This window comes from Ricinus communis, chromosome 9 (assembly GCF_019578655.1).
Source record: "Ricinus communis isolate WT05 ecotype wild-type chromosome 9, ASM1957865v1, whole genome shotgun sequence".
NCBI classification, from domain to species: Eukaryota; Viridiplantae; Streptophyta; class Magnoliopsida; order Malpighiales; family Euphorbiaceae; genus Ricinus; species Ricinus communis.
Window position 1 is genome coordinate 8,848,342 of NC_063264.1, and position 72,089 is coordinate 8,920,430.

The window sequence follows — 72,089 nt, forward strand, 5'->3', positions numbered from 1 at the left end:
AGACTATTAGAGCTTGAGAGATCTTTTGGCAAGTTCTTCATCATTGGCTTGATCCTCAATTAACTTTTCATTTTGAGAGCACTAACTCGGTTTGTAAGGACTCTTATCATTGGAGGTAGAGGTCTCAAATTTGATTCCCCCTCTACCCATTGTGGGATTAATTCCCCATAGAATAAAAAAGCTAGGAAAAAGTTTTTTTCTTCACAAAACATAAATGTTTTTTTTTTTTTGCTATGCTTTACCTACACACCACTTTTTCCCTGGCTGATTTTTACATTCTTTCCTTTCCACTTTACAAGAACATGCTTCAAGCTTCTAGAAGACTCTGTAACTGACTTTTACCTTTCTGCTTCTTCATTTTTTATATATCAATATCCTTAAGAATTATCAAACTAATTTCTGGCCAGTGGGTTGAGGAGTTACACATGGATTAAAAATCTAGATATGGACTGAAGTTCATAAATTTTAAAATTTGAATCAATTTTAAATGAAATTTTTTTTATGAGCCTAACTAAATTTAATACTCTTGAATTAATATTAAATTTTGAGTGCAAATATCTTTTTTATGAAAGAAGAATATAATTCTTCGCTTTTAGATAACTAAAAAGAAAATTAGCAATAACTACTAAAAGTTTGAAAATGAATCCGACTCTATTATATAATTTTACTAAATGATTTGATGGTTTATGTGAATAAGAAGAAAAAAATAAAGGAAAAGAAAATTGCATACGAGCATAGCTAAATCGCTATTTAAAAAATTAAAAAAAGAAAAAAGAACTGCTCTCTTAAATTTGTTCTTATGTTTTAGATGTTCTTTTATTTCAAAGAAAAAAAAAAAAAAAAACATACACGTGAAGTGATGACCAAAAATGAAAACCCTAGAATTAATAAATTGTACAAGGGCATCATCAAGTGGCTGCCTTTATATATATATATATATAAATATGCCAACTCATTAATTATTATTTAATTGTGTACGAAGAACACCGTCCTCACTTCTCACTGCTTTCATGGATTACATGTTAATTAAATAAATAGTAAATAAATACTCGGCGGATGTCTCCTTAATGTGTTACATCATAACAGCAACAAGACAAATACAAATTTAAAGTGAATATCCAATGATTTATGATTTATTTAATTTACAGGAAAGAAAATACTAGTTTTGCTAAATTTAAGCTTAGATTTTATTTTTTTTTAAAATGAAAATTAAATTAAACAACTCCTTTTTCTTTTCTTTAATCAATGATTTTGCTTATGCAGAATGCAGATGGTTTTTGAGGCATTGATATGCAAATAAAAACTTGTTCACACTGTTCTAATTATCACTAGTCACTTTGCAACTAATAATAATATGATTTTAAGTATTTTAATGAAAGAAAGTTTTTTAGTTATATTGAATTATTTTTAATTATAACTCAAGCTATTTAATAGGTTTCTTATAAAGTATACTTAAATTTTACTTATATATAAAATTGGGTCCATATGCCATTTCTTTTTAATAATTATGATTGAAATATAAGTAGGTATCCGGATTAATATATAAAATTCCATAAATAAACCTATTTAAAATTAAAATACTGCAAATAATGAATAAAACCAAAAAAGAAAAAGAAAAAGAAAAAAAAGGTAAAAACATAGACCAAGCCAATAATATCAATATATTCAGAGTGTCCTTTTGTCTTGTTTCTTTTTGACAATAATGGCCTACATGCCTTCTTAAAAAAAGGCCCATATGCTTTTCCTCTACCACTTTTTTTTTTTTTTTTTTCCATTTTAATAAATATATATATCTCTAGAATATACTCTTTTCTTTATCCTTACAATGATTATGAATCCCTTTGAATTCTCTTTAGACCTATCTCTTTTGTGTTATTAATTTGTATATTTAATGAAAAAAAGAAAAGAAAAAGAAGAACAATCACAAAGATGGACACTGTTGTGATCCTATTTGCAACTTTGGCAAATTTATATTGGCAATAGGCACAATAATGGAGTTGCCTAACACATGATTTTAAAATATTTGTTATACTTTAAATATGCAATTACTGTTGTTGGTTATTATTAGTATTATTATTGTTATTATATCCATCTTCTTGGATTGACTAAATCACTATACATGCCACCCTTAGCCTCTTCAGCTTCATCATTGGCAGATAGATTTGAAATCTAAAACTTGCATCTATTTGATTTTACCAATACAGCTAAAGCTATGTTCCCAATTTGTAAAATATTCTGGTTTATGATTACCATTTATATTCCTAGACATTGTCACATTGCTGAAAAGTAATCTGGGTCTAGGGCTCTTAACTGTTCAAACAAAGTTTTAATGCTGAATTCTATGTTTTGGAAGGCTCCATTAGGTTAGGTCTCTTCCATCAATGCAAATAAATAAATAAACTCAGGATTGCAACTGCAAGCTTAGCTTCACTCTATGTGCATATTGCAAATTTTAGCATTGCATTAACTTTCATGGATGCATCTTTTGGAAATACTGTTGGATGTAAGGAGGGACATTTTCCATTAAAGCCTTCTCCTCGTCAATAGAAACATATAATAAAAGAACTTAAAATCTAAATATATAGATTGAGTTCTTAGCTAAGCTAATACAATTTAACTAAATTTTTATATAGAGCTAATTAATGAGATAAGAGATAAACTATGAAACTAAAAATTAGCTGTAAATATGTAATTAATGAGCTAAGAATATGAAAATAAGCTGCTGCTACTGAAAGCTAATAACTATAGATGTGAGCTAAGACTGATATTGCAATTAATGTAAACAGTAAGTAAACAATTAAAGCAGTAACTACAAAGATTGATTTCAATAAATAAAAGACTTATAGGAATGTAATTTATTGCCGAGGAACAATGAAAGTTTGAACGTACTGAAAAATTATAGACTAAGAATTGATATTCTATTCTAAAGATACAGTTTACAAATTTTGAGTTTGTTATATTTTGATATTTGATTAGTTGGCTTTGACTTTTAAGGGATTATTGCTTATTTACAAACATCATGGCATGAAAAAAAGTAAGACATATTCTTCATTTTTAGCTTAGTTCTCAATTAACTCATCACCTTGTAAGTACTTCTACATTTTGCATATATAGATTAGAATGTAATTTCCATGCTTTAATTCCTTACTTTTTCAATTCCTATCCACATCATAAAAATGTTTGCATTCTTTTCAAGATATGCTTTAACTTTCACACCACTTTCTCTTTGTCCTGCATCTTTATTCCTTTTTCTTATTTTACAAAAAGGTGTTGCAACCTTTCAAAATACTATATAACTGTCTTTCTACCTTATTGCTTTCTCAGTTTATCACATGTTAATAATTCTTAAGAATTATATTAGGAAATCCAAAAGTTTTATCCATATTTATTGTAGTTAGTTTATAATTAATTGTAACTTATGTATCCATATTTATTGTAGTTAGTTTACAATTAATTGTAACTTATGTGTGAAGTATAGGAAGTTTAAGAGTTATAGGTTACACTTTGAATTAGCATTAAATATAGGATAGCCAAAAGACTACTTACTCTTTAAGCTAGTTAGTCTATATATTTGTTTCAGATCTTCAAGATAAAAGGGGGAGAGAGTTCTTTTCTTTCAAATCTTTACATGGTATCAGAGCCATAAGGCCGAGGAGTTTGTAAGGTGATTTGTTTCATCATGGCTGGTGATGACAATGCCATAACTCCAAGTTCCAGCGGTGTGAAAAAGATTGATGTTTTTTTCTTGGCTCCAATGACAACCCAGCAAATCTGATCACACCGGTGCAACTAAAAGGAGATAATTATGATGAATGGGCGAGAGCTATTCGTATGGTTTTAAAGGCGAAGAGAAAATTTGGGTTTCTGGAAGGGACGGTCTTGATTCCCACTAATGACGAGAAACTTGAGGATTGGTATACTGTGCATTCCATGTTGGTTGCATGATTGATGAATACCATTGATCCTTTACTCCATTCTACTCTCTCGTACTATGAAGATGCGCAAGAACTATGGACTGTCTTAAAGGGACGTTTCTGTGTAGTGAATGGAACACGGATCTGTCAACTCAAAGCATCTCTTGCCGAGTGCAAGCAAGGGAAGACAGAATCCATCTCTTCATTCTTTAGACGTCTTAGTAAGATTTTAGATGAAATAGCAAATTTTATCACTTTACCAATGTGTTTTTGTGACGGTTGTAAATGCAATCTTGCAGCACAATATATGCAATTATTATAGGAAGAGCGACTTATGTGGTTTATCATTGGTCTGGACAATGCCTATGTCTCAGTCCGCTTGCAACTTTTGACTCAAGACCAGCTGCCTTTGCTAGACAAGGCGTACCAGACTTTGATACAAGAGGAGCGTTTGCGTGGAGGCCATTTACGTCATGAGAAGGGCAACTAATACAATATCATGGCTTTTAAGGTTCAGATGAATCTTCAAAGTAAATCCCATTCTGTTTATAATTCTGACAACTTTTGTGTGTACTGAAATTGTGAAGGTCATGATTAAAGTTCATGTTTTCAACTTCATGGTTTCTCGGATTGGTGGGGGGATCGACCTCATGGTGGTCGTGGTCCAGGTCGCAGTGGTACTCATAGTGGTATGACTAGTCGACGAAGTAGTAGAGGAAGAGGCAGTAATGGTGTCCCGTTGGTTCGCGCACACAAAACTACCGTTGATTCTTTGAGACAGGCGAGTACTTCTCAAGCAGTGCCAACCACTTCAGAGGCAACATGCTTTTTTGGCATTACGCCTGCACAATGGCAAACCATTCTTGATCTTCTTAATTTACCAAATTCCAAAGATCGCTTGATGGGTAAGTGTTTATGGATAATTGATACCGGGGCTACTCATCATGTCATAGGTACATTAAAATCGTTAATCAATTTGAACACAATTAGCCATTGTCTTGTGAGATTACTAGATGGTCGGACTACTATTGGCACACATGAGGGAAGTGTGGTATTATCAAGCAATTTGAGGATTAATAATGTGTTATTTGCTTCTAATTTGGATTGTGATTTGATCTATGTGACTCAACTATTAGATGAACAAAAATATACCATTCAAATCACTGATGCTTTGTGTGTTATACAGGACCGAGTGCCAAAAAGGTTGATTGGAGTAGGTGAGCGCAAGGATAGACTTTTCTTTTTCCGTGGTATTCCTCATAACAGGATCCTAGCTATTAATGGTGGTGAGTCCATGGAGTTATGGCACGGGCATCCTTCGGAGAAAGTTATTCAGAAGTTTTCATTTGAGTAAATCTAGTGATTTGAATAAAAATGGTTGTGACGTGTGTTTGCATGCAAAGCAACCACGAGATAGTTTTCCTATTAGTAGGAGTCGTGCTAGTAGGATTTTTGAACTTATTCATTGTGATTTGTGGGGATCTTATCGGACTCGTTTCTCCTGTGGGGCTTCTTATGTTTTGACGATTGTGGATGATTTCTCTTGAACAGTTTGGGTGTACTTGCTTTAGAAGTTGGCATCATGTTTTTTTAATTTTTGGCATTGGTTAAAAGGCAATTTAATCAGACTATTAAGCGAGTTAGAAGTGATAATGGAACTGAGTTTACATGCTTAACTGAATATTTTGAGAAACATGGTATTATTTTTGAAACATCTTGTGTTGGAACTCTGCAACAAAATGGTCGTATTGAGCGTATACATCACCACATTTTAAATGTGGCGCGTGCTTTGCATTTTCGAAGGCATTTGCCTATTTAGTTTTAGAGAGAGTGTATGATGGCGACATGTTACTTAATAAATCGTACTCCTTCTAGTGTTCTTAATTATCAAACACCATATGAATGTTTGTTTGGTAAAATTCCTAACTTACAAGCCATTCGGATTTTGGGTTGTTTATGTTATACTCATAATTAAAAACATCAAGATGATAAATTTGCTAGTAGAAGTCGTAAATGCGTTTTCTTGGGGTACCCATTTACTAAAAAGGGATGGAAGTTGTATGATTTAGATACAAAAGAGTTCTTTGTGTCTAAGGATGTTAAATTTTTTGAAAATGTATTTCCATTATGCAAAGAAGGAGTGGGTTGTTATGATACTTTACCTGCTTCTATGGAGAACAATGTGGATCGGATTATGAGGGGGAGTAATGCGGAGATAGAGGGTGATAATGAAGAGATAGAAGGTGATAATGCGGAGATAGAGGGTGCTTATGCAGAGATAGAGGGTAATAATGCGGAGATAGAGGGTGATGATGGGAAGGAAAGTGAAGGGGGTGTTGTGTTGGTGGCTGCTGAAAATGAGGAACCTGAAGCCATAACAAAAAACATTCAAAATTACCTAATTCTCACTACCGTGACTTTGTGACTCATACCATTGTGAAAAAGAAAAATTCTTCCGCCAACTCATCTTCTTCACCATCTTCCTCGGGTACTCCTTATCCTATTTCTCATTTTGTGTCTTGTGATAAATTTTTCGATAGCCATAGAAAATATATAGCAGCAGTAACTACAAGCAATCCCTCTAAAACTTCTAAAGAAGCTGTAAAACATAAAGGTTGGAGAAAGGCTATGGCTGAGAAGATACGTGCTTTGGAAGATCAAGGCACTTGGGTTCTGCAAGAATTACCTCCTAGAAAGAAAGCTCTAGGAAGTAAATGGGTGTATACTGAAAAGCATGATGAAAGAGGAAATTTGTAGAGATTGAAAGCAAGGCTTGTTATATTTGGTCATCATCAGGTAGAAGGTATTGAATACAACGAGACTTTTGCTCCTGTTGTAAAAATGGTGACTGTTCATATTTTTCTTGCATTAGCGATAGTGAAGAAATGGAAGGTTCATCAAATGGATGTTCATAATGCTTTCTTGCATGGTGATTTAGCCGAAGAGGTCTACATGAAAATTCCTCTAGGATTCGAGAAAAATCAGACTAACTTGGTGTGCAGAATGAAAAAGTCCTTATATGGTTTAAAACAAGCTCCTCGGTGTTGGTTTGCCATATTTGCAATAGCATTGCAGAATTATGGTTTTCAACAATCATATTCAGATTATTCTTTATTCACTTTGACAAGGGGAACAGTTCAGACTAATGTTCTTGTATATATGGATGATATAATTATTAGCAGCAATGATATTATGGCCCTGACAATATTTAAAGACTATCTTGTAAAATGGTTCAAAATGAAAGATTTGGGGGTATTGAAATATTTTCTTGGACTAGAAGTTGCTCGCAGTTTGGAAGGCATTGTTATTTGTCAAAGGAAATATGCTTTGACACAGGTTTACTAGGTGCTAAACCTGCAAAATTTCCTATGGAGCAAAATCATCGTTTGGCATTAATCGCTGGTCGATTACTTGATGATCCGGAGCAATATCGTCGACTAGTTGGGCGCTTGATTTATCTGGGTGTAATACGTCCGGATTTGGCTTACTCTATTCATATTCTCTCCCAGTTTATGCAACAGCCCAGAGAAGAGCACTGCGAAGCTGCATTACGAGTTGTTTGCTATTTGAAAAAGAATCTTGGCCAAGGAATAATGTTGCATGCTGATAGCAAATTAAACTTGGAAGGTTGGTCTGATTCTGATTGGAAAAGTTGTTCATTAAAGAGGCGATCATTAAGCGGTTGGTTCGTTTTACTTGGTCATTCTCCTATTTCCTGGAAAACCAAGAAGCAACCAACCATTTCTCGTTCAGTAGAGGCGAAATATAGATCAATGGCATCTATTACCTGCGAATTAAAATGGCTCAAACAGTTGCTTGGGGATTTGGGTGTACACCATGAGAAAGGAATGAGACTCTATTGTGATAGTCAGTCTGCATTATATATAGCACAAAATCCTGTTTTTCATGAACGAACGAAACACATTGAGGCAGACTGTCATTTTGTACGAGATGCGATTACAGACCGCTTAATTGTTCCTTCATTTGTGCCTACAAAGCAGCAATTGGCGGATATTTTTACTAAAGCTTTGGGTCGATCACAATTCGAATTATTGTTGTGCAAGTTGGGTGTTTGAGATCTTCACGCTCCAACTTGAGAGGGGAAATTAGGAAATCCAAAAGTTTTATCCATATTTATTGTAGTTAGTTTGTAATTAATTGTAACTTATGTATCCATATTTATTGTAGTTAGTTTGTAATTAATTGTAAAATATGTATGAAGTATAGGAAGTTTAAGAGTTATAGGTTACACTTTAAATTAGCATTAAATATAGGATAGCCAAAGGACTATTTGCTCTTTAAGCTAGTTAGTCTATATATTTGTTTCAGATCTTCAAGATAAAAGGGGAAGAGAGTTCTTTTCTTTCAAATGTTTACAAATTCTTAAACCAACTCCTGCGCATTGAACAAAGAATTTATTAGTGAGTTAGGAATTCGATAATGGACTAAAAAAAATTCACGGACTTCAGAATTTAGATAAAAACTAAATGAATTTTCTCTATGGATATGACCAAATTACTGGATTTAGACTAGTGATAAATATAAGTATAAACATATCCTTAATTCCAATGCACTATGTAGTCTCTAAATTAAATTCTATAAACCCATCAACTTTTTGCTACAATGTCATCATTAGACTCCTCTCTCACCGGTTTCCCTCTTTTCCTCCAAATGCATGGCTTTTTTGATCTCGCTTGACTTCTCATTTTCTCTGAAACCTGTGCCCATCTTCGCTTTCTTTCATTGGCACAATCTCTTCATTCTCAAGCCTTTCAAATTTATGTTTGTATATGTTTTGTATGATCAAGCCTCTTGTTCATGTGCCCTCTTTGTTTTATTGTATATTATTATGCTTTAATAAGCGAGTTTATTAAAGCTAGTGATTTTGTAATAGCAAAGTAGCTTTTCGATCCGATGCCTGTGAAAAGATTTTGTGCCTTGAGATATTCTTAATGGTTGGATGAAAGCTACTGCGAAGACAGCTAATTATTTGATTTTATAATAGAATTAAAATTTATATTCGACAACATTATATTAGTGTCTTAGGTGAATTAGAATTAGAAGAAAGAATAAGATTCAAATTAATTCTTTTACTTTTTTATTGGGTTGGCTAATATTGACATGGCTTTAAAAGTTTTTTAATGTAACCATCGGAATTTAGTAGATGAAGCAAGAAACTTTGCTAATGAGATGGAACCAATTTATGTGTTCGGCAAGAGCTCAGACACTATGGGTACATGACTAACTTGCTAGCATGAGTAAGGTTGATTCAAGAAGCAGTGGAGATGGCAAAGGGCTCGTCTGTGGGTGGTGATATATTTGTGAAGTCGTTTGCTACGGTTAACTTATCTTTTTCTTCTTCTTTGGAAAAACCTCGGCCTTTCCAAGCTTTTCAAAATTTTAAAACATTAATTGCATATTTTAGAATTTTTTCAAAGTTTATCTTTTTAACTTTAAAACTAGCGGTTTATTCGTATGTTGCACGACTTTTATTATTATTTTGATTATAAAATTATATTAATAAAGTATCATTTAATAAATTTTTAATATTTAATGTTAATTTATAAAATTTTAAAAATAATAGTAAACTAACTATTTTTAAATATCTTTTAATTTATTAATAAAATAATATAAAAATTATTTATTGATTAATTTTTAATATTATATAACTTAAGATATCAATATAATTAATATTACTATATTTTAGAAATAAAATCAATATAATTAATATTACTATGTTTTAAAATAAAAATTTATTATATAATTAGAAAATTAATTCATTATTGAATATAATTTTAAAATATAATCTAAAATATTATTTTCTAAAATTATAATTATTATCTAATTATAAAACTAATTTATTAGTTAATATAATATTAAAATATAATTAATTTATTATTTTATAGGACTGTTATAAATTAATAAAAAAACTATAAAATTACATATAAACTTGAATTCTATGTGTCAAAATATAAATTTTATGTATCAAAATTAAATATATATATGTTAAGAAAATTTTAAATATTAAAAATTAATAATATATATATATATATATATATATATATATATATATATATATATATATTTCCTATATAAGTATATAACTTTATCTAGAAAAAAATTTAGCTTCCCAGTTTCATTTAAATTTGTTGTTTCTCATCCATTTTTTAACTTAAATTTTTTGACCTCCAATCTTTTAATCTTCTGGCTCCAGCCCTGCTAGCCACATGTAAAACAGAAACAGAAAGAAAACTTTTTGAGCACAAGTCTTCATATCATTACAAATAAGTTGATAAGGATCCGACATAGTTGAAGGGCTTTGAAGACATTTAAACATTGACTAAACATATATATATATATATATATATATATATATATATATATATACAACTTATATTAATTATCCAGTTTAATATTTTAATTTTTAATTTAATTTAATAAAATTTATATTTTAATTTTTTTAATATTTAAACATATTTAACTTTTAATTTAACTTAATATATATCCAAACTTCATGAAAGCAGCAGTTGATGGTGTACTTCTGATTGAGCTACCCATTATGAACAATTTAAGCTTTTGCTTTGAATTCTACTAATAGAAGAAGAGTTTTCTGCATGGCAGCTTATGGTAAGAAACATAACAAAAATCAAAAGTCTTAAATACAAAAGCTTGGTGTGTATATATATTATATATAAAAAATATTTTATCATAAATGAAAAAGTCGAACTTAAACCCTAATCCCAGCTAAGAAATATATCAATCTTACAATAAATCTATAAAAAAGTGAAGATCAGCTTTTTAATTTTTAATTTTTAATCATTCTATATATCAGAGTACAGATCCAATAATAAAATGAGACTACTTTGAATACGATTACTATCAGTATCACCAATCATATAAAAGCTTTATTACAAAAAGAGAGAAAAGAGAAACTTTCTGTATTTGCATGAATTAGATCCTAAGTAACTGTACTTACAAAATCTAATAAAATGCAAAAATAAAATTTATGATTCCTTCCATACTCAAAAAGCAAAGAGAAAAAACAAGATATGAGATAAGACATAAAAAAAGTCCATTTCTCAGCCTCTCTTTTTCCTATGAATTGTGTTTTTACTCACTATTCCTTCCTCAGTAACTGTCATTTAATAGTGTCATCCTTTCTGACCATGTTCTTTTAATGTTGGCCTTGTCATTTTATTCAAGGACAAAAGATTCTCCATTTCTTCAATTTCTTTTCTTCTTTTCTTTTCGTAATTGGTTCTCTAGGTTCTTGGTTTTGTTTTGTTTTGGGTCTACTTGAACGTCTTTCTTTCTCTTCTTCTGCCATGAAAATTCCCATTTTAGTAAAAGCTCCAACTTTTTTTTGCTTAATGTGATGATGGTTATCAAAATGAATTATACATACACACTGTACAAGTAGAATTAGCTTTCGAGGTTTTAGATCTTGTATTGTTGTTCATGGAAAAAAGTTTGGTTTTTTATAATTTATTCTCATCAGTTCTTGAAGCAAGTGTATAAAATAATTTTTGTTAAAGTGGGTCTCTATTGATTGTCTTTGAATGGTTGGTCTATGAAAGTAGAAAGAAAATTTCAGGAAAAAGGAAGTTCTTGTACTAAGACAAGAAAGTAGTATAGTATTTATTGATTGAGAGAGCAGATGGCACATTCAGATTCTTGGTTTCAACTTAATGGTGCAACAAAAGAGAAGGAAGGCAATACAAAGTTATGTCCTTTCTAGGGAAATGTAAAATCAAGAAATGCATTTACATTGAAAAGTTGTGATTTTTGAAACTCCTTTTTGAAGCCCAACAAGCAAAAAAGAAAGAAGAAAAGAATATAGCAAGGTAAAGTATGCCAACAGTGTGGTTTTCTTTGAAGAAGTCACTGCATTGCAAATCAGAACCATCAGATGTTCATGACCCAAAATCCAGGAAGCAATTGAGCACAATCTTGACAAGAAAAGCAGGAAGGTCAGGTTGTTCAAGGTCTATAGCTAACCTCAAAGATGTCATCCATGGAAGCAAAAGACATACAGAGAAGCCACCAAGCTGCAGCCCAAGATCCATAGGGAGCAGTGAGTTTCTTAACCCAATAACCCATGAAGTTATCTTGAGTAACTCAAGGTGTGAGCTTAAAATCACTGGTTTTGGTGGGTTCCAAGAAGGGATTGGTACTGGTAGTGGTGGAGGTACTAATAATGGTAGTGGCGGTGGCGGAAATAGTGGTGGTTCAACTTTTGTGGGTACTTTAAGACCAGGAACACCAGGGCCTGGAGGACATCCAACAATGCATTATTTCAACCCGTCCTTTAGGAACTCAGCTACACCACCAAGAAAGTCACCATTTCTTCTATCAGATAGGGAGGGGTCTGGATTTGGAAGTTCTGGTCTATTTGGTGGTGGTGGTGGTGGTAATGGTGGACATTCTAGCACTAGGGTCTCTCTTGAAACAGATGCTAACGTTTCTTCTACAATCACTTGCCATAAATGTGGAGAGCAGTTTACCAAATGGGAAGCTGCTGAAAATCACCATCTCTCCAAACATGCTGGTAAGGGACTCCTGATTTTTAGTCATCCTCCAAATTTTGGGTATTTTTCTTTCGGACTAAAGCATGTCTGTTAGATGGATTCTTGTTATCAACACAAATACAGTCTTCTGACCACAGATTTGAATAAGCACTTTCACCTTTTTTACACTTTTATAAAAGGGATCATTCAGCAGTTTAAGATACTGGTGAATCTTGTCTTTCATTTTATTTCCCAAAATTGGATACCTTAACAGGCTTTATGTGAACAGAAATTAATTTTCTATATCATTTGCTAATTTTTTTGGGGAAAAAGAGACTCTTCATCACCTTCCAGTCTTTCTTTCCAGCGTTTATGAGAAAGTAGAAATATTAAGCACTGCCAATTCTGTCTGAACGCAAGATTATCCTTTGTAAGGTCATATCTTATTTTAATGATTAGGAGATAAGTTTTTAAGTTGGTTTAGATGAATACTGGTATATGCTCTATGTTATCTATATCTAGTGTTTGTCTTTCAGCATCTAATTTGATTTCTCCCTCAGTCACTGAACTTGTAGAAGGTGACTCATCAAGAAAAATTGTTGAAATCATATGCCGGACAAGCTGGTTAAAGGGCGAGAATAATTGTGGTCGAATCGAAAGAGTATTGAAAGTTCACAATATGCAGAAAACTCTAGCTCGATTTGAAGAATACAGAGAAATGGTGAAAATCAAGGCCAGCAAACTCCCCAAGAAACATCCTCGCTGCATTGCTGATGGAAATGAGCTATTGAGGTTTTATGGAACCACTGTTGCATGCTCTCTTGGCCTAAATGGGTGCTCAAGTTTATGTGTGTCTGAAAAATGCTGTGTTTGTAGAATTATCAGAAATGGTTTCTCTGCCAAGAAAGAGCTCAAAGGTGGAATAGGGGTTTTTACAACCTCTACTAGTGGCAGAGCTTTTGAATCTGTAGAAATATTTGAAGAAGACCCATGTATAAGAAAAGCACTGATAGTATGCAGAGTAATTGCAGGGAGAGTTCACAAGCCATTGGAAAATATACAAGAAATTTCTGGCCAAACAGGTTTTGATTCATTAGCAGGGAAAGTTGGTCTGTACTCAAATATTGAGGAGCTTTATCTGCTAAATCCTAAAGCTCTCCTTCCTTGCTTTGTGGTAATCTGCAAACCCTGAAGAAAATTATAAAAAAAAAAAAAAATGAAAAAAGAGTAACGCTTACAAAATGTTATGAAGTTTAGGTGAACCCTTTTTGTATTATTTTGAAATCTTTTGATGGAGTAAATCAATTTTTTCTTTTTTGGCTTTTCTTAACATAGCTGTATGTCTCATGCTGCTGTAATTTCTTCCTGTTCATTTAAGGGCTTTGTTCCAATGGAAACATTTTTTTGGAGAATGTTGATGTTTCTTTGTCCATTCTTATATGCACCATATATCACAAGTCCTGTTGCAGCTAACTACAGTGGTCTATATAGGTAAAAACACTGAGAGAATGGCTTGGAATTTTTCTACAACTTTAACCTAACATTATATTTCTGGTTTTCTAGTTTAACATATAGCAACTTGTGACCAAGCTGGAGAGCATCAAGTCATAACTCAACCATGCATTAGCATCCAACCTGAGTTATGAGCTGTCAGTTCAATTTGAAATGTAATTTATATGCAAGTGCAATTATATTTGAGAAGTTCAAAGTTGTTGAACACAAGCACAGAAACTCTAGAGAAAATAAACATAGTTGTTTATACTATTTTATTAAGTCTTAACTCACTTGAAGACAAAGCAACAAAATAATTAGTTAAGTAGGATCATGCTCAGATTCCATTTGACATAAAGATAGAAGAATTATAACCCATCTTTTATTCTCCAAAAACTTTCCAAAATAAACCCTTTTAAACTTGTGAATAACTTGCTATGCATGCTTACAAGAATTGTAATTATTTATTGTCCACTAGTATTAACATATAAGTTCAGAATTTTGCATGTGGTCCTTGTTGGAGGGCTATGCTTGAAACAAAATCAGAGGACAAAAATTTAGAAGATATACATGTTTTATGCTCACATTGAGACAGATGTATTTTGTCTCATCTGTTTTTCTTTCTTATTTGAATTTATGCAAATGGAAATCTTTGTTCTGGTTTTTCGTTTTCTCTGTAATTTGTGCAGATACTATTGGTGAAGGAGCAGCTAATATTTAGGATAAGGTTATGGTCTCTCTCTCTCTCTCTCTCTCTCTCTCTCCGATCTTGAATTTGAAAATGGAAACTTTATTATTAAATTTAAAAGGGTCTTGCTGCAAAATCTGTAAAGCTATTAATGCTAGCACATGCACCTCATAAATGTAGACAAATAATATTGCAGTTTTACTCTGAACTAATATATGATTCCAGAAAATTGAAAAAGAATTAAATTATGTTAGTCTTAAATATTTACATGGGAGTAGCTTGGGGAGAAGATGAACACAAATGAAGATATTGAGTGCAGGTGGCATGGTCCCCATGATTTTGACTTCTCAGTTTGGTGGGGATGCCACCTTTTCAGTTATCATATCATTCTTCTTGGGACAATTACAAATGTGTCTCATGGATATATTCTATGTAGAGACAATGTTAGGCTAATGAGATATCCTAAAAAGACAACAGAAAATGAAAAGAGATGAGAAATTTGAAAAGGACCTCAATTTGCAAGGGAATTAAAAATAATTATCAACGTCGTGTATTAGTTTATAATTCCTTCTTCCCCCTTCTTTCATCTTCTCATTTTATTCTTTCAAGTTTAAGCAGCCATGTTTCTAGCATGTGTACGCATAACTGATAAGAAAGAGAGGTCCTTTTCTTAGAGAACCAGATAAGTTAAATGACAATAAAAAGCTGGTTGGAACTAGGCTTTCATGGGTTGAGATCATGGACCAACGTTTTGATTGCAATCTCAAGAGCTCATCTATATAACTTAATCAACCAAAGAGTGGTACTGAAACAGTTCATAGATAGAGGCTAGGGTGTCTAGGGATTCATGCAAATCAAGATGTGGTCCTGATAGTCCTTTCAGACAGCAAGAAAATAAAATACAAGTTGTTCAGTTAGTTGAGAAAGTAGCTTCTGCATTAAGCCTACATACTTTTTCTGATTTTTTTTTCTTCTGCAATATCAAGGTTTGAGACATTAATCTCATACACTATGAGATACTCCATCAGCAAAGCTGCATAATTTTGAGTTAATCTACTTTGCAGATATTTTTTACCAGTTTCAGGTTCTCTAATTATTGTTATATAGTTCTTGCTACATCTTCTAGTTATTGGTTAACTTCACTAAGGTAGTCCATGTACATAATGCTGTGTCCCAACTCTAGAATCAATGTTCTATTGAGTGTAATTACTGACCTACTTTAAGTGCTTAGATCCAACATATAGGTCTGCCTTTGATTGCCTCCAGCTGTTTTTGGTTCAATAATGTCGAAACAAGGCTGTTTAATCGGTGCCTTTAGATTGCTATACCATTGCAAGTCGCTATTCCATTCTTGTGGGAAGTAGGATCAATGTCTTACGAGCATTTATAGCAACAAATGAATTTTCAGAAGTAAAAGAGTAAGATATTGAGGAAAGAAGTACCAAACGTCACCTACAAATCTTCTGTCATTTTGGATGTGTAACTTCATTTATTTCAGTTTGACAACTACAGACCCGCATGTGGTTATCTACCAACTTAATACCATTCAATGTTCTGATAATAAAATAGCTGCACGAAGTTCGTTAATTCAAATGGCATTTGAGTTAAAGTGGCGTAATTAGTGCCTTTAGATCGAATTACCACTGCAAGTCGCTATTCAATTGTTTCAGCAGTAGAATTCATGTCTTTGCAGCAAAAGTTATGTCAAGAAATATCTACGGTTTTGGTCATTTTGTGAATGCTGCTTCATTTATTTCTGTTTGACTACCCTCCGTGTTACAATGAATTATTAGGTAGGATGGTTGCACGCACCTTTCCTATCGCAAGCATATTCATCCCACCATGTAGAATCGACCACGCGTGCAAGAGAGCATGGCTTGGTTCTATCTAATAAGCTTTGAATTACTCGCACTGTGGTGGACCTCAAGCTTAGAGAGGGACAGAGGAGGATGATTCTGCTAACATTTTGTATACCACAAAATCAAAGCCACATGGTTTGAACGCTTTTTCCTGTCAATGATCAAAGCAGATTGGAGTTGGTTAAAATAATGTCAACAGAATCAGCCTCCTTTACTTTCTAGTATGCGCTAGAAAGCCGTAGTCCACACAGCAGGAAATAGTTTCACGAATTATATCTTTAATGTCATGCTTGAAAGTGAATCCCAATTCTCTTAATTTCTTCGAAGAAATCTCGGAAGGTATGGAACCTTCTTTACCCCCTGCAGATCTGTAGGCACTAAGGAATATCAATATATATGGAGTAGCAAACCTCCTCTATGAATTGTTAGCGTTTTGCAGAGAACTTACCTCTGAATGTTTGAGCAAGGATATTCTTCTGCAAGATGATTAATTAATTCATTCATTAGACAACTGTTCATGCAGCATATGTATCGACCTTCTGCTTGACTCTTCTCCATTAGAAATATATGCGCACTGCATATGTCATCAATGTGGACTAATGCGATCGAACCCATTCTAGCATTCACTGCCGATAGTATTGGATTAAACTTGGAGTCACCTGTAGAAATAGCAGCACTGATAAAGTAATTGCTAATAATCTTAGTATGTCATTCCACAATTTTTGAGTAATTGTATGCTTCCACAATTTTTTGTGTAATTGTATGCTTCCACAGATAAGAAGTTATGAAATGTTTCTAGATGTTCAATTGTAAGAAGTTGGCTCTCTCAGGCAGAATAACTGAAAAGTTGGCTTCGAGATGTCAGAAAGGCAAGTTCAGATGTTAATATTTTAATTCTAACCTGTAACTGGAGATAAGAGAACTTGAATACTTGCTGGAATACTTGAAGTAAGGAATGGACCAGCAACAGTAGTAGTTATTACTGAAACAAGATCAATACCATTCTGCTGTGCATACTTGAAAGCTGCTCCTTCTGAAAGAAGCTTGGAGAGCACATAAACCTGCGAAAATTGAATTATACTGGTAACGCTAGCTTAGTGATAATTTTCATTAACGTAGCTATGGAAGAGAGGTGGAAATTTTACCCATCCACTAGCTTTCGCATTCAAGACATAATCTATTGGAGTTTGGCAAGTTTCGTCAACCACTTTTTTCCATTCTCCATTGCTATCTTTAGCAGTTAGAGTACTGATGGAGGATGTGAAAACAACCCTTTTCACAGATTTGGATTTTAAGCAAGATTTAAGAAGGTTTAGCGTTCCTTTGATTGCAGGATCAATGATCTTTGACTGTATATACTCTACAAGTTCACATAAAATGAGGAAACAAGTATGAAAATACCATCTTTGCAGCAATTTTTATTACAGAAATGGAAAAATAAATTATGGTTCTTGGCATTACCACTGTTGCTGTTCTCGACGAGCCCGAAATCCATTGAAGCAGCAACATGAAATACACCATGGCAGCCCTGCACAGCCTCATCAAAGCTACCTTCTTCTTGCAAATCAGCTGTGAACAATCTCAATCGGTCTCCTCCAGTCCATTTCGACAATAGATGCAATAACTTTGCTGACGTTTCAGGTGGCATTTTGTTTAGAAAAAAAATTCATAAGATCACAATATAGTATATGAATTATACTTAACAATCGGATAATGAATTCTTGGTCCTAATTACAGATATTATTTGATTAAGAGTAAGACAAATGAAAACTAGAAGTCTTAACTTTTTTCTTTTTTTCAATTTTTGGGTCTGATTGAACTCAAATAGAGGCGACTTCCGCACTAATTAAGTGTACAAATGCTAAAGAACACCAAATTCTGAAATTATTAGTTAAATCCAAGAGGTAGCCTTGAGCTAATCAATGTACAAGTGTTTTTCCACATGACAATCAAAGTTTTAATTTTTGGTTGGATCACACAGCAGGATTCTTCTTTCTTTACAAATCAGTTAATTAAAGGTGTATAAGAACTGGTATAATATGTGTAAGTTGATAAATGATGACTCCTGACAAACTGAGAAAATTATTAGAATAATATTGAAAATTACATTCTCATCAATATCAGGGAAAACAGAAAAAAGAAGAAGAAAAGACTGGTGCTCAGGCTTTTTTTCTTTCTAAAAAAAAAGAACTGGGCTTTTAATTGATGACTAAGCAGCTCAGCTCTTAGGCCTGTCAAGTAGGAGTGGCTGGACTTGCACAACTAAGAAAGGCTTTTAATAAAGGGTGCAGCTTCAGATTTAGGGTCGACAATTTTTGATACCGAGCTGATTAAACGATAAGATAAGATATATATTTATTATTTTATAAACAGATTATGACACAAAAAGCTAAATTTAAATGGGTTGATGCGCGAATAATATAAATAAATATATCTATTAAAATGGATTTATAGGTTAAAAGGTAATACACAATTCATATAAATGTATTTAACATACATATATTCTCTCTTTATGTATTTACTCTCTTTATATATTTATACAAGTAATTTTATAAAAATCTAATAAGTCTAAAAACAATAATTCAAATTTGAGTTATTTTATATTTAAATATATTTTTGAAAATGTAAAGAATTAATTTTTTATTTAAAATTAACCTAATTAATAATTAAATCTTTAACTTTACACTTTTTAACAATTTTATTCAGTTCTTTCAAAATTTTAAAATAAATATCCGTAATTTTAATTTATTTTTAAAAATATTTTCCGTAACAATTTGTAAAATTAAACAATAAAAAAAATAACGTGACAAGTTAATTTTACTTATTAACATAAAAATTAGTGAGTCAACAAAAAAACTATTGTCTTTAGATATAAAATATGTAAAAAAATGCATATATGTGATATTTTTAATGGTCATATTCTTAACTTTAGAATAAACTATTTTTACTAATTTATAATTATTATTCTTTTAGTAAGCACAATCTGACTTCCTACATCATTTTTTTACTTTAAAATTTTAACCGTAAAATTTTAAAAATTATCGTCAAAAAATATATTTTTAAAAATTAATTAAAATAATAGAAATTTGTTTTAAAATTTTAAAATAATTAGATAAATTGATATATAAAAATCAGAAAAAAGAGCGGTGCTAGCCTTGTCGTAGACTAGAGGCTCAACAGAAAAATGGAATATTATCAATGTTATAATATGCAATGAGATGCAAAACTCACACTTTATTTATATTCTATTAAAATAAAATAATTAAAAAAGAAAAAGGAGATTAAATCAAGACATGTAAGTACACAGACATCTCCACACATATGACATAAAGTATTTTCCTGATTTAAATCTCTCTAAGAGATTGAAAAGAGAAGAACACCCGTCTAAGCTCAAGGCTGTTTTGGTAACCCAATTTGCAGCTCTACTATAGAAGAGACAGGGCATGGCTAAGAAATTAAATAAAAAGGGCTCTAAAATTTTACTTTAAATTTAAAAGAATTAAAATGAGAAGAACTTAAAATATATAAGGAATATTAAAAAAAAAAACAAGAAAATCCAAACTCCTACCGCAACATGATCTAAAGGTCATCAGTTCAAATTCTACCATATATAAAAAATATTATTTGAAGTATTAAATAAGTACAGAATTCAGAATTGATTCTGCTAATTCCTTTTGCCCTAACCCATAATAAAATGGGGCAAAAGAAAAATCCAAACTCCCCACCCACCTCCTCCGTCCCTGAGAAAACCAAAGAGAAGATCTAAAAACAGAAGAAGAAAGTGGACGAACCAGGATCACGAAGAGTAGCATGGACCAGGTAGCCTCTCTGAAGAAGAAGCCTGACCAACCAAGATCCTATATACCCATTTGCACCAGTAACACAGTATGTAACAGTAGCATTACTGCCTCCACTTCCATTCATATTCTTCTTTGAATCTTCTTCCACTATTTTTCTTTTTGTGTTTACCTGTATATTCCGGGAAGAAGGAGACAGCAGGTAGACAGACAGCGCTTGCCCATCTGCAGTGCATGTTCTATGCTCATTTATATTATTATATTAGAGACAAAAATTTGGAGTAATTTGATCAGCTGCTATCAATCCTTGACACTATATATCAATTTGATATCAAGACTTTAATTTGAATCGATTTTGTGACAAACATATATAAAATTATTTCAATTTAGTCCCAACGGTCAAATTCCGACAAACGGTAGCGACGTGGCATGCTGAGTAGGAATATTCTCGGTGTTTTGTCCACTCAGCGTGTGCCGCATTAATTAATGACGCTGACTCACAAATCCCAAAATTAAACTGTAATTCTATTTTCCTCTCTTCTATTCCCCTCTCATCTCCTATTCCCCTTTCTTCTTCCCCGCAACTCCCGTAACTCCTGTTACCCCCACTGTCACAGCATTCTCGCATTCGAAAATCTCTCCTTCTTCGAGTAACTGAAAATGTGTCATATATCTAGTTCGTTCTCGATTCTCCACCTGCTTAGCTTCGTCAGAAGCCTTAACAAAGTATGACAGTTTAGCTTCGGTTAAAGTATTAGTAAGTTCTATTTTGTTCTTCCGTTCTGTATGTTAGTTGCAAAGGATGTTCTTCTGTTATTCTGAGTTTTCTATCAATTTTTGTTTTCTTCTGTTCTAAATGTGTGATGAATATTTGGCTTTGTGGTTTGTAGGCTTGGAGTTGTGACTCAATTAGCATAGTTGACCCGATTGAATTCAAGCTTAGACAAACTTGGATTGTTGGTTGTAGAGTTGAAGTTTGCAGCTGAAGAAGGATGTATACTTTGTGGTTGTATACTTTCATTAAACTAAAAGCCTCAACTGGAGACAACGACAGAGAAGTTAGCAAAAATCTATCTTATGGAGTTAGCAAAAAGCTATTTGTGTATACCGAATGAATTGTTAGTGTTGGTGTTGTAGCACCTTTTGTTAGTGCTGTAGCACCTTTTGTTAACTGTTTGTGTATAGGAGAGGTGTTGTTAGTATTGGTAGTTTGTAATTTAAGCACCTCTTTCACAGTTGTAGTAGTTGATTTCTTATTGTAGAACCTGCTATTAAATCAATAAAATAAACATTTATTTCTATTTATATATGTAAATAATTCTTAAATTACAAATGCTGAAGTGATGGTGTTGCAAAAGTATTAAGTAGTGCACTTTAAGTAATTACAAAATAGCAACTTGTATTAAGTGTGGAACACAAGAACATGACAAAATAGATAAATGATTTATGGTCCTGATCAAAAAACAGTATTGACACTGAGCATAATAAACAAGCATGTGAAATTTGTCCTAGAGGACCACAAAAGCATCTTTAGTCTTAAAAGCAAAAAATAAAAGTTCCTACACATAAACAAGTTCCTAATGTATTAAACAATCATAATGCCTAGCTAAGGCTTGATGTTGTCTCCAAGACCTGCAGGCATCCAAGGCTTCTTCTTGTTTGAGGTTGCAGTCTCAACATTTCCTTTCCTCTTAGCCTTCTGAGTTGTTGTTTGCATCTTATCTTTCCCCTTTCCCAAACTTTCATTTGGAGTAGGATTAGATCTAGAAAATTTCTTTGATGCTGTGGAAAGAGATGCAGATCTAAGAGGCAGAAATGACTTGTTGCCCTTGTTCTTCACTGTCTTGTCCTTGCCCTTCTTCTTAACTGTGTTCATATTACTCTGCTGGGAGTCTTCATTCAGGCCACTTGATTGAGTTGGAAATCACTTAGCAACTCATTGATGCTTCTTGTATTTTGATGAGGTCTTTGTGTTCCTGCAACAGTTTGGACAAACTTGTCCAATGAAGATTAAAATCATCTAGATCTACTAGATGACCAGGTATGTCAAACTCAGTTTGGCTTGACAGTGAAGGAGTTACATTTTACACCTGCATAAGTTAAAGTAAATGTACATTAGGTTATTACAAATACATTTAGTTAAGTAAATGAACTTATTACCTGTGCAGTCCCAATTGGATCAGTTTCTAAGTATTGGGCATTGGGGAGTTGGTCAGTAGGGTCATTAGAGAATTGATCATTATGGAGTTGATCAATCTCATTATGAGGAACTTCTTGGTTGCAGCTACTGTCTATTTGGTTTGCTCTTCTTTGTACCTAGTAAAACACAAAAATAATAGTGTTCATTATGTTTTAAAGAAACTTAATGTACAGAAGCTTGAATTGAAATTACTCTTACTTGTAAATTTTTTCATCCTAGGTTGTTTTGATCTAGATTTGCCATTTGGTATCTCTTATTGTGGTCTTTAGCTCCACAAATGGTGCAAGTCATCACTGAGCCTTTTTTGCTTACTTTGCCCTTTTGTAGTAGAGCTGTCATCTCATCTTCTTCTAATCTCCTCTTTGTAACAAATCTATCTCTCTGTTTTGGTTGAACTGGAGCAGGAGGTAGCACAGACGGTGTTGTGACTCTTGGCTAAAATTCATAGCTAGTAGTAGAGTTTAGCAAGTGGTTATATGTTTTTAAATAAGTACTGACCTTGTAATAATTATCTAGATAATTCTCAGGATTATCATACTTGTACCAGATTGCACACACTGCATGGCAGCATGGTATGCTAGTTAAATCAAACCTCCTATAAGTACATATTTTGTCCTTAATGTCAACCACAAACTGCCCCCCAGGACCAACCACCTGAAACCTATCCCCCCCCCCCTGACCACTCAGTTCTGAACATCCAGTAGAATTCTTTAGACTTCTCTAACTTAGCTATAATTTTAGGACAATATTGACTGGCAATTCTTTTCATAATATCTCTCTTTTTATGAATTCTTTTCATTAACTTTGTCCTAATGATCTCATTCATTGTTATAACTCCCTTAGAATGAAGCTATTAAAACATTCACAAAGATTGTTTAATAACATGTCACATTTAGGGGTTGTCCTAAAATGTGACCTAGACCAATGGTGGGGGGGGTATGTTGTTCATGTAGTTATGTCCTCCTATAGAAATTTCTACAATTTTATCCATTATTTTCTGGAACATCTGCACATAACTAGCCCTAGCAGCCCTCCAAACTAATTCTTTTAGTCCTAATATATTAAACTTTTTCTTAAAATTATTGTGGACATGTCTAACACAAAATCTGTGTTCTGCATTGGGAAACATCTCTTCATTTGCAGGAATTAAATCCTAATTAAGCATAAAAAATAATAAACCACAATTAATAACTCCAACATATAATAGTTCACATAAATACTAAAAAAATATTAAAATAAAAGGATTAGAAGCTTGTACATTCTATTTGTCACTCACAAAGATTCAGTGGTGACTGTTGTTGAGTTCCAAGTCAGCTGCTAATAGGTTTAGGAACCATTTCCAGTTATTCTTGTTCTCCTTTTGAATAACTGCCTAAGCAACTGGATATATACAGTCGTTGGCATCAATTGCCACAGCTGTTAGTAGCTGCCCACCATAAGTCCCCTTCAACCAGCAACCATCAATTGAGATTAAAGGTCTGCAATACTTGAATCCATCCTTTAGGGCAGCAAAACATATATATTAACCCTCGAACACTTGTTCCTTCAAATGTAGCACAATTGTGGACCCAGGATTACTCCTTAGCAACTCAAGTTTGTAATCATGTAGTCTACCCAATTGCTCTCTTTCATCACCATCAATGAACTTCAAAGCAATGTTCGTAGCTCTCCAAGCCTTTAGCCTAGACACATCAACTGCCATATCCTCTTTAACAGTTTGAATAATACATTGAATTGCCCAACTTGGATCAGCCCTAAACCTTTCCACATACTTCATGGCAATGTACTTAGCATTAACATGTCTGCTATAGTGCTCTTTATTGCAACTGTGATAAAACTTTGCAGACTTGATTTGCACAGTATTCTTATCATTTGTCTTCAAGTAAGCCCAAATAAAAAATCCACATCCCTTTTTTCACTTTGCTTTACATTTTGTTTTTATATTTGGACAAAAAATTACTTGATTCCTGCTCCTTATTGAGTAGTTCTTCACTGCATCTTTAAACTGCCTAAAAGTATTAAACAACATGCCTATCTTCAAATTGGGGTTGGTCATATATGTCTCCTCATTAAAAATTGGCCATTTTGTCTTCCTCGAATCAATATCACTTTCATCAGATGAGGAGCATGACCTAAGCTCATCACTTAGTGCATAAACAGTCTCATCTAAACCCTCACCATCAATTTTTTCTTCATTAACCCTTGTTCTATCCCTTTCTAACTCTATGTCAACAAATTTTTCAAATAAATCATCATCATCTTCATCATGCAAGTCATAATCAGAATTAACAAATTCAGGGTCCTCCTCATCAGCCTCACTTTCAAATTCTTCACTATCATCATCCACATGACCATCCTGTTCAATTTGTACCTCTTCTAAGCTAGTGTCATCACTACTTAGCATTCTCACTTCCTCAGATGATTCAATATTATCAGCATGCACAACATTCTTAGTTGGTTCCAAATGATCTTGTTGCATATTTACCTTATACTTAGCATAAACATGAATCACTCTTGACTCATCAACACTTAAAGACATCTCAATACTATCACTGTCATTATCTAAATTTCTTAAACCATTTATGTCACTTTTCTTTGGATGCTTCCAAAACATAAAAAATGATGCAGGTACCAGACCCAATTCTCTGGCCATTGCATCTATTTCTAATCTTGACATCATATATGCAGAACAAAAATCTATGCTCCCAACATCTCTAATTTGTGGCCTACCCCTACCATCTACCCCAAAATAATGCCATTCTATACTGAAGTAATATGTATGAGGCACTGCATATGGTAAAATAGATAAAACAAATCAATGCCATTCTCTATATTATAGTCACTCAATGCAAATACTAAGTTATATCATACAATGAAAATCAATAAGGAAAAGGGTTTCAAAACACCAAACACCAAACACCACAACAAAACACAGAACAGAAGATCATCCCTTGCAAGTTACCAAAAACCAAGCACAACCATCAACATGCAACATACAGAGCACAAGAACAAAATGCAAGCTACCATTATTTTAACTGAAGCTAAACTAAATACAAAATGCAAGTAATATGACTTATAGTACACGGGTTGTCTTTCGCTTTCTTCCATTCGCCTCCATTCAAGAGGCATTGTGCGATGCGATCAACAATGTATAATGTAAAATGCACTCTGCAATGTGAAATAATTGACAACAAACTAAGAAGAAGGAGAGATTTTCGAATGCGAGAATGCTATAACAGTGGGGGTAACAGGAGTTACGGGGAAGAGGAGCGGGGAAGAAGAGAGGGGAATAGGAGAGAAGAGGGGAATAGAAGAGAGGGAAATATAATTAGGAAAAATTAGGGGAAATTAGGGGAATTGGGGTTTAATTTGGGATTTGGTGAGTCAGTATCATTAATTGACGTGGCACACGCTTAGCGGGCAAAACATCCGGGATATCCCTACTCAGCATGCCACGTGTAATGTCCACCTAATGCATTTGCATTTATTTTTATAACATGCATATCATCTAGATATGAGAAATGCATGAGATATGTATGGTATTAGTGCTAATGTTAAATAGAGGAATATTATAAATGTTACAATTAAGTCCATAATAAGAATTAGAAAGTTAAGGGATTGAGTTGATTAATGGCAAAAAAATTAAGGGGTTAATTGAACTTAAAAAAAAATATTATTAATATGATAGAAAAGGGGAAGAAGAAAGAAAAGGTGGTAGTTCTTCTTCCTTCTTCTTTCTTTCTTTCTTCTTCTTCTTCTTCTTCTTCAAAAAAAAAAAAAACAAAAACAAAAGAGAAAACTGAATTTTCAAGTGGAATTTGAAAGTTTAGAATCCATTTTTTATCTTAATCTTTATCTACAAAGGCTCTAGAGGTTTATTTGGTAAGTAATTTTAATATTTTATTGAATTGAGTTTGGGTTTAGAAGACATAGAATTCGAGTTCTAAAGACCTAGTTTTTCAGTCTTATTGTTTTGATCATATCTTGAGCTAGGAAGCTTTAAATTGAGTGTTCTTTAATGATATAGAAACTTTAAAGAGTCATCTAAAACTTTTATTTCTTTAGCTCGATCTGAATCAGGCTCTATATTCGTATAATAAGAGAATACATTTTATTATTTAGTTTCCATCTTTGGTCTGAGTAAGGTGGATTGTTTTGTACGGATATTTCTCTATACACCTCCAATTGAAACAAAATAAATTTTAAATTATATTAGACACATAAGGTTAGTGATCTGGAAAGTTTCATTATGAAATTTATTGTATAGAAGTTTTGGTGGATTTTTAAATTCACACTATTAATTCTGTCATAGTTGGCAGCCACACATATGTAGAGAGTTTAGTGATTTTATCATGCTATATGAAGTTCTATTAACTTTGGGTGTTTAAAAATAAGTGAATTATGATCTATTTCAGCTAAACCAATTTGGAATGAGGGTGACACCCAAGTAAGCTCAAGCAAAGGGAAGGGAGCAACAAACGTAAGTGAATAACTTAATGTTCTATATGAATATTGAATGGTGAATTCGGGTGTCCTGTTATAATGTGAACAATATATTTGATTTAGCCATATCTGGAGTTTTATAACTCCAAATGGAGTGCTACTTATTGCTATAGAAAATGTGTAATATAATTTACAAATGTTATAGAAATAGAGGAAGCTTGATTTTTCTGTTTTGATGGCCAATATGGAACATACTTTCTGTTGCTTAATTTTATTGACAGCTTGACCATGGTAGAATGTTTTTGATGTTTCTCTTTCTATACACATCCATTTGACGTAAAATCAGTTTTAAATTAATCTATACTTATAATATTATTGATATGGAGAATATGGTTTTGGAATTCCTAATGTGAAATTTTTGGTGTATTTGTGAATGCACACTATTAAATCTGCCATGTTGGAATATGGTATGTTTTTGGTATATCATAGGTATTATTATGGTTTCTTATATATTATGGAGATGTTAGTTATTTAAATGGTATATATATAAATATATATATATATATATATATATATATATATATATATATATATATATATATATATATATATATATAAGAATTATGGTTGGATGATTGTAAGGACGCAATACTACTTGTGAATCAGGCAAGACTGTGTGCGATATGAAATTTTTCATAAAATTATGGTTAGCTGTGTGCGTATGGGGATCCATGAAAATAAATATATATATATATTATTATGGAATTAAATATAATTCACAAGTTCATTGTTGTCCTAAAGAAAATACTATGACAAGGTTTATGTAAATACTATAAAGTCATAATTAAATATCGAATGGTTTGATGTTTGATAGTACTACACATTTGATTGTGTTATTTTTCATAGGAAATTATGTTATTCTTTTGCTGAGTTGCAGGCTCACTCCTCTGCATTATTTCTTTTTCAGGATTAGAAGAATTATAATTGGTTTTGATGAAACATTTACATCTGTCACACTAGCATTGTGTCAGGTAGGTCAGCAGGAGGTCGCCCTCAGTTTTTCTTTCTTGGACGTGACATGTCAAGTGGATTTTATTATCATGTATAAATCTGAAGCATTTTATGTGTATATAAAAAAAAAGTATACTATTTAATGTTGTGAGCTTTTTGGTGTGTGATATGTATGACTCATATAAATAATTTTTTTTATACATATTAATTTGTGAGTTAAAAGTTAGTAGTTAAAAAATATGTTATGTATCAGCCTTTGCATACAATGTATGTCTGACATCCTTTACAGGTGTCACACCACGTCATCACCGTTTGTCGGAATTTGACCGTTGGGACTAAATTAAAATAATTTTATGTACGTTTGTCACCAAATCGATTCAAATTAAAGTTTTGGTATCAAATTGATATATAATGCCAAAGATTGGTACCAGTCGGACAAATTACCCTAAAAATTAGTCTTAGTATCACGTAATATGTAAGCTTCACCTTTCTTTTATTCTTTTTTAATAGTTGTAAAGCTATTCGCGGTTTGCTTACACGTTGATTGTTTAAAAACAATTTTGATAAAAATGGTGGGTCGGCTTACTTTTTAAATTACCAACCCAACTACTCCCCATTTATATATATTATATATGCATAGTAAATGAACAAATAATATTATACAATTTCTATAAAATAAAAAGAATATATGTCATGTTTTAAATATAGAACACTTAAATAGAATATATAAGCAATTTTTAAAATAATTTTAAAATAAACTCAAATACTCTGCAATTAATTTTATTCTTAAAAATTTAAAATATTAATATATATATTTTTTAAATTTTTTCAAATTTTTAAAGGACTCGAGAAGCGTCTGGAATCACGAGCCACTATTGCCATTGTTATTGGATAAGGATTCAATCACCATTTTTTACAATTTAATAAAACTCTTCTAATTAAATCAAAGCTTTTGTAGATATATGATCGAGGAGGTTAAAAATATAAGAGAATCTGAATTAAAAGAGTAATAAATAAATAAATTAAGAAAAATAACCAGCAGAAATAAATTTAAAAGAAAAAGATTAATCCACAGAAAGTGTTGGGAGAAGTTGTTGCCCGCCTAATAACTCTTAATGATATCGTTGGAATAAGGATAAAGCAAGAGAGAACCTTTGTTTGGAGGGGCATTTCTTTATTTGTCAAATTTTCTTGATGATTATCTGCCACCTCTTCTTATCTTTTTCTCTTTTGTACTTTGATCATCAAATCATTTCCCTTTTCTTTTTCATCAAAGGATTCAGCGTTTTGCCCAAAGAAATATTCGAAATAATTTATATTTTTAAATTTTATCATATTACACTAATAAATCTCTTTATTTTTTTTAAAAAAAATTAAATGTTAATCAAAATTAAAATATCAGTTTTATTTTTACTAAATTCGTCTAAAATTTACTTATATACCTAATGAATAGAATGTACTGTTAATTTAGAATATTTTTTTATTTAATTTAGTAGTTATTAACTTAATTAATTATAAAAAATATTAGCTTATAGATTTTTTTTCATACAATTTTATGTAAGATATTTATTGAGTTAAAATATCTTATTACATAATTTTAACTTTTACACATTCAAATAGCTAATTACTTTTTAAAATATAAAAGTGACTAATACTTTTTTAGTAAAATTTAAATATTTATTTTAAATTTTTTTAATAAATTATAATTTTAAATCAATCTTTAACAAGGATGATAAAATTAATGATTGAAAACAAGAAGACCTATTAGCTTAAATTTCTCTATTTACAATGATATAATTGCTATTTCAGATAAAAATAATGGTTAACCAATAGAAAATCTGATAAAAGAAAATAATAATTAATTTCATTAAATGAGAAAAATGATATAATTAATTATTAAAAATTCAGATGCCTACAAAACCCAATACCGTCAAAATGATTAACAAGCGGCAGGGCATTATAGCCCCAGGATTAAAGTCAATATACACTTAACAGCGGTTATGAATTTGTTTATCTAAATCACCATAAACAGGAAGCTGAAATCTTTTGATAAAAATTTACAAAAGACAAGAAAATAGAAGTGTAGATCACTTTGAGATTTCTATCCAAATCTTATTGATATAATCTCCCATCATATGATATGGGTCTTAGAGCAGTGACCATACTATCTGTTTCATACCAGAATTTGATCACAATGCAACAAGCAGTGTACTGATCAATACTGCACAACTGAAAAACAAACACCTGTGTGAAATTTCCGGTTGTTAAGAGTACTAAGATCAATTCGTTTCTAATGCATACAAAGCAATTGAATCTTCAATTTGAGAAGTGAAAATGAAGGTGCTGCAGGCAGTTGGTCAACTAATTGCATTTGATATACAACACAAAAGAAAAACTTACATCTGTAGGCTAGAAAACCTGTATCTGTATCAGTTAGCCATACAAACAGCGGTCTAATATAACTCTGGCCACATATGAATCAAGGAAGAGGCCACGCCAAAAGAACTCGATCGGAAAAGAAACAAATGCTGACGGAACTCACCTAGAGTTCTAGAATCTAAATCAATTGCCAATTCACTGCACTGTGTTACTATGAAGTTGCAGCTACTTCGGTTTTCTTGTTCTTGTCTTCCTTTAGTTTCTTCCAGTCGTCTGCACTATCAATAATTTCACCAGTTTTTATGAGGTAGCGAACTCGCTTCCCATTGTCAAGGACTTTATGACCCACTCGGCTTACTACATCTTGTTCTTTTGAGTAGAGCATCACATTTGAACTGTGAATTGGTGCTTCAATCTGTAAATCAAATTCAGAAGTCCACTTGTCACATCACATACCAAGCAATAAGAACAAAAATCAAAAAAATCAAGCCTAAATAAAATGTAAACAAACTAGCAATCTTATCGAAACAGTATATCTAAATCTTCAGTCATGGTATCCATGCTAAAGAAACTAGGAATAAGGAACAAAAAGAGTTTCAAAACAAGAATTTTGAGCTGAATTTAAACAGGATTCTAATTTTCAACTCCAAATATCGAGCAGACCTCATCCAACATATAATAACGATAATATAAAAGAACCGTGGTAAACCCCAACAACTAACCTTAATAATCTGGCCAGGTTCTCCTTCTTCTCTACTCTTCACATGCTTTGTCTTCAAGTTAATTTCATTTATTACCACAGAGCTGTTATGCCTGAAGATCTTAGTCACTTCTCCAACTTTTCCCTTGTCATCTCCAGCTATCACTTTAACCGTGTCTCCTAGCTTAACATGCATTTTGTGTAAAATTGGAAGGCTGTTTGGCTTGCATTTCTTCCGTTCCCACCGCTTAATCTGAAAGAGGAAAGAAAAAAGAATACCAGCTCAACTAAACCTGGTTGATCAATGCCCACAAGCTGTAAATAATACCAATCATATACAGCCAAACAAAATAGTGCACAAGATACCATTCACATACCATTAAACAAAAGTAGTGCATTTAATAAAAAATGATAAAAGGAGATGATGAAGAAGAATGTCTATGTAAGGTTGTCAACTCATGGGACTTCATGTTGCTCACAGCGAGCTCATTGAGTGGAGCCAAAAACCAACATTTATTGTAGTCCACAAATGATTCAGATATAAAACAATGTAGTAATGGAGGCTTTTGTCTTTCTTTAGTGTCAACATAGAGATTTAAGCAAAAGCACATCTTCACTGAACATATGAACTAGAACATAATCTAAGCATATATTTTCTCTCCAGGTCCTGCTTTGAAGTGTTTCTACTTATTTTCTCGCAGTATACACTTCAACATGCTCACTGATAAGAAAAGAGATATAGTGAAATGAGATCGGCACGAAAAGGATCCATGATACTAACCCTCGCAACAATGAGACATGAATTATCTGGTCTCTTCACCTGCATGTAAACAAGGAGACAAATTAATGTGAAGTGGCCACAGGGATTAGCAAGCAGGCTGAGCATAACATATAATGTGGAGCACAAAATTAATGGTCAGTTAAACTGCATCAGAAATTAAGATCAAACCTATCCTATATTTTTAAGGCAAAATTTCCTGGGAAGAATTATCATGCCAAGCAAACTAATGAATCAGACTCAGAAATGGAACCAAGCTTAGAATTATATCAAACATCAGCCTAGTATTGAGATTAGGTTTTTTCAAATGAACAACACAAAGTTGATTAACAACCAAAGGCAACTATGAGCTTTAACAGTGAAAAACAGAATTCTTCATACTGTTACGAAAAAGCACATTCTTAACATTATAAAAAAAGAAAGAAAAAGAAAATCCGACAAAGCTAGCAAATATGAGTTTTAATACCTATTATTAAGATACAAGAGCAAAAATTTTCACCATCCGTCATGTTCCTCCATAGTAAGCTTCTCACTTAATTATTGCCAGTACAAGATCTGGTTCACTTAAAAAGAATGCAACTTAACTTGTGTATGTTCAGTTTTAAGAATCACAAAAAAGACCCAAACTTTCATCATTAACAAAATTAATTAGATAATCCTTCATAAGTATCCTCAATTTAGCCAAAACCACAAGGAAATCACTATGAAACACAATGTATTTTGATAAAAATGAAAAATCACTTGACAATATTCCAAACAAGAAGAAGACAAAATTGAGAATTCAGATGCGCATATTTATAAATAAGAAGCAAACCAGAAGAAAGAAATAAGAATAGAAAAACTTGAGAAAGGAGAAAAAGTACCTGTGTGGAAGTGAAGCTGGGAAAGGAAAGGCGTTGGCCAAAGAAAGTATTGTTTGATGAGATAGAAAGTGAAGTCATTGCACTTTGAAGTGCAGCCATTGCTGCCATTTCTTTTAGCTTCTTCTTCTTCTTCTTATTCTTCTTCTTTTAGCTTTTTTTGAGTTCCTATGATGACAAATGGATAAAGAAGACTGCCCTTTTAAGTGGAGATAATATAAGGTTAGAAACGGCGGCGTTTAATTTTACATTTGGATTTCTTGGGCTCTTCTTTCTACACTGGGCTCATTTATGATTTACTTTAAAGGGTTCTTTTATAAAATTACGGAAAGGTAAAATTTTATTTTTAGGGTTAAAACTCTTTTATATATATTCTTAAATATTTTGTTTTTTTTTGAATCGTACCATAATATTTTTTGATATTTTATGGTATATTTTTAATATATTTTTTTATTATTGTTTAAATAACTTTTTAGTTTTATTTTAATTATATTTTATGTAATTTTAAAATGTATTTAGTATATTTTTAGTATATTATGATATATTTTTTAGACATATATCTTTATGTCATTCGAACACTAGTTGCTATAAAAAAACATGTAATATCATTCAATTTATAAATACTAAGCATAAAGATATAAAATAAAAACGATAAGTTTATTTTATTTGGTTGATTTTACGGTAATACAAGTTAAGATAATATCTTTTTAATATTTTATAAGTATTATTTTTGGTATCTTTTTCGGATAAAATTTTGAAAAGAAAATTTATAATAATACACGTTAAAATAAATAAACTTTCGTTATTTTTTAGATACATTTTTAATTTTTTTTGATGAAATTTTAAAAAATAAAATAAAAACTGAAATCATAATAATATATAATAAAAATAATACTCTTTAAATATATTTTAGATATAATTTTAATATTTTTTATGCTAATATCTTTTATTAAGGGCTTCACAATAATATATAATTATATAATTTTATCCCTCCATAAGATCTGGCAAATAAGTTAAAGGACAAGGTACATGTGGCTAGTGCAAATACCTTTTAGAGTTTATAGCCAATAGGGGGACGCTGGTACAGATGGAGAATCAATAGGAGTGAGTAAGAAGAAACCAACCAATCAGGAGAGAGATGCAAAAATATATCACTACCTCCCCATATATAAGCAATAAGATAACAAAGGTAAAGCCTTAGAAAAACACTCTAAACCTCTAAATCTTAGTTCTTTCTTTCTTTTTATACCAGAATGCTTGGGCTGGTCCCTCTGCTGGTGTTGTTTCTCTAATTGCGAACTGTATTGCAGGACTGGACTTAAGAGAAATGCAAATGATAAGAAGAAACTTGGTCGATATAGCTTTGTGGATTCAGAGATTTTTCTGGTACCGTTTTATCCGTAAAGAAATTTGTATCAACGGCTGACACATGTGATAGATACTGACGCGCACGTCATACGTTGGACACATATGTCAGACGCTGACATAATTTCTTTTTGAAAAAATAATTTATGTTCATTAATTTTATATTGAATGTTCATTGTTTAAACGTAAAATGTTCATTGTTTCTTAACTTAATTTTATTGAAAAAATATGCACTATAATATATATATGTGTAGTATAACTTTATATTGATTTTTTATTTATTTATTAACTGTGTAAGGGCGATTTATGTTATATTTATATTATATATGTTCATTTGAATAAATTAGTGGTATGGTTTTCATTAATGATGAATATCTATTGACAAACTAATGAATATTATGCCTATAATTGATGAATATTTATATCAGTCATACAATTTTTCTATGCATCATAAAAATAATAAAAGCTTTCATAAATAATTAATATTTTTATAGTTTTTCCTGCAGTGCACTTAGGTGTAGTGTCCATTTAAAAATTGACCTGCTACTAAAGGTAAACATTAGGTAAATTTTAACTTGCTATTTTATTATAACATGTGACTAATTAAATAAGTAAAGTGAATTGGGCTAATTAATGAGCTATAAAAAGTTAAATTCTTTGGACTTCACTTATAAAATTTATTTTATAATTTATTAGTTATTTGTGAATTAAAAATCATTTCTTACTCTTGTTATTATTTTGTTTACAAATTTTTTCAATTAAATCGAAATGAATTGAAATTTCTTTTTTGATAATATTTTAAAAATTTTGTTTTTTTCCTACTTGTAATATACGAATGATGTATTCGTCATGAATATGAAAATGAAATTAATATAATGTGTAAAAAATAAAATATTTCATTGTCTAAATATCAAATCAAATATAAATATATAAAAAAGAATTGATGGAAATAAAAGATATTTTTCAACTAAAACCACTAGCTTGGCTATTAACAAATTTTTGGTGTTCAAAAATTCAAATCCTAATCCTAACTTTATCTTTTTAACCTTGTGCAATTTTATCATATTTTTCCTATTTATTATCATACTTCCAATACCAAATGCACCAAGTAGTGATTTAGCTCAATCTAACGCATAACCCTTGTTTTTTTTTTTTACAATTCTCATAATTCATAAAAATAAATTATATATCAATAAAACTTAGAAAAGAAAGAGTAATCCTCCTCTTACAATCCATAATTCATCATCTATTTATTTAGAAATATAAATAAATAAAATTTAAAGTATCTTTGATTTGATTTGCCACCTGTAATATTAATAAATATTAATTATATGCATGATTGTTGCTATTATTTTAATATAAATATTATTAATTTATATTATTTAGAAAATACTTATATGCATAAATGTTAACTAATACTATAAATTAAATACATATAATAACATAAAAAAATATAATTGATAATATATCATACAAAAGGAAAAATATTTATTAATTTATTAATTAATATATCAACTCTATTTATATGAACTAATATTAAAGCATAACTAATATATCTTAGGATTAAAAATCATTTAATTATAAAAGTAACGCATTAGTTAACATATTATTTTTTAAATTAGAAGCATTGTGTAAGTATAATAGTTACATATTAGTTAATATATAAATATAATAATTTAAATAAAAAATAATGATTTAAAAATAAAAAATATCACATCAGCATAATGTCTATGCATGTTAAAAAGAATTTATATTACGAGATTTACATATATAGATTTTGCTTGATCAATCTGACTTGACCTTAGCATTGGTATATCCCATCAAAAGAAGAAAGAAAAAAAGGAAACAAAGAAAGAAATTTTTTTTTTCTTTTAAAGGGAAGGAAAGAATTAGAAGTTCGCAGGAAATGGATGCTTCATTATCTTTTGGATTTTGAAGTCAACACTAATTGTCATTCTAACAACTTTAGGATTTTTATTCAACTTTGGTAAATTTTTCTTTTGAGAAAATAAAGGCTTTCATTAATGAGAATTAGAAGCAAGAAAAGCACACTCTTAAACATATTATCACACCTTATATGTATTTTTGAAATGCTCTTAGATCAGGGTATTATTTTTTCTTCTCCTATTTTTGCAGCGAATACAAATAAATCCAAGCATAAGCACTAGCACAAGGGCAAAAATATTAGAACTCCATTAATAATACACCTAATTATAAGCTCTGTTAGAAAATAAGATTTCAAAAGGGTAACAACAATAGCAGCAGCACAAGCATCCATGGAAGAACTCATAAGATTCGCTCTTTTATGTCCACTGATGCTTGTCCAGAGTAAAAAATACTCAGAAATTCGTCCATTATTGTCATTCTTTCTTAGCCATGTTCTATTTAAACAACAAAATTTTTTAATGCGTAATCAGTGCTTGAGAAGATCAAAATAATTTCATACATTACTTACATTTAGACTGTCTGCAAATCTTGCTAACTTTAATGATCTTCTCTCTTTTTGAATTAACAACAAATGATTAATTGATCTTTCTCCATCTTTATCATAACTACATTGTTCTTGATCTTGTTCTGCTTCAGTATTTCTCATCCAAATATCTCTTGACATAGTTATAAGAAATATAGCAATATCTTCTTCACGGAAAGTATCAAACATAAAACTTACCGGTTCTGGCTCCACCGGTAGCAGTGATGGAGACTCAGATTCAACAACTGATGAACTTGAATTCTTGAACTTAAGTTTCTTGAAGTCAGGCTTAGCTTTTGATTATCAAGAAAATTCAATTTTCGAGTTAATTTAACTCGTCTATGAGTTGAGTTTCTTGACTCACTTTTACTTTATCTATCTTGAATAATAACAAAATCATTATTAACAACAAAAGAAAATTTTGCTGAAAACTTATTTTTTAGGAACTATATTTTTAATTTCTAATTTAATTTTCAAAATAACTAGCTAAAATTATTAAAAATTTAAACAATTATGATTTAATTGATAAGTAGACTAAATAGTTAAAAAAGAGATATAATTTCACACCATTAGTAGATTGTGGTGAAAAACCCTTCCAACAATTTATAGGTTTCAAAAATAGAGAAAATATTACCGATTGATAAGGTAGAAAAGTTCCTTAATCTAATGGCTATGATTAAAAGTTTTCTAGTGGCTAAAATTCTCTGGGTGCATAGAACACCTAAGCAATACATAATGACTCATTTTTATTTGAGAATATTAATGAACATTTTATATATAGACAATGAACATTGATGAATAATACATCAAACAAAATGAATATGAATATTAACCATAATGAGTATTAAGTTCACTGATAATGAATATTTAAATACAAAGAAATTAATTATTATAGAATATTATATCTAGTGGATATTATATATATAGAAATTGAACATTTTAGTACATGTAAATGAATAAAAAAATATTAATATGTACATGGTCTGATAATAACTTTTTGACATGTGTTACTCTATTTTTGATACATATAATTTTTAATTTTAATACATGTACTAATTATTGACTCATAGAATTTAAGTTTATGCATAATTTTTAATATAATATAATTTTATAAATTTATTTTATTATAATTTTAAAAAAGTTAAAAAATAATGAAGAAACGGGAACAAAAGTCTCTGCATATATACTTTAGAAATATAATGCACTATACATTTTAGAAAGAAAATACACCACATGCGTGTTATGGACTCCGGTCAATGTAGATTCATGGACCGGGGTCCATATTATAATAATTGGGATTGTATGCAAATTATAAGATAGATCCATGTCCACGTAGTTTTATGAACTTAAGGGTCCATTCGACATCATTTTATTTAAATTTGTGTTTTAAGTCTTACACGTGCTTCAGACACTATCAGATGCTGACGCTATTTTTAAAAAAATTATAATTTATATTCATTATTTGTTAATTTAATTTTATTGAAAAAATATGTATACCATAATATAAATATTTGCAATACAAACTACAACATAAATATTTGTAATATAACTTTAGTTTGATTGTTTTTTATTTACCAATTTTGTAAGGACGAATTATGTTTTGTATATATTATATATGTTCATTTAAATGAATAAGTGGGTATGATTTTCATCAATGATGAATATTCATTAAAAAAAATAATGAATATTATGTCTATAAATGATGAATGTTTATATCAATCATAAAATATTTTTAATATACATCACAAAAACAATAAAAGTTTTCATAAATATTCAATATTTTTATTTCAGAATATTGATGAACATTATATATACAGACAATGAACATTTGCAGTACTAGATAATGAATATTAATATTAATACTGATGAATAATACATTAAACGAAATGAATATGAACATTAACCGTAATTAATATTAAGTTTATAGATAATAAATATTTAAATAGAAAAAATTAATTATTATGGAATATTACATTTAATGGATATTATACATATAAAAAATGAACATTTTTAGTGCATGTAAACGAACAAAAAAATATTAATATGTATCTAGTTTAATAAAAATATTTTGACATGTGTTACTATATTATAATACATATGATTTTTACTTTTGACACATGTACTTATTATTGACACGTAGAATTTAAATTTATGTATAATTTTATGTTTTTCTATTAATCTATTTATAATTTTTATATTTTTGTATTTGATAAAATCTTAAATATAAAAAACTAACAAGGACATTAAAAGTACTTAATTTATTATTATTTTTAAATATTTTAATTAATTATAAAATAGTAAAAGATCTATTTAATTTTATATATAAATTTAATTTATATTATTATTTATAATCAAAATAATTACGACCATCGTATGACAGACGGGTAAACAACTAGCTTTCATAAATATATAAAAATATATGTTTAAAATATTATTTTTAATAAATATTAATTTTAAATTTATTTTATTACAATTAAAAAAATAAAAATTTAATATGTCAAAAATAAATACACATGTCAAAATAAAAATTTTTCAAATAGTGACCGTAAAATAACTATAACAGTCGTTTACCACGTAAATAAACGACTAATTCTTATAAATATATAATTTTTAATATAATATTTATTTTTATAAGTTTATTTTATTATAATTTAAAAATAAAAACAGTGCAATTTTAATAAAAATATGAAGAAGTAAGGACAAAAGAAGGAGAGAGTTGTTATACTCTGTCCTTATCCACACGCACACACGTGCTGCTTATAGACTTCGGTCTATATAAAATCATAGACCGGATTTCAAATTATAAGCATTGTAAGAGAAAAGATTCACTCGAGACTAGTGTTATCACTGATATTATATTACTTTCTCACTCATTTGTAACCCACATTTTTTGTATAGCTTTTCACAATAAAATTTATGATTTTCTTTTTTAGGTATTTCAAATTTCAAAAATAATTTTAAAAAAAAAAGTAAACATTTCTATTTTTTTTAAAAAAATTAATTCTGAAAAATCAATTTTAAAAATTAAAACAACTAGAAACAAATTTGAAAATTTTATGCCAAGTGGACCGCATTCAATCAATCTCCTTTAGGAATCTTTGTTATCAAAATATTAATTTTATAGAATTACATTTTCTTTTCTCTGATGTCTGGACTAATTTCTGCACCAAAGTATTTTATTTTCCCTTCTTTTTATTTATTTATATATATTGTTAAAAACATAAGAATATACTCAGAAGTTACAAATAAGAACGCCTTAAATGAAAAGGTACAGAGAAAATGAAGCCAGGTCAGAAGAAAAGGATAAATTTTCTTCCATTTCCATTTCTGAAAGATTAATGTACAAAATCAGAGAAATAGAGGGCCTAATTATGTTACAGAAAAATTACAAGAAAACTGAATTTGGATCCTTCAGTCTAATTCTTTCTAGGCAGAAATCAGACCTTGCCATCTAAACTCCTTTTTGGATGTGCATGTATATCTCACAGAAGAAATCTTTTTTTCTTTGTTTCTTTTTTAAAAGAAAGAGGAAAATTCAAACCAAAACCATGAAATCAAAAAACTCTAAAATGGAATCAAATGAGCAAAAACCAATCATCTAAATTCACAAGTGTCAGCACTGTCCATAGACTCCTCCCTCCGATGGCATTCTGAAACAGGAGTCTTGACTTCTAGTTGATCCATGTCAATAGAAACTTCATCTGCTGTGGCAGAAAGTGACTTTTTGTGATGCCTTCTACTGTGCCTTGACTTGAGGATCCGTGCCAGTACTTGCACAATGTCTCTCATGGCAGGTCTTTTTTTAGGTACCCGGTTGATACATTTATATGCAAGAACTGCTACCTCATTCAGCTCTTGCACGTCGAATTTCCCGTCTAGACGCGAATCCACGATTTCCTCCCATCCAACTTTTCCCTCAGTATTCATTGCTGCCTGCATATTATCCCAGAACATTTATAGATAATATGACTGTTAGAAGTACTTATTTATGACAAGCTAAAAGTAGTGCAGTTCATGTGGCGAAGTCGAATTTACTTTCCACTTTATGGTTGATTTACAGAGTGAAGTCTCTTAATTCTATTTTTGCAGGAAGTAGTTTACATCTATCAAGGGAGAACAAGGACAGGAGAAGTAGATTGCTTACTAGTTCAACATATTCCATGAGACCTTGTTGAGGATTTCTGCCAGCTATAAGTTCAAAGAGCAACACTCCATAGCTGTAGACATCACTTTTCTTTGTAAATGTCCTTGAAGATATGTACTCAGGATCAAGATATCCAAATGTTCCCCGTATATTATCAGCGCGTCTGTCTACCATTTCTTCTCTTGAAAGACCAAAATCAGCTACCTGCTTGAAGTGTAACCAGCGACAACAAATTACTATTGACAGTCTCATGGACTTGCTGATGGAAATAGTGACCAGTATACTTGTAAGCTTGCTAACTAAAAGTTTGCTTAAACAAGGTCCAACATTTATGCAAAAATTTATCACCGACAACAAACATACCCTGGCTCTCATAGAATGATCCAACAGAATGTTGGAAGATTTAATATCTCGATGAATCACAGGAGGAACTGCCTGAAGTCAGAAAAAGTATTGACAATTTAATAAATAAATTTCTTAAGGGGCGAGATAATCACAACTTTATGGGCGTAGAAAGATACAAGCACAAATACAAATACATGCAATTGTCTAAATAAGATGGATGTTTACCCCATCGTGAAGATACTCCAACCCCCTTGCTACATCTAAAGCAATATAAACCCTCCAATCCCAGCTCAATGTTTCATGGTTTTCACCTGCGCATGGAAGATAATGTATGTAATGCTTTGTGAAAGTGGCACATATTTTGGAAAAAGAATGGCTGCTTATAGATATCTCCTTTCTCTACATCTTAATTTCATCATCGAATATAGCTAAATAGTAATGCAAACGAACTGAAAAAGATGTTATAGTAGTTGTTGAACCACTAAAGCTCGGTCCAGCTCCTTAGTCCAGACATTATAGAAACAAAGTGCAATAAACTTGCAGATATATCTTGAGATACTACACAAAAGCTTGAATTGTGCAATAAAAGGGTTTCACTTTTCAAATCCCTTTTAAGGCTTCTAAAAGCCCGAGAGCACTCATCATGTAAAAATCCTTGAATAAGAGAAAATGGAACTTTTGGGTATGTCCTTCCATGCATAACAACTTTGGAGCCTATAACCTCTTTGGCCTTTTGAAGGTTGAAAAACAAAATCCTAGAGAATAAACAACACATTCATTAATTTAAGGCCACCAGTTACCGGAACCAATTCTGAGGATCGGGTTTCACTTTTTGCCATGGAATGAGACAAGTAGAGGATACCAAAAACTAAACCCAAAAACCTTGTTCCTAGTGGCTGCTCCTTTTTCAGCATTGCAAAGACTATGCACCACTCCATACCCAATAGTTTGGACTTACAATTGCTCTTAGTTGGTTATTCTCAACAGAGTTTTGCACTATTTTCAAACAGACATCTATTTAAAAGAAAAAAAAATGAAAGCTTTAAAAATCTAGCTTTCTGGATAGAACCCTCCAGAAAGTAGAACATTGCATATGCAACAAAGTAGTATTCCTTTTTAGTTATCATTCAAACTAGGAACAGGTTCTTCAACTACTAAATTCTTAGCTTGATAGGTTCACAACTGACAAATTTGTTAGATTTTATTCCCGAGGTTAAGTGATGCCAATAATCATGCAAAAATATGTTAGCTAAACCAACCAGAAGTTCCATAGGATGAACCAATTTTCCTATCATACACAGAGTTGATGCTGGCTTACTGTACAAATGAGAAGCCAGGCTGCCTTTACTCATAAAAACATATATAAGCATATGTTGACCCTTTTCTGCACAATAGCCAACCAGATTCACCAGGTTTCTATGATGCAACCTCCCTAGCAGCATTACCTGAGAGTAATCAGAGTTCAAACGTTAACAATGATGAGCAAAATGGAATTTTCAAACACTAAAGAATCTACAGTGACAGGGGATCAATTGCATAATGCAAAAAAGTAAAGAAGTCGAATTGCTGAAGATACAGAAGTTTTCCATTTTATTAGGGATGTTTATTCACATGCCAATTATTGGGTGAATCTTAAAACTTATCTACTTTATTGTATAATATTTTTGAAAGAAATCCACCGTCTTTCCCATATTCCTGTCCAAAATTCAACGAACACTTGGAGTTCCATCAAACTCCAGCCAAATTTATGTTCAAAGAGGTAAAACTCTGATCCCCTATTAATTTTATTTGCAAGTATTCTTTTTACTCATAGAAAAACTTCCATTAATATTTTTGTATCATTCGGTTTATGTTATTCATTACCAACAAGGTGAAAACTGAATAAAGAAATAGTGGAAAATTTACGTTCAAACATGTAACATAAAATTAAAGGCAATGATTAAGAAACCAGATCTGCATGGCTTAAGACATGTCTGTGCAAGTTGTCATATCTTAACTGAGTCTTTATATAAACAGATATTTCAAGGCACATGCAATGTTCACTTTGAATGTGTCTCAATAATAAACCATTATTTCTTGGAGTGCATGAGCTAGGTAGACATGAAAATGATACCTCAGTGTGAAATTCTTTTTCCCCTTGCTTGGAATCAGTTGCAAGCACTTTAACAGCAACAGTCTCACCAGTTGACATCTGAGCTTTATATACAGGACCAAATGCTCCTTGTCCTATTAATGTCGTAAAATTATAGGTTGCTTTTTGCAGGTCCCTGAACAAATAGCACCAGGAATAAGATTTCAAACAAGAATGACCAGAAAGAAAAGTATCCTATGCATTTATAAGAATCACTGATGGTCATTTTTATGAGATCACTATTTGTCGCAACCAGAAAGATATGTAACAGTTGTCTTGCATTAGTAATTCAAACATATCAACAATAAACGATTGCAAAAAAACCACATCTAATTATAAAAGAGAATGCATATCTAGTGTAGAACTTATGTTATCACACGAAAAACAATTTTATTAAACCCCAAAACTTCCTATGCCTTAGAGCTACAACCGACATATAGAAAACTAAGCCTATACTAATTAGATACTCTTAACATAATTCTAAATAAAATAATTCTATCTAAACAAATAAAAAGGAAACTTATACTATTTAGAACTATAATACATATAATAGGAAACAAATACTAACAGGGTTAAATATTCCTAACTAAAAATAAAATTAAATTTGGAACTTCCTAAATAAGAATTTACAAAAAAATTCTGAACTTCAAAATTAAAAAGTAGATCCCTATACCTAGTCTTCTTGACTGCATCAATATCCTTAATTATGTACTCCATCACAGAAGAGATAATAGCACACTACAAAGTATTCAAAACAACTGGCAAAGGCAATAGCACAAAAGGTATAAGGAAAACATACTTGTAAGAATACTCTGGTATTCCAGACACTGCCACTACATTACTCTTCTTAAATCCGTCAAGCCAAAAGGACATGCCATTACGTCCAGATTTAACAGGTGATTCTGGACCAAGAGTTGAGTCGGATAATATAGTACATGAATCAGCACCATTAGCTCGAATAGGGATAGTCGCCGCCCTCCTTGAACTGCTATTCCCTATCTGTGATCTCTTCCTATGATACCTAAAACAGAAAAGTCCCAAAATAGCCAAAAGCACTCCAATCACAACCCCTATAGAGATCCCAATGATCAATCCAGATGACTCCCCTTTCATTTCCTTGCAATTCAATATTTGCTATAGAAGCCTTTGTTCCATTGATTAAAACTGCAGTAGGAGTCAAAGTCAAAAACCATAAAATTAGCATTCTATAATACACCAATCAAACAAATTCTATATTGCAATTTGCTGCAGCTGTACTAGAGAACAAACCTCCTGAATTTGACATTTCATATATAAATATCAAAAATACATAAATTGGATGCACCTTCAATTGATAATTAAAGGTCAAATAAAGAAAAAGAAGGGTTTAACATCCATAGCCAAGAAAGAAAAGGCAAAAAAAAAAAAAAAAAAAAAGAAAAGTCATTTGTTGACAAATGTTGAATTGGTAAAAGAAATAAAAGGAAGAAGAAGAAGAAAACAACCCTGATTTCAATTAGAATAGTCTTATCAAAGGACCTGGTTCCATATGTATACATTGCGTAACAAATCCAGCAAAGCTATTGACTTTTGTCCTTGAAATAACATAGTAAAAATAGAAATATTCACTCAACTGGTAAATGCAACAAAAATCAAAATATCTTAGAAGAAATAGAAGGAAGAACCCATCAACATTACTTTGTAAAGAGTAAAACTTTGCTTAAGTTCACAAAGAATGGAACTTTTCATCAATCTAACAAAGACAACAATATCAGCAAATGTTAAATGAAGAAACCCAGATATCATAAACGTTGAATCTAATCTTAGACTAGATTTCCAAATATGGGATTTTCTTTATAATTACCAAAAGAAAAATAAAATGAAGCAATGCTTGTAAATGCAAAACTTACTGAAATCAGAAACCATAATCAAGCTGCAATATTTCCATCAAACAGACTTAACAAAAACAAACATGGACTTGAAAATTGGTCAACCTATCAAACACATTTGTTGTGATCTATTTGGTTCTAGACAAAAGGCAGGAAATTTCTCAGGAAGCAAACAATCTCTAGAAAAGAACAAAAGTCCATAAAAACAATCCCAAAAGAGAATATTAAAAAACACACAGATAAAAAATAATGATAAAAGTAAATGGTAAAAGCAAAAGGAAAAAAAAAAATTTCAACACATTGATCACACACATTTCAGTTTAAAATTCTTAAGAAGAAAAAGAAAAAGAAACTTACCTTGTTAACAGTTACAAAGTGGAGACAGTTACATGTTCTTTAAAATCAAAAGAAGAGAATTACTGGAGAAAAAAAAAAAGGATTGCAAGAAAGCAACAAAAGGATTTGCTACAAGTAAGAATTCCAAGCCGGAAGAGAACAATGAAGAGAAAAGAATCTGAGAGTGAAGAGAAAGAAAAAAAGAGAATTTAGACAAAAAAAAAATACAGCAGTTTGTATTGTACGATCTGCTTCAAGGACACTACTAAAAAAAGCTTAAGTTTTTGGTTTTGGACATAAAAAAGAGAGAGAGAGAGAGAGACAGTGTGTTTTTAAAACGATATATAAAAACAGTATTTTCTTTTTTTTTTTTTTGGAAAAAGAAAATTTATGAGTTTCGTGAGTCGCCGTTTTGCAATATTGGACTGATTGAAACGCGGGGTTACGAGAGGAGAGAGAGAGAGGGAATTTTAAAGTTCCAAAAATATCCTCGGGTTTTGTGTTTCTGACGAGTATGTCCTGGGACGGATAAGGAATTTATGTTGTTTTGGGGGGGATTCTACTGTAGTTTTCGGGTTAAGATTGTGTGTTGTCTGGGACCAGCCTTAAAGCTCAGCAACTGGACACGTGGGGTATGTAGGGATCAATGATTATTAGTATTAATTTTCTCTTTTTGAACAACGATGCATGATTATTATGGAACACCAAAAGAAGAAAAAAAAACAGAAAAACGCAGAGTTTAATGCTCCACCAATCAAAATACATTACTAGTATTAAAAACGGTATAAAAATCCAGATAAGCTGATAGGTGACGTGACAATGATTGGAGATTCTCTAATTGCAAATTAAAGGATCAACTTAAGTGGCCTTCTTCTTACAAATATACCTTTCCTTTTGAAATTACCATCAAAGGGTAAATGTACCCACAAAAATAATAAATGAAATTATTTTAGGAGTAATTAGGAGCATAAGCTTGTTATTGTTATTGTTCTTTCAGCTTATACAGGATACTTGTACTCTCTATATAGACTGTACTAACAGGAGTTAGTTATGCAGCTCTCTGTTAGTTATACAGCTCATATATTTAGCGTGTAGTGTATTTTATTAGTTGTCAATTAAGTCAATATAGTTACACATTTTTAAAAACCCTATTTCTTGTTTTCTCTCAATTTTCTTTTTCTGCTACTATTGTTATTCATTATGGTATCAGAGCACACATCTTCCGCTGTAATGGAGAATGTAGAAAAAGATCTCATGATTTTAACTAAAGAAGAAAATCAGTCTTGTAAACATTTTGTTTCAATTAATCTCACTCATTCGTTGTCGGTAAAGCTTGATAGCAAGAATTTTCTTATTTGGAAGCAACAAGTAGTGTCTGTCATTAAAGGCTATGGATTACAAAAGTTTATTTTTGAATCATCCACAGAGGCATGTTCTTTAACTGAAGAAAGGATTATGGATCGTACAACTTCATCTGGAGAATGGAAACAATAACATCAGTTACTAATGTCATGGCTTCTTTCATCAATTTCTGAATCAGTCTTACCATATATGGTTGGTTGTGAAACGTCTGTGTAGGTTTAGAATAGGTTACTGCAGTACTTTACATCTCAAACTAAGGCTAAAACTAGTCAATTCAAGATGGAGTTACAAAATATGAAGAAAGGCATGATGTCAATAGATGAATATATTTCCAAGATTAAAGTTACAGTTGATTCTTTAGCCTCGGTTGGGCATGTATTATCAGAAAAAGATCATATAGATGCAAATCTTGATGGACTTCCCTCAGAGTATGATGCCTTCTCCATTTCTTTGACTACTTGATTTGAAAATTTCACTATTGATGAAGTTGAAGAACTTCTTATGGCTCAAGAGTCTAAGATTGAAAAATATAGTAAAAGTCTTGATTCATCATCATCAGCTTTTGCAACTACTGTTACAAGAAACCCTAACTTTGCTAGAAGTTCTAATTTTGCTGTCCAGAGTCCTTATCTTTCTTCTAGTCAAGGGAGCTCCTTTAACACCTATAGTTCTTACTATCCTAAAGGTCGTGAAAGTTTTCATTATTCTCGTGGACCTTATAATGGTGGAAGGATGTCGTTTCATCATGGTTATGATGCTAGTCGTGGTAGAGGTAGATGCACCTCAAGTAACTTAGGAAAACCCCAATGCCAACTTTGTGGAAGGTTTAGACACTTGGTAGACAGGTGTTACTATCGTTTTGACAAGAGTTTTACTAGTCCCGGTCAGTTAGGTGCCTTTCCAACAATTCACTCGGCTTGTCATATAAATGATTTGCAGTCTTCAAATCTCACAATTTATTTTACTAACTCAACAACATTTCTAATGTGCTTTCTACACCTAAACTGTATGACAACAATTGATACCTAGACTCTGGAGTTTCAAATCATGTGACTTCAGAAGCAACAAATCTGGTGCAGAGTGTTCCTTGTCTTGGTTCTGAGAAGGTTTAAGTTGGCAATGCATCATGTTTGCCTATTCATAATGTTGGAATTTCTACTTTTTATCTCCTCCTTTTATTCTAAATAACTTTCTTTAAAACACGTGTTACGTGTCCCTCAAATCACTACAAATCTAATCAGTGTCTCCAAATTTGATAAAGATAATTTTGTGTTCTTTAAATTTCATCCTGATTTTTGTTTTGTCAAGGATCTTATCTCTAAGGTTGTACTCATGCAAGGGGCGGTTAAAGATGGCTTGTATGTTTTTGAAGCCTCTCAGATGAGGTTTCAGCCAGCTTCTAAAGTCTTGTTAACTCAGTCCTATTGGTCCTACTACAAATTTTTTTTGTTTCTCATAAAACAAACTCTTTTAGTTATTTAATTCAATGTAAATGTTGTTCGATACAGTAGTGATGCTCAATCTTGCAATGTTAGTCAATGCTCTTCATGTAATAAGTCTAGTGCCATTAATTCTATCTTTGATCTGTGGCACAATAGACTTGGCCACCCTTTTGTGAAATCTATGTTAGCACAGTGTACTATTCCCTCTGCTAATAAAATAGTTTCCTCATTTTGTTCAACATATTGCCTTGGCAAAATCCATAAGTTTCATATCTCTCTGTCTAATACACGATATATTGAACATCTTGCTCTTATACATTCAGACTTATGGGGTCCCTCTCCTATCAAATCCAGTAATGGTTACTCATACTATATATCCGTTATTGATGCATATTCAAAGTTTACAAGGGTGTATATACTTAGGCACAAGTCTGAGGCTTTCCAAACCTTTTTAGATTTTTAGAAACAAGTTGAATTGCAGCTTAGCACTAAAATAAAAGCTATTTAAATAGATGGAAGAGGTGAATATAAGGTTTCAATAAACATCTTCTTGAGTGTGATATAGTTCAGAAGGTTTCTTGTCCTTATACTCAAGAACATAATGGTTTAGCCGAGATGAAGCATAGAAATATTATGGAGCATGGTTTAGCCATCTTGTCTCATTCTCATGTTCCTCTAAAATATTAGGATGAGGCATTCAGAATTATAGTTTTCCTGTTTAACAGCTTACTTGTTGCAACTCTACAAGGTCAATCACCTTTAGAGGTTCTATTTCACAATAAGCTTGATTGTCACTTCCTTAAGGTCTTTGGTTATACCTGTTATCCTACATTAGACCTTATAATAAACACAAACTTGAATTTTGTAGCATCCCTTGCACATTTCTTGGTTATAGCTTGAATCATAAAGGATACAAATGTATAGACCCTACTAGCAGAATCTGTATTTCCAAGGATGTCAATTTTTATGAAAATTCTTTTCCCTTTCTTTATAAGTCTATTAATGATTCCTCTGCTTTTAGTTGTGTTCTTGTTCTTCCAAGTGCTTCTCCACCTCTTGTCTCTTCTATTTCTTCCTTACCTTCTAAAGTAGTTATTCCGACTTATGGTTCAGGTTTTTCTACTTCCTTACCTTCTAGTTCTCATTCTCTTAATCTTGATACTAACATCTGTTCTCGAAGTGTTTCTTTTGTTGTTTCATATTCTGATGTTTTAGGGAATGAACTTGCCCTGTTGTCTCTCTAGAAGTCATGTCAACTCAGAGTCCTATAAATGAATCAATTCCTTTTCCAATTGTCTCAGCTCCTCCACTTAATACACATTCAATGGTCACATGTGCTAAGGCTGATATACACAAACCCAAGTTGTTTTTAGCTGTTGTCAAAGAGCCCATGACTGTTGATGCCGCTTTATCTCAATCTGAATGGAAATTGGCTATGCAAGCTGAGTACTCAACTCTTATAGATAATAAGACTTGGTCATTGGTACCCCTGCTTGCTAATAGAGTACATATAGGATATAAATGGGTTTTTAGAGTAAAGGAAAATCCAAATGGGATAGCCTCTAGATACAAAGCACGTTTAATTGCTAAAGGTTTCAATCAAAAGTTTGGATTTGATTTCAGTGAAACTTTTAGTCTAGTTGTGAAACCTCAAACCATTAGGATTGTTTTGACAGTTGCATTGAAGCATCGATGGTCCATTCAACAATTGGATGTGAATAATGTATTTCTCAATGGAGAACTGCAGGAAGAAGTGTATATACATCAACCTTAGGGGTTTGTTGATTCTGTACATCCATCTTATTTATGCAAGTTAAACAAGGCTTTATATGGGCTTAAACAGGCTCCAAGAGCTTGGTTTGCCGGGGTACTCTTATCCATTTTGGATTTACTTCAGCAAAGTCATACCAGTCCTTGTTTATAAGAGTCACTCCTCAACATGTGACCTATATTCTAGTTTATGTTGATGATTTGTTAATCACTAGTAATGATTCTATTGAGATCAAAAGATTGGTTCAACAACTTAATTCGTCCTCTGCCTTGAAAGATTTAAGAGAGGTGAGTTATTTCTTAGGCATACATGTGAGCCATAGAATAATAGGTATCCATTTGTCTCAGTCGAAGTATATAACAGACCTGTTATAGAAGACTAAGATGCTGCATTCTAAAAGCAGTCCTACTCCTATGAATAGTAGTCTTAAACTCAATGCTCTAAGGTCTGAACCTATTGAAGATGTCCAGCTGTACAGGAGTACAAGAGGAGTTCTGCAATATGTTACCATCACTAGGCTTGAGTTGCATTCAGTGTCAATAAAGTCTATTAATTTATGCAAAATCCTCAAGAAGAATATTGGAAGGCTGTTAAACGAATTTTGAGGTACCTTAAAGGAACAATTCAGTATTTTGCATCTAAAGAGAGCTAGTCATTTTGATGTAGTGAGTTATAGTGATGCTAATTGAGCTTCGAATCCTAATAATAGGAAATCCACTTTAGGATTTTATGTATTTTCTGGAGGGAATTTAGTTTCCTGGACTTCTAGAAAACAACTTACTGTATCAAGGTTTAGCAGTGAGGCTGAGTACAGGAGTGTAGATAATCTTGCAGCAGAGCTTGCTTGGAATAAGTCCTTGCTCATTGGGTTACAAGTTCCTATCTATCGTCCACCAATTATCTGGTGTGATAATCTTAGTACTGTTTTATTATCTGATAGTCCTATTCTACATGCCAAGTCTAAACACATTGAGTTAGACTTGTATTTTGAGCGAGACAAGGTTGTTACCAAAGAGCTGGACGTTCAACATGTTCCTATATTAGCTCAACTTGTTGATATTATCACTAATGTTGTGTCACGTCAAGTTTTTAATACTTCTCATTAAAAATTTAGAGTAGAAAATCTTTCTGCTCTAAGTCTGAGGGAGGATCCTAGGAGTAACTAGGAGCTTAAGCTTATTATTGTTATTATTCCTTTAGCTTGTATAGGACACGTGTACTCTTTGTATAGGCTGTACTAGCAGGAGTTAGTTATGCAGCTTTCTGTTGGTTATGTAACTCATGTATTTAGCGTGTGGTGTATTCTGTTGGTTATCAATTAAGTCAACACAGTTATACATTTCACAAAACCCTCTTTTTTGTTTTCTCTCAATCTTCTTTCTCTTATGTTATTGTTTTCCATTAAAAATAACTCCATATTTCAATTTCAATCAATTTCAAATTAAAATTAAAATTAAAATTGAGTTAATGTTTTATCTTTATCATAATAGTAAGAGACATAAATAAAAACAGTTATGAAATTGATATTTAAGAAAATTTAAAATTCAAATTTTATCGTTCGTCGTAATTTAAAATTTATTTTAACTATTTTATCATACCCAACTTATGTAATTCAGAACTCATTAAATTTTTATTAAAAAAGAATACAAATGAAAATACAACAAATATTTTATTTTATCTCTGTTTATTAACATTATCTTTTCCCTTATTAGATTGATGTCAATTCACGAAAGTAGAATAATATATTCATCATTTGAACACAATACAGATATGAAGAGATAATTGCATAGTAATCATGGTGTGGAGTAACATTAGAAGAGAAATGGACAGTTAGCATCAGAGTGAAGTGGTAGTTGGTGGCGTGTGCATTGGCAGTTAACAGGTGAAGAAAAAAAAAATGTAAATTGTAAGAATTTGGTAAGGAGCAACTGTCCCTCAAATCAAACCCACCTAAAACAAAACCTAATATGAAAAGAAACACAGTCCTACAAGCAATTTCAGTTTCAATTTCAAGCTGACCAAATACGTCTGACCTCTTTGGATGAATGTGACAACTGCATTGTAATCAAGATTAAGACAGTTTGATTATTCTTTTTTTTTTTCTAGATTATAATAATAATTTTCTTGTTTTAAAAAATTATTATAATTATATGATGATAATATCAATGTTGAGTAGTTACAAAGTATATGTAGATTTTCAACTGCTCATTCATATGTCATGCAGGCTTATCTAATTCAAAATTTAAACCACCTCATCAACTGGTAAATTGACCAAATTACTTCCATTATTGATGTATGTATGAATTCATCCTTATAGGGCAAGTACAATTCGTATGAAAATATTATTTTCTGGTTAGATGTAAGTAGGAGCAAATTACTTTTGCCCCTTCAGGTTTAACCTTGTTTGAAGATCGAACAATTACATCCTTGAACTCCAAATTATATCAACAATCAAATCCTTTTATTGTAAAGACATCAAGTCCCCATTAACTTTCACTTATCCATAATACTAGTTGAGGTGAACTGAATTTTTCCGATTTTGTTAGGGGCGAACTGTTCTTGATAAAACCTGCAAAAAAACAAACAAGTTAGAGTACCAAGCAATGTGCCTGAGAAAATTATTGTAATCAGAGTTAAACCTGATCGGAAAATGAAATTTGTTCGGTACAAGAAGTTATTTATAGAAAAACATTACTAAAAGTAATTTGAAATTAAAAAAATAATTTAAAACACATTACCTTAAAATAGGATTAAAAAAAAGGTTACTTTTAGATAAATGCATTACTCTGTAATAAACTTAAAATTAGATTATGATTGAAATGAAATTATCTTTTGGTCTTTTTTACTATATTAATTTCACACATAACATATAATAGTCAGTCTTATGAAAGTTCAAAGAAATTCTAATATAATAAATAAATAGATTAAATATCAGTGGATAGATAATATTTAACCTTGTAAATAAGTATCTATTTTCTCACAGTTCAACCAAGATTTTGGATAACATAATTCTACAACTTTTAATACAAATGTAGAAGTATTAGACATGGCATACTAAGTTTTTTTATTTTAATTATTTTGGAGTTTATGTATTTTAGGGACTAATTTATGTATATCACATTAATAAGAAATCATCAATAATTAATTGTGATAAAAAAAATTGATAATGAAATTTAACTAATACTAATATTGTAATTTGGCTACATGCAGCATTTCTAAGAACAATATTATTTGTGGAGGCCACGATCGAGAGACTTAATATTGAAAATTAAAAAAAAATTTGTTTAAACAACATATCGCTGTATGATGATACAATTATAATAGTAACAAAGTCAAGGCAAGGGTAAATCAGTCATTTGAAAATTCCAAAGGCCCATTAAATATGTTAACAAAAAAAAAAGTTTGAAGATTAGAGATATAAAAGTTTAAGCTTTTGAAACGGTATTGAATTTTTTATGATTGAAAGATTTAATCCTAAACTATTTATATATTTTTAATTAAATATTTCAATACATCTTAAAATAAAATTATGTTTTTTCATGTTCATATTTCATGAATACTAAAATGTATTAAAAATATAAAATTATTCTTAAAATTTTATTTAACAACTTAAACTTTTATTGTGAAATCCGCGGTTTTATTATCAAACTCTTTTAAAATTTAATGAAACTCTAAAATTATTATCTAATGAAACTGCCATAATTTTTCTTAAAAAGAAATCTGACTAAAGTTAAAAAGAATTATAAGTGATTAATGTGTATACTTTATCCAACAAAATACGGATAAAAGTGTGTAAGAAAATTAAGATTTTTTAATAAACAATTGGCTAAGTTAATTATATGAACTCAAGTTCATGCAAGAAGTGGAGAGCTTAATCTTCACATTATAAAGTGCCTTAGAGGTCTGAAATGATGAGGCACAATTAAGGTTGTAAGAAATTAATGATGAAAGTATCAGGAAAACCTAATAAAGCAACTCCCCATCAGACAACATTTATATATAAATAGAACTATAAACCCTAATAAAGCAAGACCAGAATCCATAAATTATTTCATAAGAACGGTCAAATTAGATCCAAACACAAACTACAAAAAGAGGCTTTAGTTGGTGTGGGAAACGGTCGTGTTTGTCCCCAGCCAACAACTGGAAAGTTGCAGAAGCAATTAGTATTTTTTTCTGATGGATGCAAATTGTTTATTTTTGCTTTAGAAAGCACATATGTTAGAGTTGTGTTATGCCCCAGCAGATTGTATAAATTTTGACTTTTTGTTCTTTCTTAATTGTTTTGCCACGATAATTTATTTTATTTTATTTCTTGAATTTTTTAAGGCTCAGCAATGGCAAAAGATAAGTAAAGTTTTACTTAATCAGAAATCTATCCTGTTGATTTTTATAAATAAAAATTTTAAAAATACCGAGTTCAGATCCTAACCATTTTAATAAAGATTTTATAGTATGTATAACCAGTATAGAAAACTACAAAATGCATTAATTTGAACTTCTGATAAATAAAAGAATTAACTAAAAACTGTTCATGGTTGAATTTTTTTTGGATTGTAATCAGTTGTTTATGTAAAATAAAAATTATTCTAGTTAAAATTAATGAGTTTCTTTGAAAAGATTAAAAGAAAGAAAAACCCAATACAAATTCAAAACGTGAAATTTAAACTATTAAAATTTAATACTTCTTTTGAACTTCCAATCATCGGATACATGGCTTATTGGATGATCAAGTGAGGATCTTACTATGCTCAAAAAGTAAATTAACAAAATAAATAAGATTATCATAATAAAAAAAGTGCTACAAATTAAACAAAACCATGAGAGTTATAGCAATAAGAATTAGTTACTAGAATATAATATAAAGCATGCAATCTAATAGATTCCAATCCTATTAACATATTGAAAGCGATCATATTATGCAATGATATGGGTTGCATTAAAAGTTGCTAGTTTTTTGTTTCGCAATTAAAGGAAAAAGAAAAAGAAAAAGGAATGATATTGTGTTCAAACCCACTACTTTCAATCAATCTAGACAACCCATGATTTTATATTTGATTAAAATAAATATGTTATTAAGGACACAAGAGTGGAGCACCATTAAAGTAGCACTAGCTCTCTCACAACAAAAATACATGGGGATCATATATTCTTTTGGGAGGTATTGATTGTAGTGATCCCTACTCACTTTAACTTGGAGGCAAAGATTTACATATGGTGGCATAATTTTGAAGCAACCAAAACAAAGCAAACCCAACCAAGTTGGGGCATGCTTATTCGGTCAATGGGGCATATGTATGCATGTGCACTTGTTCTCTTCTCTCCCCATTTTTGTTCCAACCATGGGTGTGTTTTCCTAATTACTTAACCCAAAGCCAGATCCATTGCAATACCGATTAAGCTCTTAATTTCTTGTAGTACATCATTGAACTATTCACTTTGCTTATATTAAAATGTAAGAGGTTGAGAAACATGATCTCCTCCTTTAGAAATTCTCTTTTACTAAGAGAAAAAAAAAAAAAAAAAAAAAGAAGAATTCACAGGTAACATGTGATTCTGGTTTAAATAATGTATGATTATTGTTCACTAACATGTGATTACCTAGTTAATTGTATACTTAATTATAGTTGCCACACCTCGTCAAAGATAAGCTTTGAATGAAAACTATTCTCCAACTTCTTTATTTGAATACATAAACAACTAAACATCAAATTGTATTGAAATTATTTTCTCAACAATAAGTGTGGTATTTGTTAGCCTCTTACTGGATTGATATTGATGATGCAACAATTCAATGTGAAATGCTGTGGTTTGTGTAGACTTAAAAGGGTGTTTGTTATAGTTATTGGAGAGGAGTTGGCAGTTGTTCAGTTTCAAACAATTAAGCCAATTTGCTAGTTCATCAATAACAACCCATATGTAATTCTTTTTTTTTTTCCTTTTATTTTAGTTTTTAAAATTATCATAAGATTCTTTAGCTTATTGCTAGAGGTTTTCATGCTCCCGGATGGGTCTCAAATTCTCCCCTGCTCAATTACAATTGTTCAGAAAAAAAGAACAAATTTCAAATGGAAATAATAGTTCTGCCTAAGAAAAATTCTAAGACAATTATTTCTGAAAATTTTCACCGAACTAGTTATTAGAAGTATAGGATTTTAATGGACTTGATTTAATAATTATGCATGTTTTCTATATTTAATTTCCTAGTATAAGCATTCTTCTTAAAAATCAGAAAGCTGTTATTAAGCTAAAGAATTAAAGGAATTTGATTTTTTTCAATGAGTTAGAGGACAAACTAATAAAAACTGTTTTAGATTTTAGGTCTTTTTTTTTTCCTAAAATTACTAGATTATATTTGCCTATAAAAGCAACATAATACTTCAATGATGCTTATGAAAGCTATAGTTTTTTTTTTTTTTTTATATCAAAAAAATTAATGGAGCTAAAAAGAGTTTGTGTTTTTTAAGCAATTGTTTTATATTTCGGGCGGGTAATTTCAGGTACAATGGGGTAATTTTGATAATAGTACTACATTATCAGTTGATGATTATCTTGGCTAAGGCAATATAATAGAGAATTAAGAGACTGATCTTATGTTGGTGTAAGATTAGTGTATGTTATCATTGGATTAGTGGGTGTTGTTTGAGCTTACAGTGTTATTTTATATTTTATATTTTCATTATTTTTTGTGAATATATTTTAGAATTGAATTATTTTAAACCATTTTGGTAAATAGGTATCAATTTAATTATCCGTATATTAATATAAACGAGTATTTAATGGATAGGGTATTTGTTATCCATTTAAATATCCATAAAATATATTTAATAACTATTTAATTAAAACATGTTTTAATCAAGTTCGGATAGTATATAGATATTTCTATGCAAATTTAGGACGGATTCGAGCAACAAGGACAATTTCAAAAACAGATTTGAGACGAGTTCAAATTTGTGTTATTTAATCGAATTCGAATTTAAATATTTTTAAATGGATGGGTATTCTATCCATTGCCATTCCTATTCATATTAAGATTTTTCTATAGTAGAACTATTCTTTTCTATATCTAGTATTTGTGTGTGAAATACTTGAGAGAAACGCAAATATTGTACATGAAAGACATTGTAAAGATTAAGAGTTAAATTTTTAGGAAAGGTTGTAAGAATCTATGAAGCTTGTGGGAAAAGAATTCAGTCCTTCCTTAGGTAAAGGTGCATGAGATTTAGAATTTATTATAATGCTATGTTTGGTTAAAGAAATTCATTTTATTTAAAAAAATAAATAAATGAAAGAAAAAATAAAAAACTTATGTCAAAGTTGAAGGAGATGTTTTTAGTTATAGAATGCATTGACAAATTAATGTAAAATCTATTTAAAAATTTTATTTATTTTGTTAAAATTTAGTTTAACTGTAATTAATTATACATAAATTTATATAGAGTTCTAAATTAAATTTTACCTCTTTTAAAAGTAAATAAATTTTAAATTTATAAAGAAATTCTATAAATTTAATAGATTTCAACCAAACACAATATAAATGTTGTTTTAACACAGAGAAATTTCAAAATATGTATTTAAGAACTAAATGTGACCAAACAGATTGAACCAGAATAAATCTCTTATATTCTATGTCTTTTTACTTACTTTAATAGCTAAATCTACATCAAATATATATTAAAACTGCTTGCTTAATGATTTAAAATATTTATATAAAACTAGTTATCCAACGAACTCAACTTAAATTTAAATAAGTGATTTTCAATTTCTGTTCAATTTTTCAATCTAATTCAATTTAAAATGAATTATTTTTAGAATAAAGAAATGATATTTTCTCATACAATAATTTAAAATCATGGTAGTAGAAACGAATGGAGCCGAGGATTTTATAAAAAGTGTCATCTTGAGAAGCAAAACGTAAGGTATGGTTTATGGCACAGTGGATCTCGGGTGGGTTTGATCTCAAGTCCCCTGATGATGCAGTCCAAGACTAGGCCCAGTCTAAGTCTTCTTACACCGATGTTGCATACTCGTAATACCAATGAGCCCCATTTAATAGGGTAATTATTTGGTGTCATTATTGATTAATTCTAATCATTAAATTTACTTTTTCAAATCGTATATCTTATTCACCTGCTAAAAAGATTCCAATATGCTTTTAAAATATCTATAAAATTAATATAAAATATTTATGCATTTAAACAACCTATAATTTGCTAAAAAGATTTCAATGTGCTTTTAAAATATTAATAAATTAATATAAAATATTAATTTTAAAAGAATATTTATTCTTTAGATATTATCATTAATAAAATTTAATATTTGTCTTTTAAAATATTATTAATTAATTCAAAATTTAAAAAAAAAAAAATTAAACGTTATTGCTTTCTTGCCGTTAGAATTTTTGTTTATCAATCTAAACGTTAGATGATGAGGTACAAGAAAATCAAATTAAAATCTTTATCTTTTAATTCTAATTCTATGTTTATTTTTGTTATTCTTCGGTTCCTTTCTTAGTCACTTGGGAGGGATCGAGGGCAACTTATCCCACTTCATTTCTAATAGGTAATAAATATTATAGTAATGCTATATAACTCTGTTTTTTTTTTTTTCGGTTTTAACTATTGCCAATCTAATATAATATTTAATTTTTATAAAATTATCTTTTAATATTTTAAAATTATAAAATAATTTTAGGAATATTAAATGTCACATCAAATAAGTAAGAATTAGAATAAAAAAGTAAAATATTAAATATTTTAAATGTTTTTTATAATTTATTAGAATTCTTACTATCAACTCTGTTTCTGAAGTTAATATATATTTAGCTGAAATATAGTTTATATATTATATGTAAATATCCGAAAAATTTGGCGGTGTTTGGACGTTAAGAACTTGAGATATAGAATTCATTTTGGATGCTGCCTAGAAAAGATTAGTCTGTCTAGACATGGAGAAATACGAGTTAGTGATATGAAGCTAAGAACTATATAGGTGGAAAGCCTAAATTTTGAATCTTACTGATTTTAAATATGGCTAAAATGGTATTTTGTCCCTTAAACTTGGCCGTGTGCCCAATTAGTCTAAATTTTTAATTTTTGGCCAATTTGCACAAGAACTTGCTAAAACTGGCCCAAATGCATAAACCTTAGTTTTGTCCCATGCGTGATGCACGATCACTTTAATAATTATAAAACAATTTCTTTAAATAAAATTAAGAAAAATAATGGCAGAGGAATCCGGATTTGCAAAAAATTACTACATTATTGTGAAACCTAAAGCAATTGAATGAATATAATTTTTGTTGTTGGGGATGACAAATTTCTAAAATTCACGATAAATAAGACGTTTTTTTTGAAAAAAAATGACTCAAAAATTAATTCAAATTTGTTTCAAGATCTATTAAAATCATAAGAAAAAAATAAACCATCAATATTATTGACAAACATGCAACAAGCCAATCATCTTCTTGAACAGGAATCAAGAAACAAAAAGCAGATTCCAAATAATTGAAAAATATCAAGAAGAGAATATGATGCAAGTATAATTCCAGAAAGTGAGGACGTTGGTAGCTTGTACAAGAGCAAAAGTAACGCGAGCATTGGTGTATATATAGATGAACTACACAATAAAGAAACCAAGTTATTAATAGACAATAGATAATAACTCAAGAATTCAATGGTTTTTTTAAAGAAAGATCAAAAATTGAATTTGACTGGAATGACAGGTGGAAACTAAGGGGTGTTGCTGTGCAGTTTGATAAGAGGTGAAATGTAACGATAGATTCTTGATTTTGTATGTTAATAGGGAGTACTAGTTAAACTGAAGTAATGCACATTTTTTTCACGCACTTTAGATTGATTGTATTATTACGCGTGAAACAAAGACCAAGTTATGTGCAATTTGACCAATTTTGACAAGCTTATGTTCAAATTGACCAAAAAGTAAAAATTTGAGCTAAATAGATATTGCATCCAAATTCAAGGGGTAAATTGTTCTTTTAACTGATTTTATATACTGCTTAATAAGAATTGATTAGTTCACTTAGTTCATGAATTCCTAAGGCTTAGCATGAAGAGAAGCATGCATTAAAATGAAATTTGAAATTTAATATGTTTAAGATAAGGGTTTCCTGGAAGTTTAGCTAGTTCTGAAAAAGGCTAATTAAAATGAGGCTGTCATTAGAATTTTAAATTGAGATGGGCATTTTTACTTTCCTAAGGTTCTAATATAATAGAATCAAGATGCTCTCATGTTCAACTTCAACATGATAAATCATATTTGTATAATTTTGACCATTGAATTCACAATTAATAATTGAAATTTATTATCAAATAAATAATTGTCTATTTAAATTATAAATATAAGCTTTTAATAAAATTAAAATATTTAATTTAAAATTAAATATAAAAATTATAAACATGAACTATTATGTTTAAGTTAAATATGGTGCAGGATAAACTGTAACATCTATTTAATCTCATTAAATATGAATGCTTAGATAAGCACTAGATTTTCAAGATTATTTTATGTGATGACTTTCATGTTGTATAGGTTATTGGTAGATTATCTTAGTGGTTATGTGCTTGAAGATAAGTGTTACGGTAGATTCAATCTACCACGTCATCCGCAAAGTATAGTGATTGATTAATCTAAATTGTATATAGATATTTACAGATATTTTAAAGCTTTAATGATAATATTTTTATATATAATATGGTATAAAGATGTGTTTTACCTCACTTTAATTTTTTTTGTCTAAATTCAGGAAATAATACCAAAGAGGAGAATTTGAGCTAAAAACGCACTAATGAGCGTTAATTGGATTGCGGCTATTAAAGGCTCGAAGAATTAGACACGTGGACTATTAATAGTTTGGGCCTAGCTTAATTCATTAAGGCCCAAAAAGAGAGGTTTAAGTAATTATTATATAATTAGTGGATAATTATTTTTTGAGTTGTTTAGTTTGTTTAGAACAATAACGGATAAACTATAGGAGTTGTGTGTTGAGAAAAAAACTCTAAAAAGGAAATTCTATGAGTAGAGGTTAATTAAAACAGAGAGTTCTTCGGCTACTGAATCTATCTGGAGAGGAGGGTTCTATTATTCTCTGCATAAAATTTTGGAGTTGAGGATCTTTGACATCTAGCTAGCTTATGTTGCATCATTCTTTGAAGAATCAAAAGAAGATTTTCGAAAACGTGGAGAAAGAGGACCAATATTCTTCATTCCTTAAAGAGCATTTGAACTTTGAGGGAGTTTTAGTTTTCTATTTTATGAATCTTAAGTCTTTCTATTTAATTACAATAATCGTTGGATTAAGTATGTCAGGCTAAGTCTCATAAGTGTTTAGTTTTGCTTTTTACTTATATATGAACCTTATATATTTTGAGTTTAATAAATGATTTCTTTGCCTTCATATGTACATTAGTTTCATCTATTAGTATTGATTGACCATCATATCAATTTAGTAGTTATGAAAATCTTTAGGTTAAAAGTATTATAAACATCATCTTTACTTTAATCTAAGTTGGTATAAGAAACCTAAGTTGCATCATTAGCTTGAGTGACTTAGGAAAAAGGCACATTACCATCTCATTTGTTAAATTAGGGCTTAAGGGAATTAAAGAGTACTAAGTAAAAGCTAGACTACATGTTATTTTATCATATAGTTCATATTAATCATTCTAGTTGTATATTTACTTTCTGGTTATTTAATTTCTTTTATTAAACTAAAGATTATTTTCAAAATATCGGTTTAGAGTATTTATATTTATTTTCAGTAATTTGTGTGATAGTTGGTCTTTATAATATATACTCTACAATTCCTTGTGAGATCGATGTCATAGTGAGCTTACCCAAACTATCATTCGGTTCGTACACTTGCAAGTACTAATTTAAACATATTAGTGATATGTGGTATTCTTTATTAAGTGTTGTAACCGATAATTTTTATAATTAACATTTAAAGTGATTTATATTTTTAAAGATGACGACTCTCATTCAACACACACAACTACTTAAAAAAACACTCCATATTTAGTTGCATTGTTATGGGATTGTTTTAGAATTAATTGTTATTTTAAGTATATTATTATATTAAATATCATTGCAATCAAAAGATTAATCCGTTGTTATTAAATAAAATGATAAAATGAATAAAATATACAGGCGCTTAGTTATATATAAACATTAAATTATTTGAATGAGTGCCTTTATTAAGAAAACATTCCATTTACAGATTAATAGGATCATAACAGCACATACGGAGAAAACATTCCATTTTGCATTATCTCTATTAAAAAAATGAATTTTGTGCGGCCAATAATTTATGAATAAAATATCATTATTTTATAAATTTATTATTTTTTTAGAGGATTCGCATTTACAGATTTAAATATGATCTCAAATTTAAACTTTCTTCTTCTTTTTTTTGTTTTATTATCTCAAATTAAAATGCTTGTACACGTCATCTTAAAGAGTCGTATTTTGACCAAAGCACCCAAATCCAAATCCAAATCCAAATCTCCAAGAGTAGACTGTGCCAATCAATCGCCCTCAACTCGATAATTCCTTTAAATGCATTCGATCAAACGGGACCCACTACGCATCTAAATTATCTGGACAACTCAGCAAAAGATCACACGGCCCCTCCTTTTTTAACGATGACGTGGCATTACTTATGGTATATTGTATCCAGTTCCACGTGTGGACGCTTACTGTTTTCACAAAAGAAAAGAAAGACAACAATGGGAACGCAATTCTTCTCTCTATTGTCCTTTTCTTTAATATTCTTTTCCTTTTCCCCTCACTTTTCGCATTTTCCATGTGATGATAGTTTATGAATTTTCATGATCATTATTATTTATCCCAATTATTATATATATTTTTATATAATATAATATTTTTAATATCTTAAAAATAAAAAATAATTCAATAGATAAATAAAAATTAAGACAAATAGTTATTGCAAATTATTAAAGAAAATGGGCGTGAATTTATTCAAAGAAAGTAATAATTAACGATGGGAGGGTTCCTTTCATTAGGTTTTAGTGATATTTCCAATTGAATGGAATTTCTAGTCCTTTGTTTTTAAATTCCAATATCTGCTGCCGACTTAACAGTTGAAGGTCATTAGATCTCAAATAGGATTGAGTTTTTCTTTTCTCCTTTTTCCTTTGGCAATCCTATTCGATTTTGAATTAATTATTTAAGCTTCCAGATTGAGTTTAATTAATCACGTGTTCATGATATTCACTATTCCTTAAAAATTGTTGTTTAAAGAATAGATTTCTAATGTGAAATTTATAAATGAATGATATTTGGAATAAAATTTAGATAATTTCAGAGATGTGTTAAAATCTGTAATGCAAAAATTTGAATTAGAAGATCCAATGGACTCTAACAATAAAGGTAGTAATTTGAGATAATTCTAGCATAGCAATAGTAATTAAAAAATTAATTTAATAAAAAATTTATTTTAAATTTCTATTGAATAATAGAGAAAGAGGATGACCAGTCATAGTAATTTTTACTAAATGTTATCATATAAGTTTTTTTGTCATAAAATATAACTAATTTGGATAAAATTTATCACGGCAATACCAATGTAGAGACCCAACAAAAATAAGGACTTGAGTGCTCTTAAAAAAAATACTCTCAAAAAACCGTAGCTTGAGATTTCAAACTCAAATTCTTAAACTGCTCGGTGAAAACTGTTGAACCATCCAACTACCGCCCTCGGTTGTTCTTATTCATACTGCTCTAAAAAGAAAAGAAAAAAAAAAGAGATTTTTTTTACCTTTTCCAGAAGAATCGACATCCAAAAAGCCAGCTTAATAATTTTGTTCATAAATGTCCTATCGATTTGACTCTATGTATTTCTAGAATAGTTAATTTCATTTTAAAATTGTTGTGGAGCTTTATGATTAGATCAATTTTAAAAAGAGTTTTAGCTTTTATTAGACCACCCTTCATGAAGCTCCAAACATTAGAATTTCCCTAGAGAGTTATTTTACTGACTTGGTCAAAGTAAAGATCATAATTTGACCTCCCTTCGTATCCTTCATCTCATCAATAAGAGTTCACGATTGTTTGACCTATAATTTACCAGTATTTTAGCATATTATATTGCCCAGAAAGCCGAGATCCCAATAGCAAGAAAGAGAGGCCAAGTTTATGAGCTAAAGTTGCAGTGCTTTTGCTGCATTAGAAAGATCCAAGTTGACCTAACTGATAATATTCGTTAACCTTTTCAATCTCAGCATAGACAATACAAAATAAAGTCAGAGAGAGTTGCATTGCCATTCTCTATTATAGAGAAATTGATAACCAAATGATAAGAAAGTGTTTGATCAATATCTCAACCTTTCACGTACGATGAATTGTTGAGAGTGCTAAAAGCTGATTACCTTAAAAAAAATTTATAGTTATAATGAATATAAAATGCATGACCGTTTGACTTCAATCTAGATGATTGTACAGGTAATAAAGGAACCTAGATTATCTTAGATTCTTAGTTAAGTTGATGTAATTTTGCCAAATCAACACGTAAAGCTAATTAATGAGGTAAGAATATAAAATTGAGTTATGAGCATGCAATTAAGAACTAAGAGCATGTATAATGAGCTAAAAATAAGAAAATAAATTTAAAAAATAAAGCTAAAAGTTAAATTACTGTAAACTATGAGCGATGATGTAATTATGTAAGCTAAGTAATTTAAATTGCAATAAAAGAATACTGAAAGAGTAATTGGAAAGCTTCGGAAATTGATTGCATAAACTAAATGACTAACAAATATAATTGAATACTAAGAAACTAAAGTTGAGGATTGCTTTTCAAATTTAAGGATAAATTAAAGTTTGTAGACTCTATGTCTGTTTTGATTTTGTATTTGATTGGTTGGATGAGTTTTGCTCACCATGAGGTCCTTGCCTATTTATAAACTTCAATGGCTTGAAAGGTACTCTGTCATATTCTTAATCCTTCTCAATTAACTCCTTCCTTTTCACGTTTTACATATGTTGATAAGGATGTAACTTCCTTACTTTCTTCCTTACTCTTCTCAACTTTCTCTCCATATTTTGCTCTACTTCCTACTTCTACTCAATTTCCTTCCTCACACAAATATAAACAAGCTTTTTCTTTTTTGGATATGCTTCACTTTTACACTATTTTTTCCTGGCTGACACTTGTATTCCTTCCTCCCCACTTCACAAGAAATGTTTCAAAAGCTTATGTAATTGCTTTCCACCTTTCTACTTTCTCATTTTTCACATGTCAATAATTCTTAAGGATTATTAATTCAATTTCTGACCAGTTGACCAAAGATTTACATATAGGTTAGGAATTTGGATATTAAAATCTATGGACTTTAGGATTTAGATCAACATTATATGAGCTTTCTCTATAGGCTTGGCCAAATTTACTTGGCTCAGGCAGTGCTAAATTTTTAGATGTAAATAAAAAGAAACATATGATAATGAAGATTCATAACTTTAATCCAATAATATGACATTTTCTTTTACTATTTTGAGTAATTTGTTCTATTTTAATTTATTTGTGACGAAAGATTAATTTTTTTTCAATTTTATCTTTGTTTCTTATGCAGAAAGAGTATTAATAAAGCAAAAGTAATAGAAAGAGATTTAAAAAAGTGAAGGAGAAAATATATAATAATTTCAAATATTTTAACAAAAAAGTAATTTAATCATATTTAATTAGCATTGCTAGTATGTAAATGTAACTCGTTTGTCAAACAAATATTTAAAGTTTCTAGAACTCCTTATAAGACTTGTCGAAATATAAGTTGTCGGACTAAAAATGAAGGGTTTCATTTTTTATAAATTCAAATTCAAGTTTTTTCTCTGGCGCTTAGAATTTTATAGATGAAGATATGGTATCTTTAGATCCCATTAATGTCATCTAGAAGAGAAATTTTATAAAGATGGTATTGATTCTTAGAATTTTATAGATGAAGATATGGTATCTTTAGATCCCATTAATGTCATCTAGAAGAGAAACTTTATAAAGATGGTATTGATTCTTATTAATGAAAGACAAAATTAATCGAGTCCTTTCAAACAGACACTATATATCAATTGGAGTTATGGATTTTTAATTTATGAGATAATAGAGTATGAATTCATTTAAATCTGACCCGCTTCTATTTTTACTTTTTATAAACACGCTCAGATCTTTGTTAGTTTTTCAATAATATAATACTTTTGAAATTTAAATAGTATTCAATTTTTTTTTTTTTTGATTATCTAATAAATATGTTAATAAAAGTAAATTATCTTTTCATTGATTATAGAATTTCCATGGCTCCGAATTATTTATAAGATTTCTTAGTCCCTATACAGAGGCAGCTTAAAACAAATAACTTGTATATGATTCCGAATTATTTATAAGATTCTTTAATCCTTTTACAAAGACGTAATAAACCAAATGAACAAAGAATATATGCATGCACGTAAATGAATTAGGGAAAGGTGAAAGAAGGTTTGATGATGATGAAAAATAACCTTCCACAGCTCGACACAATTACTCGAAAATCACTTCTGATCAAAGTGCTTTTCTTTGCACTTGAGACCCTACAAAAAGTGTTATTGATAAGGACACTTCTTTTTTTTAAAAGAATTTTCCTTTTTGCTGCTTTGTTTGTTTAGATGTGAAACGATACCAAAAGAGATTTCAATTCCACTCCCTTTTCTAGATGCATTGCAGCTATGCCAAAACAAGTCTCAAAATCTTTGCTTTGCCTTGTCCTTTGTGATCATATATATGATGCCAAAAGAAGAAAGATTCATTCAATCATAATATAATTAACCATAGTTAAAGAAAAAGTAAAAAAAATAAAAAGAAAAAGGAATGCCGTCATTACTGCATTTCAATCCAAGACAAATAGGTTGGGTCCTTGGTTATGAACTAGTAAACTTCATGAAACCTTAGCAATCAATTAAGTAAAGAGATGATTGTTATGAATGTAGTTCAATCTCATCCCTCCAATAAATTAATTTAATTCCCACTTGTTTCTTCTTTTTTTCTTTGTTTATTTAATCTTATTAAGCAATGGACTGAATGGGTCTTCTGGTTTTTAAAGGGAAATAAAGTCAACTAATAAAAAAAAAAAGGTACTAGAGGTTCAATTTCAGTGCGAAATTCTTAATTTAATTAAGAAATTAGATTCATTATATAAAGTAGGCCAGATTTTTGTATGAGATTTTATTTGACAATATTTTATAAAGACAAATTATATAGAGTCTCAATAAAAAAAAAACTTTAATGTAGTTATATAATAATTTATTATAATATTAAATACTAATAAAATAAAATAATAATATTAAATACATTCTAATATTAAATACTAACCAAATAAAATAATATAATTAAGTGTTTATCAAAATAAAATGTTAGCTAAACATAATTAAAAAGATTAGTGATTATATAATGTTACTAATTTACTATATATCTGTTTTATTTTATTTTTTTATTATTTTCTTATGACTACTGTATTTTAAGTGTTAAAGTAAAACGGTAATATTAAGTATTTATTAAAGTGAAATACAGTTAAATACAATTATTTTTATATTTATAATTAGAATAAGATATTTTAAATTAAAAATTTAAATCACAAAATTATTAACAGTTTTGCATAGCATAAGAAAATTAGTAATAATTATTATATGATAATAAACAATAATTAATGATGATATAAATTTTTTCATATTTAAACATAAAATCATATAAATATTCGACAAATAAAATCAAGTAACTCTAATATCTTTGTAGATTTTTCATTTTAATAATAATAATAATTATTATTATAATAATACGGGAAAAATATAAAACTTGACATGTGATTTAACTTTTTAACACAAAAGGTTCTACGGTTGTTTTGATGGCACTTTAGTATTCTGAAAATTATATTATTAATAATTTGTGTTCAAATTCATTAATACTCATAATAATTTTAGCCATTAAATTTTAAATAGAATCCATTTACTGTAAAATCTATCTTTTCGGATAAATAACGGAGTATAAAATTTTCTAATCTTATCATATCATCCAAAACTTAAGAGAAATAACTAAAATCAAAGAAAAATTAAATTTTGAGACTATTTTTTTCTTTTTAATTTTTCTCTTTTAACTCTGTGAAAATTAACATGGCTAATCTTTGAGAAAAGCTAAATTAGTAAGAAGTAAAATAGTAATAGAATCATATGTAATTGACATCAATAGTGTTAGTAAATTTAGATGCAAATTATTAACAATTTAACTTTTAAGATACTAAAGTGCACTTTGTATTAAAAGGCTAAACGATAAAATCTAAGAATTATTGAATTAAAATGCCTAACAATATGGAAAAATAAAGGGTGAAAACGAACCGAGCCAATCTGAACATATTATTATGCAAGCTCTGCTCGATCAAATTATATTAGTGACCAAAATCGGCTCGAATTTGAGATATTTTGCATGAGCTCGAACTAGTTAAAAAAACGAACTAAACTTAAGTCAAATTTGAACCATTTAAAATATTAATATTTTAATATTTATTTGTTTTTATTATATAAATAAGAATAATAAAAATACAATAAAATACTATTAATAATGAAACTAATAAAAAAGAAAAACACAAAAAATAATAAGCTCAAAGTGATAAAAATGTCATTTAAAGAATACATAAGAGTATTTTGTTTTATTAAAAGTAAAATGAAAAATTTAATTGTAAAAAAGATTATTGCACACCATCTATTCTTTTCAAGCTTTAGCTCATAAAAAGAGATTACAAATGTGAGTGTACAAAAGATTTATTTTAATTTTAATTTATAGAAGATTTATTTAATTTTATTTTTATAATCATATAACCATAATTAATATTAAATAAATAAAAATACATATATATATATATATTATTTTATTATTATAGATAATTTATATTATATATAAGAATTTAAAAACTCATGACGTAAGAAGCTAAATTTTTATTTTTTCAAACTCGGTTTATATTTTTAACGGGATTAAAAATAATACTTAATTCGAATTGTTATATTTTTTCAACGAGTTTAAATGAATTAAGAAACGAGCTAAATTCGAATATGCACAAACCGTTCATATTATTTTACACTCCTATAGAAAAATATCCTCATAAATACGTTGATAAGCCTGCAATCGAATCAAGCAAACCAATACTCTTGCTAGTTTTTAATATGACAAATTTAATAAAAATTCACTTCTAGTAAGGATGCTTAATTTTAAATTAATACTATGATTATTTGTAGTTCTTATAATACTTAAGTTTTAGATAAAATAAAAAAGTATAACTCAAATATTTATTGATAAATTTGATTTTATTACTATTAAAACATAATATAAAAATTAGATTAATCAGTAATTGAGTTTAAACTAGCAGCTAACGAGCTTAAGTATAATCGGAAGAATATCAATAATCACCATAAAGTTTGTAACCTGTCAATAAATCTCATGAAAAGATTCATAAGAAGATTCAATGGATAACACTTTTGAACTTGAACATGCGCATTTGTGGTTGACTTGACGCCGTGATGGTTCGAACGCGTGGTGGAACGGATGTAAGGTCTCAAATGAGTCAAACAGGAAAAGTCTACTTCCACGTGTCATACTATATCTTTATTAGTGTCATCGCTGACGTGTCCTAATTATGTAAAATAGATGTGGCTTCTTTCTGGTTTCATTACACGGCCCATTAAATTCTGTCACGTGATCACCAACACACGTTAAGATCCCATCCATTCCGTTCGGGGCCCTTTTATGACGAAATGTGTAAGGGCTCACTCTCCTCATCATTCGCTTTTAGACTTATTACTAAAATCTATTTGCGCCAACCAATTTTTCTTTGGAAAAAAAGAAAACAAAAGAAAGTTATATACATATGCAGGATACTTATTTTCATACTATCTTGATAAATTTTATAATATTATATTTAATTAAATTTTTTTATTTAATTAAAATTTATAAAAAATATATATAAAAAATAAAATTAAAATAAATATTTTGATATTATAAAATATATTAATTTATTAAAATATAACTCATTTAAAAATTTTATTTATTTTATTAAAATTTAATTTAGTTATAACTAATTTTATATAAATTTAACTGTATAAAATTTTAAGTTGGTTTCTATTGAATATATAAATTTTATATTTATATATAAATTTTAATCAAATACTGTATTAATATTATCTAAAATTAATAATGGTAAGTATCTTGTTGCAGCTCAAACTAGTCCTTTAATTAAAAAATATATTAAAAAGTATTTATATAAGCATATTAAATAAGAAATGTGACGCTAAATTATTTTAAAACAAGCATCTTATTATTATTAAAATTTTTATTTTATAAAAATTTAGCTATTATTATTTACATCAGCTATTATTTAAATATATTTAAATATTATTATTTGATACTCAAATAAATAAAATATTTTATTAATTTAATGTTTAAATAATAATAGTAAAATATAAATTTTATTATTAAATATAAATAATATAATTATGGCGGTTAAATAAAATAAAAATAACTGAATTTTGTGAGACTCAAATTAATTTAGTTGTATGTATTAAAAGAACATAAAAATCTATTTAAATTTACTAAAGTACATTCTGTCAAAGTTTGTAAATATATAATAAATTTACTATTTATTATTTAAGAGAGATTAAAATATAATAATAATAATAATAATAGTTAATTAATATTAAATTATTTTTATACTATCAATATTCCATTTTTAACCTCAAACTACTTCTTAGAAAAAGTAAAAGAAAAAATATTAATCTTAAATAACTTGCCTAAACTATAATTCTAAATTTTTAATTCAGAAGTTAATTAGTTTTCTTTGATACTCATATGAATAAAATTACATAGGTTTTTTAAATGCTTTTGTCTGTTTGCATTCCCCAACAAATATATTAACCAAAAAAGGACTCCCACTTGTTAATATCATAGCAGTAACATTAAACTAAAGTTTAAAAATTGTAATAAACCATAGTATTCATCTAAATATTTTCCAATAAAACCCTTTTAAAATTCTTTTTAGAACCAAATTCTGCTAATCAAATTATTGTCTAGTCCACTCCTGATTTTCTAAAATAAAAAGAAAAAAAGGAAAAGATGACACATACAGTGTCCACTTCACTTATGCAATGGCACGTGGCAGCCAAACACGCCCGGTCAAAAGAGCTAACAGATGGAAAGACCCAAGAATTTTCAAGACACTGCTTACGAAAATGGTCGGCGCGTTTCTCCGTTACCGTTTACGTCGTTAAATACGGTAGCAGTCCAATCACGACCTTCCTTCGAAACAGCGTTTACACTCGTTTCCCTTGTGACATCTCCGTCAACTATTGCTCGAGTCTGCTCTGTATATATACTTAAACCCTGCCGCCTTCTTCTATCGAATCCCCTAACCTCGACTCCTAAAGAAAACCTTCCCTCTCTGAACAGAAACTTGTATAAAAAACAAAAATGATTAAAGCCCCCAAAAGCTGACCTCTAAAAGTCTGCAAATTCTGTATTTCTTTGCTTGCCAAGAAGTTTTTTCAGGTATTTTCTTTTTAGTTCTCTATTTACTTGCTCTTGTTTTATTTTTATATGTCATTTCTTGACCAATCTATAGACCTTTCAATATTGGAAGCTTATTGGGCACTTGAAGAAATCATTGTTAGTCATTGAATATTGAAGAATTATTATGCTTGTTTTGATTGAGTAATGTTTTCTTCGAAAATTTGGTAAAAGAAATTATTTGCGTTTGGTGCTTCTTTCTAATTTTTCTGCTGAAAAAAGTCTTTTAACTTGAAGATATGTTTCAATCTTTCTTCATAGTTTCTGGAAGGTTTTTGATTTTTCTCGCTTTGCCATTTGAGAAAACAAAAAAGGTTTCTCTATGCTTGCAAAGGTTTTGATGTTTAAATTGGTTCTGGCTTTAGTCTGATTTCGATATATCTAATTATTGCTTGTCAATCATTAGGATATTCTATCTAACTCGTGCCAATTTCATTCGTATGATTATCTTCCGCGAAAGTTTTTTTGTAAGGAGTTGGAGAGATTGGAGACATATATAGGTATTTGTTATGCTTCATGTTTGATGCTAATGGCCTACTCAGAAAGATGTCTTCTATTATCTCTGTGCTTTCTGTTCTTTGTTTTCATACAATAAACAGCCGGCCTGTGGATTAACTTAGCAGTATG

The 72,089-nt window shown here is 29.9% G+C and overlaps 5 protein-coding genes and 1 long non-coding RNA gene across 8 annotated transcripts in view; 3 read left to right on the top strand and 3 right to left on the bottom strand.

Moving 5' to 3' along the window:
* Positions 1–11,127: 11,127 nt before the first annotated feature.
* Positions 11,128–13,751, top strand: LOC8286903. Its single transcript, XM_015721579.3, has 2 exons — positions 11,128–12,462; positions 12,982–13,751. The coding sequence occupies exons 1-2, from the start codon at positions 11,766–11,768 to the stop codon at positions 13,611–13,613; spliced, it is 1,329 nt and encodes a 442-aa protein (XP_015577065.2). The 5' UTR covers positions 11,128–11,765; the 3' UTR covers positions 13,614–13,751.
* Positions 13,752–16,140: 2,389 nt separating this feature from the next.
* On the bottom strand, positions 16,141–20,509 carry LOC8286902 (putative anthocyanidin reductase). The gene is made up of 6 exons (XM_015721590.3): positions 20,251–20,509; positions 17,921–18,088; positions 17,605–17,819; positions 17,361–17,520; positions 16,908–17,118; positions 16,141–16,827 (listed from the first exon to the last, which is right to left on the bottom strand). Exons 1-6 carry the CDS (start codon positions 20,381–20,383, stop codon positions 16,671–16,673), a joined length of 1,044 nt encoding a protein of 347 aa, XP_015577076.2. The 5' UTR covers positions 20,384–20,509; the 3' UTR covers positions 16,141–16,670.
* Positions 20,510–20,537: 28 nt separating this feature from the next.
* LOC125371033 lies at positions 20,538–21,557 on the top strand. Its single transcript, XR_007217199.1, has 2 exons — positions 20,538–21,013; positions 21,147–21,557. It is a non-coding gene; the product is annotated as an uncharacterized LOC125371033 (long non-coding RNA).
* An 8,706-nt stretch (positions 21,558–30,263) lies between these two features.
* Positions 30,264–32,819, bottom strand: LOC8286901 (50S ribosomal protein L24, chloroplastic). Its single transcript, XM_002522770.4, has 4 exons — positions 32,631–32,819; positions 31,771–31,809; positions 31,012–31,242; positions 30,264–30,704 (listed from the first exon to the last, which is right to left on the bottom strand). Exons 1-4 carry the CDS (start codon positions 32,736–32,738, stop codon positions 30,501–30,503), a joined length of 582 nt encoding a protein of 193 aa, XP_002522816.1. The 5' UTR covers positions 32,739–32,819; the 3' UTR covers positions 30,264–30,500.
* A 6,923-nt stretch (positions 32,820–39,742) lies between these two features.
* On the bottom strand, positions 39,743–45,781 carry LOC8286900 (calcium/calmodulin-regulated receptor-like kinase 1). 2 transcript variants are annotated; one of them, XM_002522769.4, is made up of 8 exons: positions 45,308–45,781; positions 43,882–44,246; positions 43,065–43,218; positions 42,270–42,396; positions 41,177–41,262; positions 40,970–41,041; positions 40,607–40,810; positions 39,743–40,395 (listed from the first exon to the last, which is right to left on the bottom strand). In XM_002522769.4, the coding sequence occupies exons 2-8, from the start codon at positions 44,193–44,195 to the stop codon at positions 40,057–40,059; spliced, it is 1,296 nt and encodes a 431-aa protein (XP_002522815.2). In that variant the 5' UTR covers positions 44,196–44,246; positions 45,308–45,781; the 3' UTR covers positions 39,743–40,056. The 2 variants fall into 2 exon arrangements, with proteins under 2 accessions (XP_002522815.2, XP_025013802.2); XM_025158034.2 differs by lacking the exon at positions 45,308–45,781 and adding an exon at positions 44,972–45,174.
* A 25,460-nt stretch (positions 45,782–71,241) lies between these two features.
* Positions 71,242–72,089, top strand: part of LOC8286898 (chitin-inducible gibberellin-responsive protein 1-like) — a 3,373-nt gene continuing 2,525 nt past the window's right edge. Inside the window, exons 1-2 of one of the 2 annotated variants that reach the window (XM_048379067.1) lie at positions 71,255–71,444; positions 71,869–71,962. The gene's annotated coding sequence lies outside the window, so the exon portion shown is untranslated. Of the gene's footprint in view, positions 71,445–71,868; positions 71,963–72,089 lie in introns of both variants that reach the window. The other variant, XM_048379066.1, reaches the window with a different exon arrangement.

Bases quoted from the DNA above. Each gene is read 5' to 3' on its own strand.
- LOC8286901 (XM_002522770.4), bottom strand. From the start codon at position 32,738: ATGGCAGCAATGGCTGCACTTCAAAGTGCAATGACTTCACTTTCTATC. The intron at 31,810-32,630 runs GTACTTTTTCTC...GTTTACATGCAG, and splicing joins CCAGCTTCACTTCCACACAG to GTGAAGAGACCAGATAATTC. The intron at 31,243-31,770 runs GTTAGTATCATG...TTCCTCTTTCAG, and splicing joins CATGTCTCATTGTTGCGAGG to ATTAAGCGGTGGGAACGGAA.
- LOC8286903 (XM_015721579.3), top strand. From the start codon at position 11,766: ATGCCAACAGTGTGGTTTTCTTTGAAGAAGTCACTGCATTGCAAATCA. The intron at 12,463-12,981 runs GTAAGGGACTCC...TTTCTCCCTCAG, and splicing joins CCATCTCTCCAAACATGCTG to TCACTGAACTTGTAGAAGGT.
- LOC8286902 (XM_015721590.3), bottom strand. From the start codon at position 20,383: ATGAATGGAAGTGGAGGCAGTAATGCTACTGTTACATACTGTGTTACT. The intron at 18,089-20,250 runs GTTCGTCCACTT...CTGAAACGTCAG, and splicing joins TGCTACTCTTCGTGATCCTG to CAAAGTTATTGCATCTATTG. The intron at 16,828-16,907 runs GTAAGTTCTCTG...TAGTGCCTACAG, and splicing joins CCTTGCTCAAACATTCAGAG to ATCTGCAGGGGGTAAAGAAG.
- LOC8286900 (XM_002522769.4), bottom strand. From the start codon at position 44,195: ATGAAAGGGGAGTCATCTGGATTGATCATTGGGATCTCTATAGGGGTT. The intron at 40,811-40,969 runs GTATGTTTGTTG...CACTTCAAGCAG, and splicing joins ATCATTCTATGAGAGCCAGG to GTAGCTGATTTTGGTCTTTC. The intron at 40,396-40,606 runs GTAAGCAATCTA...GATAATATGCAG, and splicing joins TCATGGAATATGTTGAACTA to GCAGCAATGAATACTGAGGG.